At 44.4% G+C, this 72089-nt stretch overlaps 1 protein-coding gene across 3 annotated transcripts; it reads right to left on the bottom strand.

Annotated features, from left to right (window-relative positions):
• Window positions 1–45597: 45597 nt before the first annotated feature.
• On the bottom strand, window positions 45598–66649 carry SLBP (stem-loop histone mRNA binding protein). Of its 3 annotated transcripts, none has more exons than XM_077815945.1 (8): window positions 66476–66649; window positions 65674–65811; window positions 60452–60556; window positions 58679–58738; window positions 58273–58404; window positions 57825–57974; window positions 49369–49453; window positions 45598–46872 (listed from the first exon to the last, which is right to left on the bottom strand). In XM_077815945.1, exons 1-8 carry the CDS (start codon window positions 66520–66522, stop codon window positions 46756–46758), a joined length of 834 nt encoding a protein of 277 aa, XP_077672071.1. In that variant the 5' UTR covers window positions 66523–66649; the 3' UTR covers window positions 45598–46755. The 3 variants fall into 3 exon arrangements, with proteins under 3 accessions (XP_077672071.1, XP_077672072.1, XP_077672070.1); XM_077815946.1 differs by having other exon boundaries at window positions 65674–65808; XM_077815944.1 differs by lacking the exon at window positions 66476–66649 and adding an exon at window positions 65924–66186.
• Between the last annotated feature and the right edge of the window lie 5440 nt (window positions 66650–72089).

The following is a 72089-nucleotide window of genomic DNA, read 5'->3' as shown; positions in this document are numbered from 1 at the left end:
TTTTTTAAAGCAGAAAAGAATTTTATTTGTGTAACACTTACAAAGAATCACCAAAAAGGATAAAGCAAAACTATGCAACAAAACAAGAGCAAACAGAAGGTATAACACAGCAGCCTTCAGGAGGGAGAAGTGTTCAGGCTAGCCTGGGCCCAGAGCGGGGGGGCTTCCTCGACACTCGTGGTCTTCCACCCTCCTGAGTTACCTGGTGGCCTATAGAGGGGGGGCTTCCTCGACACTCGTGGTCTTCCACCCCCTCGAGTTACCTAGTGCCACGCCCAGTGTCACCGATTATTCCTCTCCTGAGAGTGCCCGACAAGATGGGCACGGCTGCGGGGTGGGCAGTTTGGGGGGGGGTTACACCCACGTGTTATAGGACCCCTCCTAGGTGACAATGATGATGGTATCCACAGCGGCAACAGCTGGGGCTGGGGTCTCTCGCTCTTCCCCTCAATCAAAGGGTCAGACGGAGGGAACCAGATGGGGTCACGGAGCAGAGAACCTGGGACAGCGCCCACCGCTCCTCAAAGGTGTCAAGGGAGTCAGTGGACGCCGCCCAGAGGAACTCTGCCCGGATACGTGAATGTACTGAGGATCGGAAAATGGCCCTACAATCGCAGGACGCTTCATTAGCCAACCTCCCCTCTCTAGTTTTATAAATGGCTGTTTTAGCTAGGGCTAGGAGGAGGTTAACCAGGAGATCTCGTGATTTTTTGGGGCCACGGATGGGGAGTGTGTAGATAAAAAGGTGAGGGGAAAAGTGGAGCCAAAAGCGTAATAAAATATTCGTGAGGAGCCGGAAAAGGGGCTGCAATCTGGCACACTCTAAATATACATGCGCCAGGGTTTCCCTCACATTGCAAAAAGGGCAAGTATCTGGGATGTGGGCGAACCGTGTCAAAAACACGCCCGTGCTCACAGCTCCGTGAAGGAGCCGCCAACTAATGTCCCCGACGGGCCTCGGGACCAAGGTGGAATACAGGCTGGCCCACCGAGGTTGCTCACCCTCCAAAGGTGGCAGGAGGTCCCGCCACTTTGTATCGGGGCGGGACACCAGGGTGTGGGCGTGAAGGGTGTGAAGCGTGAGTGTGTATAAATATTTCCATGGCGCGATTTGGAAGCTGACCGGCTGCAGTTCATGCAGCCGGCTTGCAGTGAAAGGGTGAGAGGTTTGTTGGGATCTACGGGGTAGGGGCCCAATTGAAAGGTCCGGCGGGCCTGGGGTAGAGGGTGGGTGGGGTGCGCCCTCGCGCAGGGCTCGATTAAGATAAGCCCAAGCAGCGGGCGTCAAGGCGGCCTTCACCTCCTGAAGTACGCGCCGGGGGGTACGAGGTCAGGAGAGCCCCATGCGCCGGGCGAGCGTCAGGGGATCCAGCCAGTCTCCCCGGTCGTAGTCCAGGAGGTCTCTGACTCTCGTGACTCCCTGAAAGTTGCCAGCCTTCCATCTCTTTTCCTAGAGCAGCCACTAATACAGCCAGCCTGTAGTGGGGTGGCTGCCCCACTCCTATACGAGAGGGGGCTCCAGCAGGCCAGAGAGGCTGTGCGGGTGGGTGGCCAATCAGAGAAGGCCTGCTAGGGAGCCAATCAGAGGCTGAGTAAGAGATAGCCAATCAGGGTCAGGCTCAGCCCTATATAAAGGCTGCCCAGGAAGGGAGCAGGGAGTGTCTCCCAGGCCTTTGAAAGGTGAAGGTCCCTCTTCTATGTGAGGGGACTAGCACCAGGGACAGCGCAGTGTGGGGCAGGCGAGTGGAGCAGAAGGAACTCCTGCCAGGTATCTGCCAGGCTGCAGGCCCCAAGGGAAGAGCTGGGCCGGTGCGAAGGGGAAGCGACCCAGGGAGAGAGGCGAACAAGGGAAGAGAAGGAGGGCAGGAAGACTGCTGCCAAAGGGTCCCTGGGTCGGGACCCAGAGTAGAGGGGGGGTCTGGGTCCTTGCCCCTTACACATACACCCAGCTGTTGGATGTGGCGATAGTGGTCTGCACCAGATGCCTGGCAAAAAGGGTTAGACTTTGGGGTGTGGTTGGCCACTGGCTGGGCGAAGTGAAAGACTGCTGATAACCCCCCACCTCCCCCTAGAAGGGGGTGAACGAGGACTAGGGGGCACTGCCGGAGGGCAGTGTCTTGAAGAGAATGCTGCAAGAAGGGAGCAACATGGGGCCAGGTACCAAGAGAGGGCAAGAGATGGATGGGACACCGCCAGTGGAGGGTGCTCCACACTGGACTGAGCTAATTCCCTGATGAGTCAGCAGGAGACGCTGTGGTGGTGAGTCCCAACTCCGTCACACAGCCCCAGGAGCAGCTAGCTCATTTGTACTTCCCAGGGCAGCCACCAGCCAACACCAGTTTTCTCTTCTCTGCTTCCACAGAACTCCAGCTGCAAGAATGTACCAGGCCCTGCTTTTAGGAGCCACCAGTATGTGCTCCAGGATCCTTCTGATGAGTGGCACTCAAAGAGAACAATAAAGCATAAGTCTTGTAGGAGGATAGTATCTGAAGAACTACAGGAAAGAGAAAGGAGATCATTTTAAAAGAAAAAGATATCTGGCCACTGCTGTGCCATGTCACAGGAGGTGGGGAAACCATCCATCCATCAATCAATCCTTTGCAAGGGAAGTTCTGCCGGAAAATGTTTAGGAACTACAGTGCTAGGATGGTGTACTCCACAAATAGCCTGGCAGCAAGGGGTTAAACAACTTCTCTGAAGTGAGGAAAGGAAAAGGGCCCTGCCTTCAGATGGTTTAATTATAAGGCATGGACGTAAAAGCCATCAGCTGAAACCGATTATGGCCTCCCAGTGGAACAGAGACTAAGAAGGGGCTGAGAAAGTGGTGTTCAGACCTGGCTCTAGTTCAGAATCAGGTTAGTATGGGAGTTTGCGACTGAATCAGGGAGAGAGTTTGGATAAAAATGTGCTGAAATGTTGTGAGGCGTTCAAGAGATATTGGCCCCACTCACATGTGGGTAACATCACAACCTCTCTCTGCTCTCTCATCCCCACTGGTATATCCAATCTGCTGCTCTCATGAGTTATCTGCCATCTTGGTCAGTCACATCAGCAGCAGACCTGGAAAACAGGCCCCTCCCTGGCTTGGATCCAACCTAGAATCAAACAGGCAGGCTTGGATCCAGCAGTTTCAGATATGAAATGTACCAATGGGATTTGGAGTCCACGTTCTGGTTTGGGCCTCATTATTAAGGCCATTTATAAAAAAAGAGGAGAGCTTGGCTATCTGTGGGAAGGGTTTGTCTCATCCTAAAGTAGAAGAACAGTTTCCTTTTCCCCTAGGGACAAAAGAGTACCATCTCTGAGTTAGGGGGAAGAATTGGGCATCTGGTCTTTGTTCCAGGGTTTCCAGTGGAGGCTTGCACTAACATGGCTTTCTTCTTACTACTTTGTTTAGGCTTTAAAAAACTAGGAGGACATGGACAATTTCATTGGGTAGCCACCACCTGACACTCTAGGGGGCTGTCTGGGTCTAAAATAAGCCCTATGCAAAGAATCAGAGCTGACCCTAGATTTTGTGGCCCCATATACAAAATAAGCTGTGTATGGGATGCCAGGCAGTCTTCACTATTTCACATAGCATATTGGAGATGGGTATTGTTTGTCATATGGACAAGGACTGGAGTATTTAGGGAAGATGGAGAGAGAGTTTTGACAACTAGTAGGAAATTTGAACATGGAGACCGTACTGGATCAGATCAGTTGTTCCCTCTAGTGCAGTATCCCCTTTGACAACGGCAAGAATCGGACGCTTCAGAAGACAAGAAACATCACAGTGGACAATTATGAAATAACCAATCCATAGGGATGGTTTCTTCCTAACCCCTAAGAGTTAGAACTTGGGTTACGCCCTGAAGCATGAGGACTTATATTCATTCATTAGTTCTTCTGCTCATGGAGCACTAAGAACACTCTTTGGATCAGTCAGAAAGCCCAGTTTCCTGCCAATGTTGTGGCCTGTTCTATGTTAAGGCTGAGGCAGGTGAGGTCGGAAGCCACGACATCCCTCCTGTATATGTGAGGCCACCCGCAAGGTCTTCTCCATCCAGCTTTTGTTGGCTCAAATGCATAAAGCTGGCAGGCTGGTACAGACTCTGGCATACAGGGCTGATGGCCAAGCCACCTGACCAGCATTAAGTCTCTTGGGAAGTCATTGGCAGCTGGCTGGTCTGATGCCTGACATCCTTATTCATCATATGATAAAGCCACCATATGCCTTCAACATGTCAATGCTGTTTCATGTTGAAAGCATCTAGCTAGTGCATTTGCATCTCTGGGGTGGCCCAGCTTTGAGAGCTATACAAAAGGACAGAAGGCACTGCTGCTTGTTAGATATGCATCTTAGTCCAAGTTGATATATGGGGTTGACGCCACACATGCTTCCAAAGAGTGTGTATAACACCTGCAGCCTTGCTGATTCAATGCTCTATGTCAGCAAAGACAACCTCCTCCTTGGTGACAGAGCCAAGATAATCAAAAGAGCTGACAAATTCAATTTCTTGTCCATCCGTTAGGATGGTTAGGAATAGAGGTCCATCAGCCACTTCCATCAATTTGGTCTTCTTCCAATGCACTTGAAGACCAAGCTTACTTGCTTCTTCTTTAAATAGATTCAAGGCACTGATGAGATTAGTTTGTGAGGATGCAGCCATGTCACCTGCATATTCCAGGGCTGTTATGCAGGACTTCTATCCCTTCTAAAAAAATAAAATAATTCACCCCCCTTTCTCTATCACCATTACTAATGACTTTCCCTTTTTTGAATCCTAATGGACTGTTGGCCTCAATTATATCCTGTGGCAATGAGTTCCCCATGTTTGTATTATGGGAGGAAAAAAATCCTTTGTATCTATGTTAAATGTGTTGCCTTTCAATTTCAATGTTATTATATTATTTTAAGGAGGGTTTTTTACCTTCTGTAGACCATCCATATAGGCACAGGCAATTGCTATTGTGGGGGCACAAAAGGTTGGCCCCCATAACATCTTGAAGTGGTGGGGATGTCACAATAAGATTGGAAAACTATATGTGCTGGGAGATAATGCTGGCAGAGAGGAGTTCACAAGAGTCTTGTGCAGCTACACTTTTGATTCATGTCCAGAAGTTTGCCTGCATATATAATTTTGAACTTAGCCTCTCTTCTTTTTCCAAGACGTTTCTCAACTGCCCCTCTTTTCATGAGAGCAGGGAGATTTGAAAGTATGCCCAGGAAACTACAGATTGCTCAGTTCCTGAGCATTGACTCACTCTATACTCTGTCTCACTAGGACTTGTTGACCCTGCTTTTATAATATAAATCGCCCTCTCTGCATTAGGCTAGATTAGATATCGCTTCCTTTGCCCCAGATCAACATAAGGAGGCCTCGTTTTCTGGGCAGCAAGTTGTCTCTCTGAAATTAGAGATGGATAGGTAAAATAAAGGAGCAGATGGCAAACAGTCACTTAATAAAACAGCCATTAACATTTTTGCTGCATTACACATGGTCCACCTCCTAGCCCCATAATGGCCCTCAAGTATACTCAGATGATGATAGACAGCATTAAACCCCAGAGTATTTGTAACCAATCTTGCTTTGCACATGGACGCCTTTTTAGGTAGGTTTCCATCACTACAGTAGTTTTGGTTTAATAGGGCTTTTATGGAACCTCTCATTATCTGGGTATTATTTAAAACAACTGTGGATCTGAGGGTTACTGAATGATTCCATTTATACTGCTGACATGTTTCTCCAGCTAACTTTGGATGTTAGTGGAAACACATCCCAGCTGAACGAAGTCCCTTGTCAAACAGATGCATTAAGAAAACTTATTAAAAATATACATAGCAGTGGGAACGATTAAGCCATTGCTCAGTCCATGTTCTGGAACTGTATTGATTTACACCTAGTACACACACAAAAATCCATTGTTCCTGATGTTAATGGCACAGTGTAAAAATTGTTTCAATCTGCATGTCACTGCATCCCTGCCCCAACTCTTTTTAAAAGGTGTCTGTATTAATTATTACTAGTGATCTTGCTATAGCATGGCTAGTGGACTGGGCACTGGCCTAGAAGTCCAGAAACCTGGGTTCTGCCACTGACTTTCTGTGTGACCTTGAGCAAGTCACTTCACTTCTGTGATTCAAGTTCCCCATCTTTAAAAGGGGATAATGATGCCTACCTTCCTATGCAAAGCACTCTGATCTCTATGGGTAAGAAGGGCTATGTAAAGAGATCAATAATATTGTCATGTGCACTTCTTTTCTACAGGAATCAATTCTGATGTAGAGGCTGCCATTTGCACTGAGAATCCTTATTTGTTAGCTTTAAGGTTTTCCAGAATAGCCTCAAAAATAGTCTGAACCCTTGTACGTTACAGTCCCATATTCCTGTCCAATACACAGGCAATTTCTCCTCTGAAAATGTTACTGTTTACTGAACTGGGATACTGAAATCTTGCATTGCATGTTGCACTTTGATGTAGCATATAACATGAGGGGAAAGGGATGTTTCCCTCTGGCAATGCAAGTCAGAGCCCCGAAATGAAATGCTAGGCCATTGCAGGGCCAGTATTGTTTTCACGATTCTTGTGCCTCCTCCTCCTTGGCTTTCCCTTCCTCAAGCAGCTGATGCTCATCAGCACAAGTGCACTTTGGAACAAATGAATGAGGGCTAAGGGCCAAGTCTTAACTCCACTAAGTGTATGGGAGTTTTTCCACTGACTTCAATGGGATCAGGATTTAGCCCTGAGGCCTTCCCCTTATATTCATGTCTTTCAGCCATTCATATGCTGTACATCTGTGGCCTCTTGGCAGTTCTCCTGTTTGCAGAACAAGGCACTCCCAGGTACAAAGGTATGATAGCTTTATAGCATCATAACCTCCAGTTTTCCTGTTAAACCCCCTCTCCACAAACCCTTAATTGCCCAGTATTATTTTAATATCTTAAAGAAAAGGAGTACTTGTGGCACTTTAGACTAACCAATTTATTTGAGCATAAGCTTTCGTGAGCTACAGCTCACTTCATCGGATGCATACTGTGGAAAATATAGAAGATCTTTTTATACACACAAAGGTGCCACAAGTACTCCTTTTTCTTTTTGCGAATACAGACTAACACGGCTGTTACTCTGAAACCTTTAATAGCTTAGTTCCCTGATTTTCAATCCATTGTTAAAGGTTCTTGTGGGCTGCAGCAATTTTAAAATCCTCTCTTACATCACTTTGTTTATCTAGTAGCCTTAAGACTTGTCTACATGAGAAAGTTGTACCAGTTATTAAGCATTATTTAGTTAAACTAATGCAACCCCCTGTGTGGTCTCGAAGTGCATATTAAGTTAGGTTTATTTTGGTTTAGTTTAAATGAATTGGGAGTCTGTTTAAGATAAACCAGAAAAGCCACTCCAACCAAAACAAGGGTGTCCACACAAGGGTTTGCTCTGGTTTAACTAATCTGGTGTAAAAACCAATATAAGTGTAAGCAGTGTCAGGATGAGCTCCACCCTGACATCTGGTGGTGAAGTGTGGCAAGTTGTGGAAAAGAACTTCAGGGGCTGATCTCATTTGCATAGGCACACCCACCCCACCTAGAATGAGGCCATAACTGCCCAAATGGTCACTTTGGCTGCTGTGGGATCCCCAGTGTCTCTGTTATTGGGGCAGGAAGAATAAATTGTTATTACCCTGATTATGGGAACTGTGCTTGGAACTGTACTTGGCCTTTTGTTATGATGGAGGGACTCACCATCAACTAAGTAGCACTCGCTAAACAAGGGTCATGGGTTCCAAAACTCTGTGAATTGAGAGAGGTTGGGGACAAGTATTAATATTTGGTGGTATGGGCCCCTTGGTGAGGGCCTTACATGCTAATTGCACTTTCTCCTCTCTCCACTGTAGAATATCAGAGCTAATTTTGATTCCCTTAGGAGTCTCGTTACAGGCTGCTGAGCTCACTTTGGGCTAATAGTGCACCAGCACTGAGGCTCCCCTACTGCAAGCTGAATTCACCAAAGAGCTGAACTGACTAAGAGCTGAAATCACTGAGCGTTGTGTTAAGTAGTGGGGGAGGCTGAAGACATATTGTGGAGCAGTTTGCGGGATGGCTGGAGTGCCTTGTGGACAGGCTGGTGGAGCAGTTCGTGGGACGGCAGGAGCCGCTTGTGGGATGCGGAGCGGAGCAATTCATGGACTGGCTGGTGAAGCAGTTCGTGGGACAGCGGGAGCTGCTTGTGGGCCGGAGAGCGGAGCCGAGCAAAGCAGTTCATGGGGCGGCTGGTGGAGCGGAGCGCAGGCCTATGGAGCTGTGGGGCGGTCAGCTTCAGATCATGTAAGGTGCCCCTTACCTTTCTTCCCCCCTCACCCCCCCCCATCTCCACCCAGGTTGGGAGGTAAAGCTCTGCAGATAAACTTTCGAACTCTGGGGCTGCCCTGACCAGGGACAGAGACTTCTGGGTCATTGGACTTTTGGGACTTTGGGTGATTTGGGGTTCCTGGACTCAAGAACCAAAGGGAAAGGGCATGCCCCAAATTTGCTTGGGGTGGGTTTTTGCTCATGGGTTGTGTTATGAATCCTGTTGATGGTGTTTCCCCAACATAATGCCACATTGTTTCTCTCTGTTATTAAAAGGCTTTTTGCTACATTCAGACTATGTGCTTGCAAGAGGGGAAGTATTGCCTCTTGGAGGCGCCCAGCGGGGGTGGTATATATTTGTCCCAGGTCACTGGGTGGGGGCTCGAGCCGGTTTGCATTGCGTTATTGGAATGGATCCCCTAGATATTGAACCCAGCCCTTGTTGCTGCCAACTCTGACGGGCAGAAGGGTTACATAAGCACATCCCTCGCCGCTTCCCGCAGCCTCCACTGGCCTGGAATGGCAAACTGTGGCCAGTGGGTTCAGCTGAACCTGCGGATGCTGCAGGTTAACAAACTGTCCCAGCCCGCCAGCGGCTTTCCCTGACGGGCCATGTGCCAAAGGTTGCCGATCCCTGATCTAGACCATTCCTGACAGGTGTTTGTCTATCCAGCTCTTTAAAATTTCCAATGATGGAGATTCCACAACCTCCCTAGGCAATTTATTCCTGCGCTTCACCACCCCCACAGTTAGGAAGTTTTTCCTAATGTCCAACCTAAACCTCCCTTGCTGCAATTTAAGCCCATTGCTTCTTGTCCTATCCTCAGAGGTTAAGAAAAAACATTTTTCTCCCTCCTCCTTATAACAACCTTTTACGTTCTTGAAAACTATTATCAAATCCCTTCTCCGTCTTCTCTTTTCCAGACTAAATGAACCCAATTTGTTCAATCTTCCCTCACAGGTCGTGTTTTCTAGACCTTTAATCATTTTTGTTGCTCTTCTCTGGACATTCTCCAATTTGTCCACGTCCTTCCTGAAATGTGGTGTCCAGAACTGGACACAATACTCCAGCTGAGACCTAATCAGTGCGGAGTAGAGCAGAAGGACTACTTCTCGGGTCTTGCTCACAACACTCCTGCTAATACATCCCAGGATGATGTTCGCTTTTTTTTTTTTTTTTTTTTTTTGCAACAGTGTTGCACTGTTAACTCATATTTAGCTTGTGGTCCACTATGACCCCCAGATCCTTTTCTACAGTACTCCTTCCTAGGCAGTCATTTTCAATTTTGTATGTGCCCAACTGATTGTTCCTTCCTAAGTGGAGTACTTTGCATTTGTCCTTATTGAATTTCATCCTATTTACTTCAGACCATGTCTCCCGTTTGTCCAGATCATTTTGAATTTTAATCCTATCCTCCAAAGCACTTGCAACCCCTCCCAGCTTGGTATCATCTGCAAACTTTATAAGTGTACTCTCTATGCCATTATCTGAATCATAGATAAAGATATTGAACAGAACCGGACCCAGAACCGATCCCTGCAGGACCCCACTCATTATGTCCTTACAGCATATACTTCAGACGATTCAGAGATCTGATTGTTAGAAATGTCTCCAGCTTCATTATCACCTTTGTCCTGACTGGGGTGGCCAGCTGGACAGTAGGCATGACCATTCTGGGGCTGAAAAGACAAAGGCTCAGGAAGACAAGCAGTCTTCCTCTGTGCAGCTCTGAAAGTACTTAAATGGGTAAGTTACAACACAAGAGGAAGACGGGAAGCAGTATTTCAGAGCAGCAGAGAAGACCATCCCTGGGCAGATATTCTCCTAAATGCACGTCACCATTCTGGAGGGAATCCCAGTAGAAAGGAATCACACCTCTTTTACACCCAAATCATCATGCAAAAAGGGACAGATGATGCCTTGCTCTTATGCAGGTGTGTAATGGGCTAGGAAGCCTTCGTAATGGTGAGGTAGCATTACAGTCCTTGTTCTTGGGGCAGCAGTGGAAGAGAGTGCAGGGGTTACTACACTAGGGCTGATGTGGGGCTATAGCTCCATTTCTCCCTGCATGGCCAGCAAAAGCTGGCTGCTCATGCAAGGGAAATACACATCGCCTCAATAATGCTAAAAACAGTGCTTAGATACCTGAGTAATAGTGGTTACATGAAAACTTAACAGAGAAACGTGGCTTACAAGAGGAATCTCTACAGTTTCAACATGTCTACACAAAGTATAAGAGACAAGATAAGGAACAGATCACAGATCAGTATTATTAGAATAAGTAGGGAAAGCTAAAGTGGATGGGAACCTGAGAGGCAGTGACCATGAGATGGTCAAGTTCAGGATCCTGACACAGGAAAGAAAGGAGAGTAGCAGAATACAGACCCTGGACTTCAGAAAAGCACACTTTGACTCCCTCAGGGAACTGATGGGCAGGATCCCCTGGGAGAATAACATGAGGGGGAAAGGAGTCCAGGAGAGCTGGCTGTATTTTAAAGAATCCTTATTAAGGTTACAGGGACAAACCATCCCAATGTGTAGAAAGAATAGTAAATATGGCAGGCAACCAGCTTGGTTTAACAGTGAAATCCTTGCTGATCTTAAACACAAAAAAGAAGCTAACAAGAAGTGGAAGATTGGACAAATGACCAGGGAAGAGTGTAAGAATATTACTCGGGCATGCAGGAGTGAAATCAGGAAGGCCAAATAACTCCTGGAGTTGCAGCTAGCAAGAGATGTTAAGAGTAACAAGAAGGGTTTCTTCAGGTATGTTAGCAACAAGAAGAAAGTCAAGGAAAGTGTGGGCCTCTTACTGAATGAGGGAGGCAACCTAGTGACAGAGGATGTGGAAAAAGCTAATGTACTCAATGCTTTTTTTGCCTCTGTCTTCACGAACAAGGTCAGCTCCCAGACTACTGCACTGGGCAGCACAGCATGGGGAGGAGGTGACCAGCCCTCTGTGGAGAAAGAAGTGTTTCTGGACTATTTAGAAAAGCTGAACGAGCACAAGTCCCTGGGGCCGGATGCGCTGCATCCTAGAGTGCTAAAGGAGTTGGCGGATGTGATAGCAGAGCCATTGGCCATTATCTTTGAAAACTCATGGCGATCGGGGGAAGTCCTGGACGACTGAAAAAAGGCTAATGTAGTGCCCATCTTTAAAAAAGGGAAGAAGGAGGAGGATACTGGGAACTACAGGCCAGTCAGCCTCCCCTCAGTCCCTGGAAAAATCATGGAGCAGGTCCTCAAGGAATCAATTCTGAAGCACTTAGAGGAGAGGAAAGTGATCAGGAACAGTCAGCATGGATTCACCAAGGGCAAGTCATGCCTGACTAATCTAATTGCCTTCTATGATGAGATAACTGGTTCTGTGGATGAAGGGAAAGCAGTGGACATGTTATTCCTTGACTTTAGCAAAGCTTTTGACACTGTCTCCCACAGTATTCTTGCCAGCAAGTTAAAGAAGTATGGGCTGGATGAATGGACTATAAGGTGGATAGAAAGTTGGCTAGATTGTCGGGCTCAACGGGTAGTGATCAATGGCTCCATGTCTAGTTGGCAGCCAGTATCAAGTGGAGAGCCCCAAGGGTCAGTCCTGGGGCTGGTTTTGTCCAATATCTTCATTAATGATCTGGAGGATGGTGTGGATTGCACCCTCAGCAAGTTTGCAGATGACACTAAACTGGGAGGAGAGGTAGATACGCTGGAGGGTAGGGATAGGATACAGAAGGCCCTAGACAAACTAGAGGATTGGGCCAAAAGAAATCTGATGAGGTTCAACAAGGACAAGGGCAGAGTCCTGCACTTAGGATGGAAGAATCCCATGCACTGCTACAGACTAGGGACCGAATGGCTCGGCAGCAGTTCTGCAGAAAAGGACCTAGGGGTTACAGTGGACGAGAAGCTGGATGTGAGTCAACAGTGTGCCCTTGTTGCCAAGAAGGCCAATGGCATTTTGGGATGTATAAGTAGGGGCATTGCCAGCAGATCGAGGGATGTGATTGTTCCTCTCTATTCGACATTGGTGAGGCCTCATCTGGAGTACTGTGTCCAATTTTGGGCCCCACACTACAAGAAGGATGTGGAAAAATTGGAAAGAGTCCAGCGGAGGGCAACAAAAATGATTAGGGGACTGGAACACATGACTTATGAGGAGAGGCTGAGGGAACTGGGATTGTTTAGTCTGCAGAAGAGAAGAATGAGGGGGGATTTGATAGCTGCTTTCAACTACCTGAAAGGGGGTTCCAAAGAGGATGAATCTAGACTGTTCTCAGTGGTAGCAGATGACAGAACAAGGAGTAATGGTCTGAAGTTGCAGTGGGGGAGATTTAGGTTGGATATTAGGAAAAACTTTTTCACTAGGAGGGTGGTGAAACACTGGAATGCATTACCTAGGGAGGTGGTGGAATCTCCTTCCTTAGAGGTTTTTAAGGTCAGGCTTGACAAAGCCCTGGCTGGGATGATTTAGTTGGGGATCGGTCCTGCTTTGACCAGGGGGTTGGACTAGATGACCTCCTGAGGTCCCTTCCAACCCTGATATTCTATGATTCAGAGGCACGAGTCCCAAGAGGAAAGTGAACACTATTCTGGCAACTGGAGCACTTCTAGCCATCATGTTTGCCTTCATTCAGATGGATATAGTGTCAGGGTCTCTGTGTTGGGGTGTACAAACCCTGCACCAGGCAAGAAGGGGTTAAAGAGCAGCTTGGGGCTCCGGCAGCTCTGCCCTGTTGCATGTGTGAGGCCTACCCAGCTTGGAGGAGGAGCCTTAAAAAGGGAGCAGATCAGTGCAACAGGCCCCATCCTGCACAGGCGGACACTGCTCATCCTCAGCTCCCAGAGAGCAGCACAGCAGAGAGTTGAGCTACCTTAGGTTGCTTGGGAGCACAAAGTGATAGGACAGCTGGTTGGAGGATCCTGGTAGCACAGAGAAGCTGGTGCTACTCTTTATTTCTGTTCATTTAATTTCCTTTCCCTTGTTACGCTGAGAACTGGGATGAGGGGCTTGACTCCAGGGCAGATCCCTGCTGAGAATACAAGCCCCCTGAGAAGGTGGGCCAATGTAGAAAGTGGGCCGGGGAAGATCCAAGATGTCTGACCAGACAGTCCTTAACCACTTGCTACAAGAGTCCATGGGCCGGAACCCAGGTTAGAGGGAAGAACTGGCTTCTCCTATAGCCTCAGCAGGAAGACTCGCAGGAAGACCCCAGATATAAGGAGCCAGAAGGACTGTTGTGCCTGGACCAGCAGTGTCAACATGGTGTAAGGTCCTAGGACTATTAAGAGAAAACCCTGGTTTACCCTGAAATGCGTCAGACCAAAGGCGAGCCAGCCGGCAGGCTGAGACAGAAGGCAAAAGGGGTCCACCAGTGGACCTGGACTACAGAGAAAAATCCTGTCATGATTCATCTAGCCTCAAGATGGCACACCAGCTGGAGAGTCACTTTGCCACAGTTTAAGGCTACATTTTAGTCAAGGGTGTTTACTATTTTCAGTAAAAGTCATGGATACATCACAGGCAGTAAACAAAAATTCATGGCTCGTGACCGGTTCATGACTTGTACTATAAAGCCCTGACTGAATCTTTGGTGCTCTGGGGTAGGGGCGGCCCAGGGGCATCAAGGGTGCTCTGGGGCAGGGGACGTCGTGGGTGCTCTGGGGCAGGGGGCCTCGCGTGGCCTGGGATCCCCATGTGTGCTGGGGGCAGGCAGGAGGCAGCATGCAGCCCGGGACACCCGCTGGGGTTGGGGGTGCTGGGCAGCGGCAGCCTGGGACCCCCACTGCTGCTGGGAGGGGGCACATGGCAGCCCAAGATTGCCCCAGCAGCAGCCACCACCGGTGCAGCTGGCCCTGGGGCTGCCGGAATGGCTTGGGCAGCCCCGGAGCAAGCCGCACCGGCCACTGCAGAAGTCACACGGGTCCTGAAAATTCACAGAATCCATGACTCAGCCTTAGCCACAGTCATCTGTTCAAGAAATACAGGGCCTGATGGACTCCTGTCCAAACTTGCCAGCGAACAGGGCCATTGCGTAGCAGCTTCAAGAATTCCGCCACTGCGTTTAGCTTGGTTGAGCATCACGCAGCTGTTAACGGACAGCCAGGCTGAAAAAAATAAGGCTTAAAAAATCAGAGGATTAAAAGAAAAGGCTTAATCTCTGCAAAATAAATGTTAATTAGCACAGGGTAAGCCTGAGTAAGAAGGTACAATTACCATCAAGCCAGGGGAGCAGCAAGGAAACAGAAGCCTGAAGCCAAAGTTCCTCATGAACAACCCCACCCCTGGTGTGACTCAGATTGCGATGTCTGGTCCTGTTCCACAGGCCCTGTCTACACTAGGGAAGTTTGCTAAAAAATTCCCACCATTAGCACAGCCAGTTTGGCTCCACCTGTGCTAGCAACATTGGGAGCCCTGCTGTAGGTGGCTGCTGACTGCCACTGGCATTTTAATGCCAGATGGATTAGACCTGCCGGTCTGTAAATCTCTGGCAGCATCCAGCCAGCCATCTGCACCAGGGCTCCCAGCACTGCCAACACTGGTGGAGCTGACCCACCGTTACCAACTGTGGGAAGTTTTTTAATTTAGGCAGGTTTCAGAGTGGTAGCCGTGTTTGTCTGTATCAGCAAAAATAACTAGGAGTCCTTGTGGCACCATAGAGACAAACAAATGTATTTGGGCATAAACTTTTGTGGGTTAGAACCCACTTCATCAGATGCATGGAGTGAAAATACAGGAGCAGGTATAAATACATGAAAGGATGGGGGTTGTTTTACCAAGTGAGAGGTCAGTCTAAATGAGATAAATCAATTAACAGCAGGATACCAAGGGAGGAAAAATAACTTTTGACGTGATAAGAGAGTGGCCCATTACAAACAGTTGACAAGAAGGTGTGAGTAACAGTAGGGAGAAATTAGTATTGGGGAAATTAAGTTTAGGTTTTGCAATGACCCAACTACTCCCAGTCTCTATTCAGGCCTAATCTGATGATATCCAGTTTGCAAATTAATTCCGGTTCTGCAGCTTCACGTTGGAGTTTGTTTTTTGAAGTTTTTTTTATTGAAGAATTGTCACTTTTAGGTCACTTATTTTCACTCCATGCATCTGATGAAGTGGGTTCTAACCCACAAAAGCTTATGCTCAAATACATTTGTTAGTCTCTAAGGTGCCACAAGGACTCCTCGTTATTTTAATTTAGGCAGGGTCAGTGGGCCTGATCTTTCATGCTGTTTGGTTTGACTACTGATGTCACTGGTTACATCAGCATAAAGCTGGAGTAATGCAGTGGTGGATCAGGCCCCATATTTGCTGGGCACAAACTAGAACACGAGCCAAAAGACTCCCTACACTCATACTACAGCAACCGGTCCCAGTCTAGGGCTCAGTCCTAGACTCATTGAAGTGAGTGGCTAAGATCCCATTGATTTTAATAGTGCACGATCAGGGCCACAAGGAGGAAGACAATAGATTCAAATGAATGAATGGAGACTTCTCCCCTCTTGCCCTTTGCTTCCCTAATGAAGTATGTTAAGCCTTGCCTGCAAGGTACAAGGAGACTCTCACAACTCTATTAGCCCTCCCCTGATGAAAGGGAACAATTGCATTAGGAATTGGTAAGCTTAGCATGCTGCAGTGGGCGTACAAGCAGTGTTGTAATATCCCCAGGTTTTACTTTCCCCTGGATATTTCTCACCAAGGAAAGACTGGTTCAGTTACATAAGGGAATGGAGGAAGGGAGACCTCCTTCACATTAAGATAGGTATAGGAACTGAGTGATTAATTTTATACAGTAAATGCGGGACATTCTCAAGCCACCAGAACAGATCAGAAATAGAGTAATATTGTGGTGGCAATAATACTTTACACTAGAGCTGGTCAAAATGTTTTCCTCAAAAAAAATTTTTTTTTTTTTTACTAACATGGCTTTTAGACCAAAACAAAAATTCAGAACATTTTCAGTTTGGTCAGAATTTTTTTTTTTAATTAAAAAACAAACTGACAAACAAAAATTTCAATTTAAGTGTTTGGTTTTCAGAAACTGAACATATTTACTGACAAATTTTGGGGGTTTGATTTTTTGTTGAACAAAAACTCAAAACAGTAGAAAACAATTATGTTTTCTCAAAGTTTCCCCACATACAAGAACTGGCTTTAAAAACACAGCTGTGCTTCATACTCTTATCAGCCCTTTTCATCTGAGGATCTCAAAAGCATTTTGCAAACTTATTACTTATGCCCTGAGAACCTTTGGCAAGATGGAAATGACAACAACACAAAATACAAGCAGATCCCTCCATTGATTTCAGTTATCCAGTTAATGCCCAATCCTGCAACTCTTACTCACTCTGCACATCAGATGTCAGAATCTAGCCCTTACTCAGCTCAGGTAGCATCTTTCTCCACCTATTGTCCCAGTGACTTCAAGGTACTACTCACAGAGAGTGACGATAGCAGAATCTGGCCTCGCAGGGGAGACAGGATCAGGCCTTTATGTGCTACGGGTGTTGTGCCAATAGCAGTGGATCCCCCAACTTTCTTAGGTGCTTTTGAAAAGTCCACTCAAATGATCAAACACTTGAAAGCAGGAGGAGTTCTCATACTTTTCCAGGGCGTGGACTACATCTAAATAGAGAGATTGCCTCAATGACATTACCCCTCTGCTCCCATCCACCATCACATAACACCCCTGAGGCAATTACAGCAATTGCTTACACAAAAAGTGATAGAGGCAATACATTTTTGGCTTCTTTTCGTGCCATTTAGCAGAAAGGAAGAGAGTGCAGCCCATTTGACCAGCCATGGACCACCAGCAAGTGCTTTGCAGACCACAGTTGGGAATCCCTACTGCTCAGAGATATTGCTGGCTGTGGACCCAAGCAGGGGTTTTCAGAGGGGCCTGAGGCAGTCTTATTTGTGTTGTGTTCATGCACAGTTGGATAACTGGAGAGCACCTCCAAGGAAAGGAGTTTAATAACAATGACAGAGTGTCCTTTTTGGCTACAATAAAGAATAAGGAAAAGGCCCGTGATGAAGCATTTGTAACTATCGCAATGGGTCCAAAATAAATACCCGTGAAATTCAAACTTGACACTGGGTATATTGGGGCACAAGTAAACTGCATCCCTGAGACAAAATATAGGAAAAGTCAATCCCACACCAGGACACTGACACTGCCTGGATCAGTGAGGTTAGCAGGCAGTGGGGGAATCCATGCCACATACTAGAGAAATGCAATATCAAATGCAGGTAGAAAGGAAAATGTCTGAAGTTAGAGTTCTGTGTAATAAACACACCAGCAAAGCCAGTATTGGGACTGACAGCTTTAAAATCATTAAACTTAATACAAACCCTGTTGGAATTGAAATCCATAAAAGGACCTCTCACAGCGGAGGAATATAAGAAAAGAAACAACCCTCGAGGCCCCAAATACTGGCTAACGACTCAGCTTAAAATGGGTAACAGTACCAAGTACATACCCTTTGTTTAAATCAAGAAAGAACAAGTCTTGAAAGCACTGCAGCTTTAGGTCAGTCTGCTCTGAAACATTGCCAGAGACCTTTGCTCTGCTGTGAGAGCTTCTTAGCAAATTCCTATTTGTGCCCTTTAGTTTGGGGCCAGATTGCAATACGTTTATTCATATCGAATAATGTACTGCCCCACCAATGGTCCAATGAGTGCATTGTAGGACAACTACTTGTGGAGTAAAGTGTTATGCACTGAGAGTAATGAAATCCCCTGGCCCTTGGCTTGGGAAGTCTCCATGCAGTAGGCTGGGCAATGCAGTGTACTTTATCGCAGGAATGGAATCTCATGTTTCATAAACTGTTATGAGTTACATCGATTATTTTATGTCTGCTGTTCAGGGTTGTAAATCTGACACATTTTATTTACAAAATAAGCCTATAAATATTTCAGTGCAACATATAGAGATGATTAAAGTTAATACACACTTTGCCATGACTAGCACCAATCTCATATGATTTATTTCCTTTGAAGCTCTCAGTGGCAATGAAATTAGAAGTGAGTTTTTTGCTCAACCAAAGTGTCTATTTTTCCTTCTCAATATTCTTCTTGGGTCCTATCCTAAGAATGCCTTCATTTGCAGTTACTCCTTAAAAATAGCAACTTCCATACTAGAGTAGCCTTCCCTGGGACATCTCTTTTGAAATAAGGTATACATTGCAGGAACTTACTCTCCAAGCTTCAGGACTATCTATTGTCTCCATTTTCTCTTAATCCCGAGGGACCCTGACTTCAGACCGTGAGTGTTTTCTCACTAATTCACTCATTTGGGGAGTCTGGTTTATTAACTGAAGAAGTGGGGTTTTTACCCACGAAAGCTTATGCCCAAATAAATCTGTTAGTCCTTAAGGTGCCTCCGGACTCCTTGTTGTTTTTGTGGTTTATTAACAACGTTCAGAACACAAGTCTTCTATCCAGCCTCTCTCAGGAAGAGTTAGCCCTTTCAGTTTATAATGGGCTTCAGCATCCATGTAGGCAGCTCTCTGGCATAAAAAGTCTTCCCAGTCCTTTATCAGGGCTTTCCCTTCCTTACAGACCATCCTCAAGTCTTAGCCCTGGTATACACTACAGGGTTAGGTCGCATTTAGCCACGTTAGGTCGATTTTATAATGAATGCGTCTACACAAGCAACCCCGTTCCATTGACCTAAAGGGAGGGCTCTTAAAATCGACTTCTGTACTCCTCCCCGGCGAGGGGAGTAGCGCTAAAATCGACCTTGCTGGGTCGAATTTGGGATAGTGTGGATGCAAATTGACATTATTGGCCTCCGGGAGCTATCCCACAGTGCTCCAATGTGACCGCACTGGACACCACTTTGAACTCTGATGCACTAGCCAGGTACACAGGAAAAGCCCCAGGAACTCTTGAATTTCATTTCCTGTTTGGTCAGCGTGGCGAGCTCAGCAGCACAGGTGACCATGCAGTCCCCCCAGAATTGCAAACAAGCTCCAGCATGGAGCGAATAGGAGACACTGGATCTGATTGGGGAGAAGAATCTGTGCAGGCAGAACTCCGATCAAAAAGAAGAAATGCTAATATACATGCCAAAATGGCACAGAGCATGGTGGACAGAGGCTACAACAGGGACACACAGCAGTGCCACGTGAAAGTCAAGGAGCTCAGGCAAGCCTACCAAAGATAAAGGAGGCAAACGGTCGCTCTGGGTCAGAGCCCCAGACATGCCGCTGCTATGATCAGCTGCATGGCATTCTATGGGGGGGGGGACCCTACCACTACCCCACCACTGTCTGTTGATACCTGCAAGGGGGGGAGTCTCATGCAACATGGAGGAGGATTTTGTGGATGAGGAAGAGGAGGAGGAGAATGTGCAGCAGGCAAGCGGTGAATCCATTCTCCCCGGCAGCCAGGACCTTTTCATCACCCTGGAGCCAATACCTCCCAAGGTGGGATCCCCGACCCTGAAGGCAGAGAAGGCACCTCTGGTGAGTTCACATTTGTAACTACAGTACAGGGTTTAAATGCAATAGTGTTTAATGTTTGATTTTCCCTGAAGACTTGGGATGCATTTGCAGCCAGTACAGCTACTGGAAAAGTTTGTTAACATGTCTGGGGACGGAGAGGGAATCCTTCAGGGACATCTCGATGAAGCTCTCCTAGAGGTACTTTGAAAGCCTTTGCAGAAAGTTTCTGGGGAGGGCTGCCTTATTTTGTCCTCCACGGTAGGACACTTTACCATGCCCAGCCAGTAACAAGTAGTCTGGAATCACTGCAGCACAAAGCATGGCAGCGAATGGTCCTGGGTTTTGGTTGCATTCAAGCAACATTCAGTCTATATCTTTCTGTGTTAGCCTCAGGAGAATGATATCATTCATGGTCACCTGGTTGAAATAGGGGAATTTTTGTAAGGGAACAGTAAAAGGACCCTGTTCATGCTGCGCTGTTTGTGCTTGGCTAAAAGGGATCATCCCTGAGAATAGCCACGCAGCAGTGGGAGGGGTGAAGGGATCATCCCAAATAGCCACGGGGAGGGGTGGGGGGAGGTGCCTGCTGCATATCTACCTGAAAACCACAGCCCCTCCTTTTAAATGGCAAACCCAACCGGCATTGCTTGCTACGGGAAAGGAGGATTTGAAAACATTCCCACATGTTATGAAGGTGTTAGAAGCCAACCCCGTGTACCCTTTGGCTGACCATGGCTGCCTGCAAACCAAATTCTGTTGCCCAGCCGTGTGTGATGTGTCACCATACTGGCAGGTGCTCAATATAAAAGGCAAAATGCGACCTTATACCTAAAGCACACGTGCTGTCTGCTGTGAATTGCTTGGTTCACTGTGAAAGAGTCTCCCTTTTGTTCTCAGAAATGTAGCATCTTAAATTTTACTCTCCCTTTTTATCCCCCCACAGGTGCAAATGTTTCTATGCTGCCCCATCATCTCCCTCCCTGAGGTTATCGCAGATTAAAAGGCGAAAAAAATGCACTCACAATGACATGTTTTCCGAGCTCATGCAGTCCTCCCGCACTGATAGGGCACAGCTGAACGCATTCAGTGGCAGAGTCCAGGAAAGCATTAAGTGAGTGTGATAAGAAGAGGCAGGATGCAATGCTGAGACTATTGGGGGAGCAAATGGACATGCTCAGGTGTCTGGTCGAGCTGCAGGAAAGCCAACAAGAGCACAGCCCCCCACTGCATCCACTGTACAACCGCCTGACCTCCTCCCTAAGTTCCATATCCTCCTCATCCAGATGCCCAAGAACCCGGGGGGGAGGCTCCAGGCACCCAGCCACTCCACTCCAGAGGATGGCCCAACAGAGGCTGTCATTCAAACAGTTTTGATTTGTAGTGTGGCTACAATAAGCAGCGTGGCATTGTTCTTCCCTCCTCCCCCACTCCACCCTATCCCACCTGGGCTACCTTATCAGTTATCTCCCCCTTTTTTTTTAATTAATAAAGAAAGAATGCATGGTTTCAAAACAATAGTGACTTTATTTCCTTTGCCAGCTGTGATCGAAGGGTGGAGGGTGGTTGGCTTACAGGGAATTAAAATCAACAAAGGAGGCAGGTTTGCATCAAAGAGAAACACACACAACTGTCACACCGAAGCCTGGCCAGTCATGAAACTGGTTTTTAAAACCTCTCTGATGCGCACCTTGCTGTGCTCTTCTAATCTCCGTGCTGTCGGGCTGCTCAAAATAGGTAGCCAGGTGATTTGCCTCAACCTCCTATCCCGCCATAAATGTCTCCCCCTTACTAATATCTTCTCACAGATATTATGGAGCACACAGCAAGCAGTAATACCAATGGGAATATTGGTTGCGCTGAGGTCTAACCTAGTCAGCAAACAGCGCCAGCAAGCTTTTAAATGTCCAAAGGCACATTCTACCACCATTCTGCACTTGCTCAACCTATAGTTGAACTGGGAATCATTCCATACCTGCAACACTGTGCGGTCCCACCAGTCTGTACTTGTTTGCCGGGCCCAGAATCGGCATTCCACTGTATCAAGCAGCCTCACTGTGGCCATGATGTCCCAATTGCCACAGCCTGTGCTTTCAGGAATGTCTGTGTCCATGTCCTCCTCACAATCATCCTCGTGCTGCCATCTCTTAGCCAAGTTCTGCACATACTGCAGTATAATGCATGAGGTGTTTACAATGCTCGCAACAGCAGCAGTGAGCTCAGCGGGCTCCATGCTTGCCGTGCTATGGGTTCTGCACGGGTAACCCAGGAAAAAAGGTGCAAAATGATTGTTTGCAGTTGCTTTCACAGAGGAAGGGACGGAGGGAGGGGAGACTGACGACATGTACCCAGAACCACCCGCGACAATGTTTTTGCCTCATCAAGCACTGGGATTTTAGCCTAGAATTCCAATGGGCGGCGGAGATTGTGGGAACTGTGGGATAGCTGCACCGCTCTGTGAGTCGATGCTAGCCACAGTAGTGAGGACAGACTCTGCCGATTTAATGCGCTTAGTGGGGACATACACAATCGACTGTATATGTAAGCAGTGTCAGGATGAGCTCCACCCTGACATCTGGTGGTGAGGTGTGGCAAGTTGTGGAAAAGAACTTCAGGGGCCAATGTCATTTGCATAGGCACACCCACCACGCCTAGAATGAGACCATAGCTGCTCAAATGGTCACTTTGGCTGCTGTGGGATCCCCAGCGTCTCTGTTATTGGGGCAGGAAGAATAAATTGTTATTATCCTGATTATGGGAACGGTGCTTGGAACTGTACATGGCCTTTTGTTATGATGGAGGGATTCACCATCAATTAAGTAGCACTCGCTAGGCAAGGGTCATGGGTTCCAAAACTGTGTGACTTGAGAGAGGCTGGGGACAAGTATGAATACTTGGTGGCATGGGGCCCTTGGTGAGGGCCTTACATGCTAATTGCACTTCCTCCTCTCTCCACTGTGGAATATCAGAGCTAATTTTGATTTCATTAGAAGTCTAGTTATAGGCTCCTGAGCTCACTTTGGGCTGACAGTGCACCAGCACTGGGGCTCCCCTACTACAAGCTGAATTCACCTAAGAGCTGAAATCACTGAGTGTTGTGTTAAGTAGTGGGGGAGCCTGAAGATATATTGTGGAGCAGTTCGACGCGGAGCAGCGTGTGGATGGCAGGAGCGGCTTGTGGGCCGTGGAGCTGAGCGAAGGAGTTCGTGGGGCGGCTGGTGGAGCGGAGCGCAGCTGAGCGAAGGAGTTCGTGGGGTGGCTGGCGGAGCGGAGCGCAGCTGAGCGAAGGAGTTCGTGGGGCGGCTGGCGGAGCGGAGTGCAGCTGAGCGAAGGAGTTTGTGGGGCGGCGAGCGGAGCGGAGCGGAGCGCCGCTATGGAGCTATGGGGCGGTCAGCTTCAGATCATGTAAGGTGCCTCTTACCCCCGTCCCATTTCCACCCAGGTTGGGAGGTAAAGCTCCGCAGATAAACTTTCGAACCCTGGGGCTGCCCTGACCAGGGACAGAGACTTTTGGGGCATTGGACTTTTGGGACTTTGGGTGATTTGGGGTTGCTGGACTCAAGAACCAAAGGGAAAAGGGCATGCCCCAAATTTGCCTGGGGTGGGTTTTTTTTTTTGCTCATGGGTTGTGTTATGAATCCTGTTGGTGGTGTTTCCCCAACATAATGCCACATTGTTTCTCTCTGTTATTAAAAGGCTTTTGCTACACTCAGACTATGTGCTTGCGAGAGGGGAAGTATTGCCTCTTGGAGGCGCCCAGCGGGGGTGGTATATATTTGTCCCAGGTCACTGGGTGGGGGCTCGAGCCGGTTTGCATTGTGTTATTGGAATGGATCCCCTAGATATTGAACCCAGCCCTTGTTGCTGCCAACTCTGATGGGCAGAAGGGTTACATATAAAATCGATTTCTAAAAATCGACTTCTATAAAATCAACCTAATTTCATAGTGTAGACATACCCTCATCAGAGTTCATGCAGGCTGCCCTTATATTCCCAAGCAGGCCCAGTTGCTAGTCATGTGCTCCCATCATGTGACCCCTGGTGTCAGTTCCTTCACCTGGGGGAGATGAGCTAAACCTGACATAGGTGTGAGGCTGCGCCCCAACCCTGTTAAGTGTCCAGCTCACCTGTGTCAGTCCATTTAGTCAGAACAGTACTGCAAACACCAGTATGTTCATCCTGTGGACTAAGGCATTGCAACTGGCAAGAAAACAGAGGATTGAATGGGGAACAGAATCTTCTCCGTACAGAATACATTTACTGTGCAGGGTCTTGATAGCTGGAACCCGGGTCTCTGAGGTGAGTAACCCAACTAGTAGGCTATATAATCATTCTTGCTCTCTTTCTCTGCTCCATGAATATTTAAATATTTCATACAACGTGCAACAATTTCAATAGGAGAGATTAAGAGAGCCCTCCCCCCAATCAGAATATCCCCTAGCCCAGTGGCTAGGACACTCTCCCAAGAGGTGAGAGGCCTGGATTCAAATCCCTGCTCCACATCAGGCAGAATGGGGACTTGAACCTGGGTCTCCTACATCCTTAGTGAGTTCTCTTGGTTTTAGGGATTTCCGCCTCCATCTTTTGCAAGAAAGGGCTGCCCTGGTTTAGGCAGGGATGCTGAGAGCCATTGAACCAAACTAAAAGCCCTGTATAGGATGGAAACCACTTCAAGCCGGGGGGTGCAGCAGCACCCCAAGTTCCAGCACCTATGGGCTTAGGTGCCTAACTCCAGGATAGGGCTGTGAATCTCGAATGGAGAGAAGTGCTTCCCTCTGGCATAGAGTTACGCACATAACTGCCTTTGAGGGGCAGGGCTTCCGCCCCACCCCTCTCCCTGACATTTCCTACTGGCAAACTTAGACAGCTCCCTGCTCATTTTGCTGGCTTCTAAGAATCCCATTCTTAGTCTTAGGTGCCTAACTGTCCCTATGCCTAACTCAGGGCTGTGTATTCCACACCTAACTCGGGGCTGTGCATTCCAGTAGGCAGCAGAGCCCCTAAGAGTTAGGTGTTGCAATGCTGTGTCCAAGACACTGGGTGGATCTAGCCCCAACTCCAGTCCAGTATAGCATTCAAACACGTTTGCAACTTTAAGCCCATGAGTAGTCCCTGTGAAGTCAGCAGAACTACTAGTGCTGAAGTTCTTTGAGAGCGTAGCTGTAGGACTGCTGGACTAAGGGGATGGCGTCTCTTCATGAAATAATTATAATTTTAAAAGACCTACAAGTGATCCTTCCATTGCCAAGGAACTTACATAGATTTTTCACTCTGAAGGGCTAATCCACTGAAGTCCAACTTTTCACTATTTGCCCTGGAAGGCTGGAAGAGTTGCAGAAAGTTGACAGTAGCTTTAAGAAATCACACAGAAGCAACTGGCTTACTGGTCACTGGGCTCATCCTTTGTTTTGTTAAAGAGATTAGAACTCAGGCAGTAGTGAATGCTTGGTGGCACATAGGAATTCTCTACTTCAGACTCCCACACGCTCGAGATCTCTCAGTATTTCATGTGTGAACTATTTAATATCTATATATTCATATATTAAATATATGATATTGTAAATCCCTGAACATTCATTAAACTCCTGAAGATAAACACTGAAGAGAAAGTATCTTTCAAAGAGTATTAAAGTTACTTCTTGGTCACTGAAAACTTATGGCTGTAAAAATAAATATTAACAGAAATATGATCACAGTGTCTCCCATTCAAGTCTGCAAACACTGATAGAGACAGCACAAATACATATCTCATCCTGTTTGGACAACATCAGCGAGGCCCAGCCAAAGCAGCTGCAAATAACTGTGTCTGTTTCAAATTCAGAGCAAATAATCTTTCTGCTATAATTCCTGACAAATAATTTTCTTGCCCAATGATTTTTAGGTTGATATTGCAGGGCTGCTTAGATAATCATCCTGCAACTGCAGATAAGTGGATTGTAATCATAAATCTTTAAATTCAAGGAAATATGATGCCAAGATAGGGTAACTACTTCTATTTTAAGCAAATACATATATTTCCTTGAAAGAAAGGTGGGTGGGGTCGCATATGTAGTGGTGAAATCTATGTGAATTACAGAGCCATGCATCAAATTGCCTTGTATTTATCGTGCACTGATCATTGCCATTAGAGAAGCAGGGGCACTAAATCTTTCGGACAACAGGTTACACGGCAGGACAAGGTCACCAGACACATGCAGTGTTCGGCCTTAACTCCACAGTGATCTAATAAGGGGATGGGGGCAGTGTTACAATTTCCTTATTTTGATTTTACTTCTCAGTGCCTCTGTACCTTACCCTCCACACACACCAAGCCTCACCTGAAGTGTGTCTCACACCTCTAGACTGAGCAGGGCAGGTAGGGGCTGCCTGACCTGCATGGGGCTAAACCAATGAGCAGCAGAGGGAGAACGTGGACAGGCACCCACAGGGAAGGGGTCTGCTCCTCTGCCCCGAGACAGAAATAGCTTCTCTACCAGGGTTAGAGTTTGAGGGAAGGTCCCCTTTCTCCTAAATTGTTCTGAATAGTTTAACCCCTCACCCCAAGCAGCTAAAATGCTGGAGATTAGACCACTGATAGCATCAGGTTAGTGTGTGAGGGGAGATAAAAAATAACCCCAAGGACTTTAGGAGAAGGGGTAGTGTTTTCTTTGGGAGAATTGGGGTCCTTTTCTCCCCAAGCTTCTATATTTTCAGATACTCTCCTCCCCCAACTGTTCTTAATGGTCTGGCCTGCAGACTCTGCCTGAGACAGCCCAAGAGCAGACACCAGATGGCCCTTCCTCAAGGCTGTATCTCTCACTGCCACCTGTGTTCTTCTCTCCAGCTCAGCTGTATTGACTAGCAGTTGCATACATGGCTCTCAGGCTATTCTCTGCCTGTGCACACGCTGTTAGCAAAACCTTGCTGGAAACATTGGCATTTCACATTTTTCGTGGATATTTTTTCATGGCAAATGGGCCAATTTCATATTTTCCATGAAGTCCCTAAAGGCTGCAAAAAGACAGCTATAGTGTTTAGAAGGGCTTGCTCAGTTTGCCTTCTGGATGCATTTGAGTGCTAGATGTGTGTGTGTGTGTGTGGATTTGCTTAGCATATCATTTCAGGGATGGAACTGGAATATTTTTGTTGCAAATGACAAAATGAAAGCACACATTCATTCATAATCTCAGTGTGTGGTGCTGTGCACTGAGGAAGGAATCTTTTGCAGCATTATTAACACAGAAAGTACGCAAAGCCCTGCCAACTGAGAATATCCATCCACACTGCCATTGCCAAACACTTGAGCAGGCTACAAGCAGAGATATCGATGGGGATGACTATTCGGTCAGGAATCTTTATTTCTCAGCTCACCAACCCCTGCGAATAAATTCTCAGCGAAAGGAGAGAAAAGCCTCATTGATCTGACGAGCGATCAGACAGTGAAGTTGTCATTTTCCCAGCAGTTGCTAGCACATTTTTGCCTGGTGTGTGAGACAGGTATTTCCTGAGTTAGTCAGTCGAGCTCTTACAGGGATTGTCCCTTTCGCATCTATACCCTTGTACAAAGTACAGCTCTCAGCAATAAAGAGATTGGAGATGAAGTACTGGTCTCGGTTTGAAAAATGCTGGGGGCTGACCTCCAGCAGACTGCCTTCAAATCACACGACCGAGGGAGGATACACTGTGCTCAGCAGAGAACCAGGCACCCCTGGTCCCATCAATAAGGTGATGTGGATATTTTTTCAGACTGTGTGGCTGTTCCTTTGTGAAACGCATCTTTGCACAATGCAATTTGCATTCTTTGTGAATGCAACAGACTTCAGACTAAGAGAGGCTTAAACGAAGAGAGGCTTAAGCTAAGAAAGCAAAAGACTCTCTGCTCTCAAGCTTTCCCATGATGCCATTTCAGAAAACCAATCAAGACAGCAGGTTACACGGCCTGGGCTCTCTTTCCCCAGTCTTACTAGTAATAACACACTTTGCATTTTCATAGCAGATCTCTAAGTGCTGTTCCATCTTTGGGATAAAGTTCGTCCCTGTGCAGAATTCTAACACAAAGCACTACCTAACTTCCACATGAGCTCTCAGGCTTCAATTTGAGAATTCACTTCCATGAAGCTACACCAATTTCCACCCGCTGAATATGTGGCTCACTCTATCGAAGGTGCCCACTTTTGGCAGCCTAGCTTTCAGGAGGTTCGCAAAACCTTGAATGCCATTCATCCATCCCTACTTTAATTTCCAGTAATAAAACTACAATGTCTCATTTAATCCATGGAGTGATTATTACTCTGAGAAAACACATTTTATCTGCCATTTTTCAGTTCACCTTTCCATTAGTATCTAATGAGAAAGCAAGCCATTAAAAGGCATAGCAACCATCAATGATGGAAGCACTTATGTCTGTATTCATTAGAACCGTGCTTTTTAATAGCACGTGAGTTTGAAGAACCTTTCATTAAAAAAGGCATACATTTATAGAAAAAGTCTGATAGAACCTCATCACTTTGCATTTGACATGAGGGTGCTCTTACAACCATTGAGAAACAGAAGAAAGAAAGTACTTGGGGCACCTTAGAGACTAACAAATTTATTTGAGCATAAGCTTTCGTGAGCTACAGCTCACTTCATCGGATGCGGTCAACACAGAATTATTTTTGAATTTGAGATTAGTTGTTTTGGGAAGATGACAGTTTTGTCCTGTGTCTGCAGAGCCACCATGAGATTAGTTCACCCAAGCGCAGTAAAGGAAAGGAGGTTTACAAATCATAATATTAACAAGGAATCTGACATTGCAAATCTGAGGAAGTAAAAAAAATCTTGCAAGATAGTTTGAGATCTATTAGAAGTGGACTGAAACCAAAAGTCCAGGTCCAACCACTCCTCAAACTTCAGAGAAGTTTAGATCCTGAGTCACAGCTGGTTCTTATTTCCATGAGGAACTGAACTGAACTCCCATGCGTAATTACCTCAAAATGTGGATCTCATCCAGATTTAACTACTCAGGTCCATGTCTAGTACATACCCAGATGACTAAGTCCTGCCCATGTAGATACCTGCACAATTCCCACTGATTTTCCTGAGAGTTTCACATACCTAAGTGAGGGCAGAGCAGGCTCAGAGAATAAACTTCAAATACATTACCCCTTCCCTACCCTTCACCTCCACCCCCTAAAAAACCTGCAAGCTGAGTAGAAGGAAAAGATAAAACAACAACAGAAATCATTGGGATCCATGAAAATTATTAGCAATATAAAGATGGGGAGACCGCTTAAACATGGGCACCCAACCCATAACATATGGCAGCCCTGCAAATATCCACACTGAGAAGTCACTGAAGAACATTATTGACACAGCGTGCACTCTTGTAGAATGAGCTCGCGCCCATAGAGGGGATCTAGCTGAAGCCATTTCAGATGCAGTCATGATATAAGAAGAGATCATCTGTGAGGCACCTGCCTGTCCCTTTATACGGTCTGCATATGACACAAACAGACGAGGCAAAGCCAGAAGGGGTTTAGTCTTGTCCAGATAAAAAACCAGACACCGTCTGACATCCAAAGCGTGCAGACACTGCTCCTCTGGCGATTAATGTGACTTAGGGAAAAACATAGACAAATACACTGCCTGGTTTAAATGAAACTGAGAGACCACTTTAGACACCAATTTCGGGTGTGGCCACAATGCCACTTTGTCTTTGGAGAATTCTGCCATCAAAGGAGACTCTGCAATCAAAGCCTGCAAGTCTCACACTCTGCTTGCAGATGTTATCGTCACAAGGTATCTCGTTTTTTTATGTAAGAAGGAAAAGGGGCAGGATGCTTGAGGCTCGAACAGAGGTTCTATGAGAGCCAATAAGATTGTGTTAAAGTTCCACAAGGGAACTGATTCCCGCACTGGCAGATGGAGATGAAAGATTCCTTTTAAGAATCTCACCACCATGGCATTGGAAAACACTGATCTTCCATGAATGGGTGGATGAAAGGCTGAGAATGCACCCTCAACCAGCTAAGTATAAGGCCTGAGGACTGAAGATGCTGCAAATACTCCAAGATATCTAGCCAATATCAGCTGAACTGTGAGGGCCAATAACCACATTGAAAAATATTTCCTCTTTGCCAAATAGGCCATCAAGGTAGAGAGTTTTCTACTACTGAGTAGGACCTGTTGAACAGCTGCTGAGCATTGCTCTTCCTCCTCATTCAACCATGGAGCAGCCACACCATGAGACTGTAATAATCTGTTCCCCATATTCAACCCTTGCATACTATTATAATAATCTTTGTACAAACTACGCCTTGTGAGGTATTATTTGGAAACTCATAATTTCCTGATCATCATTGTCCTGGTAAAATATGTGTGGTCACTCTATATGTAAAGTTACAAGATTCCATGGTTTTACTAAAACAAGTTCCAAATCTGGGCAGCGGCCAAACCAGTTCTTCAGAGACAAAGGGCAAACTGATGCCTCAGCCAGGTGTAGAGAAAGTCAAATGGGCCATCACCTGCTAAGTGGCTATTCATTGACAGGCAAAGGGACATGAGTGAAAATCTACATCTTAGCAAAGAAACAGCATAGAGTTCCTATCCAGGGAAACTTCCTGGTGCCCTGCTCCCCACTTGGGAAGCTTGTCAAGGAAGGGTGAGGACTATAAAAAGAAAGGGGACACACCCAAAATGATCTCTCCCTTTCTCTCTGCCCACAACATTCATGACACCCAACAAACAAAGAAAGCAACATTGGACAAGGGGAGGGATCCTGACTGAAAGATGTTCAGCCAAAGCATGTGGTGAGAGAGACTTTGCTTTGAATTTACTCTAGTTTGTTTCAGAGTAACAGCCATGTTAGTCTGTATTCGCAAAAAGAAAAGGAGTACTTGTGGCACCTTAGAGACTAACCAATTTATTTGAGCATAAGCTTTCGTGAGCTACAGCTCACTTCATCGGATGCAATGTTGTTGTTAGGCATTAATTGTGTTTTACCTTTTTTTCTCTTGTAACCAGTTCTGACTTTTATGCCTCATTACTTGTGTTCACTTAAAATCTCTCTCTTTGTAGTTAATAAACTTGTTTTATTGTTTTATCTAAACCAGTGTGTTTGAACTGAAGTGTTTGAGAAACTCCATTTGGGATAACAAGCTTTGTGCTTGTCATTTTCTATGACGGACTTTATATGAGTTTATATTGTCTAGGAGAAAGCTGGGCAGTATAAGACGTGCATTTCTGGGGAAAGTCTGGCACTGGGAGCATGCTGGTGTCATTTGGCAGTGTGGTTCAAGAGTGGCTGACTGCAGCATTCATGCCATGTAGCTGGAAGTGACTTACATGCTGGTGGCTGCTTGTGACCAGACCAGGAATGGTAGCTACAGCAGCAAAGCAGTGTAAAGGGCACCCCAGATAAGAGGGCCGAGGTGACACAGCTGTCCATCAGCCTAGACCGTACCTTGGGTATGTCACAAAGATGCAGAGCGCTCAGCACAGGATGCAGACTGCGATGGTGATTTTGCATGAGCAGGTCGGGATGGAGAGCAAGGGTTATGGGAGGCTGAATCAACGGCACGAGAAAGTCAAAAACCAGCAGTGCTTCAGCCATGCCGGGGCAATGAGGACCAGCGTGGCCCAATCCGCTTTCAGCTTGAGGATAACCTGTGCAATGGTTGGGATCGGAGAAAAAGCATACAGGAGAACTGACTGCCAGCTGAGGTGGAAGGCATTGGTCAGAGAGCCTGGACTAAGGTCCCCCTGACAGAAAAACAGCTGGCGTTTCCTATTGTCCTTCGTAGTGAACAGGTTGATCACTGGGATGCCTCAGACTGCAATGACTCGCAGAACACTGGGCTTCAGAGACCACTTGTGGTTTGGGGAAAAATTCCTGCTGAGATAGTCTGCGAGAGGATTCTGGGCATGGGGCAAGTGACTGGTTATCGGAGAGATACTCTTGTCAATGCAGAACTGCCACAACCTGATCACCCCTTGGCAGGGCACCCTGGAGTGTGCTCCCCCTTGCCTGTTCCCATAATACATTGCGGTGGTATTATCAGAAAGTATGTGAACTACCAAACCCTTGATGTGGTCTAGGAAAGCAAGACAGGCATTGTAGATGGCCCAAAGCTCCAAGATATTGATATGCAGTGGAGCTTCCTGCTCCGACCACAGGCTCTCAACCTTCAGCAAGCCCATATGCACTCCCCAACCTATCAAAAAAGCATCAGTGACAACAGTCCTGGTAGGTAAGGCTGGACAACTTACATTCCCCTGAACCATCCACCACTGTAAGGAGTCCAGGACTGATGGAGGGAGGTGGACCAACCTGTCCAGGGGATGAAGGGTTGGACTGTAAAAAGTCCTGAGCCACATTTGCAGAGGACAAAAGCACAGCCGTGAGAATTAAACCACTTGCGTCCATGAAGACATATGGCCTAAGAGCCTCAGGCACATGTGAACTGTTGTGGAAGGCTGAGACTGCAGACCAAGACAAAGGCAGCGAATTGTCTGGAAATGGTCGATCGGCAGGAATGCTCTCAAACCTATAGCGTCTATTAGAGCCCCATTAGAACTGGATTTTCTGAGTGGGGATCAAAGTTGACTTTCATGTGTTTAGGATGAAACCCAGATGGTTGAGTAAAGGCAGTGTGATGCGGACGTGAGAAAGAACTTCTTCCCTGGACCTGCCCCTGAGCAGCCAGTCGTCCAGATATGGGAAGACATGGATTCCCTACTTCCTGCGGTACGCTGTCACCATGACCATTTGATAAAAACCCTGGGAGCAGAAGACAGCCTAAAGGGAAGGACTTTGTACTGAAAATGGTAGTTTGTCACAACAAACTGGAGAAATCTTCTGTGGCTTAGGAGAACTGTCACATGGAAGTAAGCATCTTGAAGATCCAGTGCAGCAAACCAGTCATTCTGAGTCAATGCGGGGACAACGGGTGAAAGGGTGATCATAGAGAACCTCATGTATCTGGTTTATTTGTTACTCTGCTCTTGACCAAGGAGTCAAAATGGGTGCTTGGGAGTGGGTGGGGGGGGCACCAGGGGAGGGTTTCTTGACTGGCCAAACCCCAGACCCAACTGCTGCCTGCTCCTCTGGGATCTATGCCCCTTTGGTTTGGAAACCAGGAAGTACCGGGACTAGAAGCCCTGACCCAGTGTTCCAGAGGAACTTCCTCCACTGCTCCCAAGGCCAGTAAAGAGTGAACCAACTCAAGGAGCAGTATCCCATGAGAGGGGTCCCTGAAGAGGGACGGGGAGAAGTGAAGAGGAACTGGATGGCATAACCCGATCTAATGGTGCTTGGTACCCAGCTGTCAGTTGTAATCGAGCCCCAAACATTGCAAAAGCGAGCTAGCCTGTCAACAAAAGGAGGTGGAGTAAAGTGACAACTGGACCTTTCCTCTGGACCAAGGAGTCAAAATGTGTGCTTGGGGCAGGGAGTATCAGGGGAGGGCATGTCAACTGGCCAAACCTTAGACCCAACTGCTGCCTTCTCCTCTGGGATCTATGCCCCTTTCTTGGGTAATCCCACTGTCTCAAGGGAAGAAAAGGCTGCCCAAAGGTGCATTGCAGACAGTATTATTTCTGCTGTTGGCCTCCGAAGTGATGCCTCTGCACTGACGGTGAATAGAAGCCCCCCCCCCCCCCCCCCCCACCGCCGCCCTAAGGAATGTAGGGTGGCCCTAGAATCCTTGAAGAAGTGCAGGGTCTCATCTGTTTTGTCCAAAAACAACACCCAGCAACTGAAGGGCAAATCTTCTGTGGCATGTCTGGAGCAACACCTAAATTCTGCAGCCAGGATGCCCTTCTCATGGTCACTGCAAAAGACGTAACTCTGGCTGAAGCATCCGTGATGTCCAATGCAGACTACAATGAGGTCTTGGCCCCTAAACAGATTTCATTGACAAACACCCAAAATTCCCCTCTGGAGGTTACAGGCAGCTGGTCCACAAGCTTAGACATAGCTGTCCAATTTACAAAGTTGTACTTGGACAACAATGCCTGCTGGTTCACGATCCACATTTGCAGGAGGAGAAGGTGTAAATCTTCCTGTTCATCAAATCCATCCTTTTGGAGTCCTGGTCCTTAGGAGTGGACTTAAACCTGCCCTGCTGGACTCTACCATTCACTGTGGTTACGACTAGGGAGTTTGGGACCAGACGGGAATAAAAGTCCTCAAATCCTGCACCGGGACAAAATGTTTCTCTGTGTGCTACACAGTAGGCAATACTGAAGCTGGCATGCTCCAGTTTCCAGAAGTGCATCGGTGATAGGGAGGGCTACTCTCCCAGGAGCAGACAGTTGCAGGATATCAACTGACTTATGGGCATTCTCCTGCAGGAACTCTGCCTGAGTGCCCAGGCAAGCAGTCACATGCCGCTAAATCCTCTGATATTGGGCCTTGAAATCCTCTGATACTGAAGGAGAGGAAGAGCCAGGCACTGCTGAATTGTCCAGGGACGAAGTAGAGGCAGTTAACTGTACCAAAGGGGGCTCTCGTTCCTGGACTGATGGAGCTGGAAGGGGCAGCTCCATGGGCTCCACACCTGGAAGGCTCACTGGTACCTGAACCAGTGGGTCCAGAGTTTCTGCCACTAATCTGCCCAGTGACCTTGCTTTAGAGCAAGCTGAGGAGTGTGACCTCTGTGACTGAGGAGCATCCCATAGATTTCATGGAGGCCACTGATAAGGAAAGGGCATTGGTAGCCAGTAGGTGCCAGGCCAGGGACCCTCTTCCTGAGTGCGAGATGAGTGCCAATCCTGGTGACCATAATGCTCCATAAATGGTCCCCAATGTGGGTCAGGCAATGGAAAGTGGGAGGAGGAAGATCCCACCCTTGATGCGTAGGAGCATTGGGTTTCTGGGGATAAAGGTGGAGCCAGTCCTGAGGGAGCCAGTAACCGGTCTGACTCACCTGTTGCCCAGAATGAGGTAAGGACCAGCGCTGATGATGGAAGCCGGATTGCCAGCACCAAGTACGCTGGTGCTGACCCCAAAGTTGTCAGCAGCACCGAAACTGCTGACTGTTGAAGTGGAAGGCAGTGAAAGCTGCCCCAGTGACATCTGTGGTGCCAACTGCAAGGGTGCTGAGGAGTTTCCTGTTGCCGAGGTTGCTTGCACTTAGCCACGTGCTGATCCTGCTTCCATAAGCTGTGCTGAGCTGACAGACACAAGGGTTCAGCAGCCCGTCCAGCCAAGGGGGCTCTAAACAATTCAGTGTTGGCCAAATCCTGGACCAAAGGCGTGGTCAAGATGGACAGGAAGCGGAGGCCTCTAGCTGCCTGGTATGCCACTGACATGGAAACAGTCGGTGCCGGCATCGCCCTTGCCAGTACCTGACTCAACAGGTGCCCCGGGGCCAGAACTGGAGTCGACAGTGAAGGGTCTCTAAGCCCCCTCCTTGGTACCAGGGAGTGGTTAAAGGCTCCCCCACTCCAGTCCACACTCTTCTCAGGGGAGGCGGGAGTCTCCCCATGAGACCTGGAATGATTTCAATTGGTCTTATGCGCCCTTTTCCTCTGTGCACTGCTCCTTGATGTGGGCCTCACCCAAGCACAGCATGCATCACATGTGGGGATCGTTGTTAGGGATCACTCCCCCACACGGCAGACAATGTTTAAACCCCGGTGACGGCATCAGAGTAAATACAACACTAATATAACTAATACTCAGAGTACTAACAAGATACAACTAGAAAACACTAGTGAGAGCATGTGAGATTAAGACCAGACAGGGCTCCGACTCCAGCAAGGGGCAGTAAGAAGAAACTGAGAGGGGTTGGGGCGGTGCCACCTTATATAGCCAGGAGAGAGGTTATGGCCACAAGGCACGAACGCCACCCCGCTATGGGTACTGTTAGGCAAAATTCTCAGCTCCGGCATGCTGCGCACACCCACACACTTACGTGGAATACATGGCTGCATCCACTAGAAGATGAACCTTCCCTAAAACTGTTTGTGTTGGACACTTACAGGGTCATATTAACACCTTTTACTCTTTGAGCCCATACAGCCCCATCTAAATTAATACAGCATTTCCTATTGTCCTCTAGAAGGTGCTTATATAAACTGATTGTTTAGTACTTTGTTCTAGTATCTTTGCAGGTATCAAAGTTAGGCTGACTGGTCTATAATTCCCTGGGTCCTCTTAATAGCTATCTTTAAAAAGGGGACCAATGTTTGCCCTTTTCCAGTCCTCTAAGATCTCATGTGGCAAGGAGTTCCACAGGCTAATGATGCACTGTATGAAAAAAATATTTCTGTTTACAAGTTTTTAATTTTCTGCTTTGAAGTTTAATTGACTGTTCCCTTGTTTTCTTTTATGAGAAATCATGAATAGCAGCATCTAATATACCTTCTCTAGGTCATTATTTTGTATACCTTTAAAATGTTCCCACTTATTAATCTCATTTCTAAAGTAAATGGTTTTCAAATCTTTTCATATGGGAGTTTCCCATGCACTTAATCATTCTCATTGCTCATCTGTGAACCCACTGTATTTCACCCCTTTAAGATATGGTGCCAAGAACTGAACACAGAATTCTGGGTGAGGATACATCATGTTAAATTATTTGCCATCCTATTCCCTATGCATTCTAACCTGTTTGCTTTTCTGGCTGCTGCTGCACATTAAGAAGTCTTCATTAAGCTGGCAAAAGCCCAGGTTCTTTTTCTCAGTTGTTACAAATAATTTAGGACCCTGTAAGTGTACATGTAATCCAAATTATTCCTTCCAAAATATATTACCTTGCATCTGTCAACACAGAATTTCATCTGCCATTGGGTTACCCATTCACCTAGCTTGGTTAGGTCCCTCTGAAGTTCCACATAGTCTTTTCCAGACTTGACTAACCCCAATAATTTTGTACCATCTGCACATTTTGCTACTTCACTACACACTTCCTTTTTCAGATAGTTGATACATATATTAAACAACAGAAGTCCTAGTACAGAACCTTGTGGCACCCCACTATTAGCCTTTGGTCTTTATGAAAATTGACCATTTATTTTTATTCATTTTTTCATCTCTTAGCTTGTTTCTAATCCCCAACATTACTTTGCATCTCACTTTATGACTACTTATTTTCCTTAGTACTCTCTTGTGAAGGACTTTCTCAAAGGCTTTTTAAAAGTCCAAATAAATTTTGTCAACCAGTTCTCCTTGATTGGCTATTTTACTGACGTGCTCAGAAATTTTAGTACCTTAGTGAGGCATGATTTTATTCCCTCTGTGGAAGTCATGCTAGTTATATATACTATAGAAAAGATGTTCTCACCAATACACAAGAGAATATGGACACAATCTGATACTGCAGTCCTTATTCAGACAAAATCCCATTGCAAAGAAGACTCCATTTCTGTTTTATCCCTTGCCATGAGGCAGAGGCACCGTGGAACCAGTTATATCTTAATGAACCCACTGCTGTCAGGGAAGGTTCTGAAAGAACGTTCAATAGGGCCAGAACCCTAAACGGAATTATTTTCAGGCAAGGTAAATTCCATTTAACCTTTGCATAAAGAAAAACAAATGTCTTCTCTAAAGCAATTTAAATAAGCATTTTGAGATCTTTCCACTATGTAGAAGTAGGGCTGTGAGTGCAGGCAGAGCTATTAGTAGTCAGAAAGATGCAGACCCCATTTTCCCTCTTTCGTTTTTTGCTGTTAAGTTACTATTATCCTCCATTCCATGTAATAATGGGCTTAACATCAAGTGAAACTGGAAATGGAAAGAACAGTGAAAGATGACAGACTTGAAGGGATTTTATTGGGACTATGGGTTACTCCTAAGGTCAGAATCAGTAAGTATAATTAGATTCCTGGCCTTTACAACAAATGTAAAGCAACTGCGAGATTTCTTTTGTGTTCTTGTAATTAAACATGCACTTTTACTGCCCTCTGCAGTATTGTGAAGTTACTTTGATTCCAACACATGAAAGCTTATTGAAAGACCAGATGCAGATACAAGTGCTCCATTTCTGTATTACATTCATATTTCTGAAAACAAAACATTTTTCAAAATAAATGGAATAGCCCTTTTTTTACAGGACACAAAAGGGGACTGTGTTTCTACTAATAATGAGTGGTTTTTCAGTACCTCTCAGAAATTCATTTCCATACAGACTCCCGCACATAGAAAACTCCCAACACATACAACTGAACCTCAATTAACCCAGAGAGAAAGCTCACATTTTTTGGCTTAAAGCTAAGCTGTATCTTGAGCATCAGAGTGAGATATATTTGGATAAATTAGCTACCTATTGTATTTAAACATGATTCAAGTGACACAAATGAAAGGTTCAGAGAACGAACCCAGCATTAGTAATGCTTGATCCAAATATATCATGGTGGGCAGAAATGACAGATGCTATATCTGGATTATTTAAATACAATTCATGTTTAGATACCACGATGATTAAATACTGGATGGATTAGACAGGGGCGTCTCACCAACACTACTAGCGTCCCCATCCAGTTATCATTTATACTGCACCTAAAGTATCCTTCTGTCCCTCCCTGCTCCAAAAGCTTACAACGTCTCACCCACAACTGGTATTGAGGTTTTGGTTTGTTTCTCCCCGCCCCCATCTATGTTTATCTCAGGCTGAGTTCAGAGGCAAAGACTTAAGACTCATTAATTCATGCTAAGAATTTCAGAACAAAAGTGCATAGATATAACATAAAAAGAAAACCAAACAAAAGGGGCCTTTCAGTAAATATAGACATCCATCAGAAAAGCTCTCTCTAGACTAGAAATTGCATGTTTTTATAAGTACTTTGATAAAATATACTGGCACTTCCCAAAAGGACACACAGACAGCTGGTTCAAGCATAATTAGCTCAAGACTTGCCTCTTTATGCCAATAATATCTTCTATTCATACTAGCATCATGGCAAAGCAGGTATTCGTGCTGATTCTTGAGCAGGTAAAATCCTTTTTACTAAGTATTTGTATAAGATGAACTCTGTTGGTTGAATAGGTATATTTTGATTTGGTAAACAGATTAATTGAACAGAGATATTGTTTCTGATTAATTTTCTATTGTGTTCTATCATAATAGGTCTTAAATTGAGCATAGGTCCTGGAAACCCTCCACACAGAAGTAATTTTCACCCAAAATAGCTACTTGTTGTTGAGTGTAAGGATATTAAGAAGACTACTCTATTACTGCACATTCACCTAAATAGGTTTAATTATACCATGTTTATCCACCAGAGGGCTTTCCTGATTGAACCGCAAGGAGCAGTTTGCAGGTCTGAAAATCTGAAGCCCAGTTTCAATTGCAAAGTGTTTAAATATTCCTTTAGTCTCAAGCATAAAAAAAATCAACTTCTTTCTCCCAAACTGGTTGTGATCAGTATTTGTCTTAACTAAATGAACCATCATAACAAATGTTTTTTAAGAGGCACAGTAGTTGTAAACCAGGAAAGTTACATTCAAGAAAGCAAGCCAGTTCTTTTGAAAATATAGAGGAGGATGGTGTAGATTATATCTGGAACACAACTGCCTAATTACAAACTTATGATCAGAAGCACACACTGATTTCAGATGGCTTCATTTTTGGGTATCCAATTTGGAACACAGTGGTTCTGAATTTCAGAAGTACTGAGCACCTTCAGCTTTGATTGACCTCAGTGGATGTTCTGGGTGCTCAGCACCTACGGAAATTGAGCTCAAAGCATCTCAAGCTGAGCACACAGAAATGGAGCCACATGATATCAAGAGCCAATTTTGAAAGCGTTGGCCTTAGACCACAGACAACCAATGCAGCAGACTTCAGAGTAGCAGCCGTGTTAGTCTGTATTTGCAAAAAAGAAAAGGAGTACTTGTGGCACCTTAGAGACTAATTTATTTGAGCTTTTGTGATGAAGTGAGCTGTAGCTCACGAAAGCTTATGCTCAAATAAATTGGTTAGTCTCTAAGGTGCCACAAGTACTCCTTTTCTTCAATGCAGCAGAGAGGTTACTTTGCAGTAACGAGCTGAGTTTATTGCCTCCACACAGCTACCCTGCTGAGAACATGCCTTGCTGCCCAAGCTCAGAATTGTCTCCAAAGCAGCAACTATTACAGCCACATGTTTGCTTCCCTTTAGCCCTACTTGGGCACTGGCCAGCAAGACTGTAAAAGGGGCTGCAGGCAGTTAACTAGGACCATTCTCATTGTGGTTGCTGGGCATGTGCTTCCCCATCAAGGCAGATCCCAAAGGCAAAGAATAAAGTGTGGAAACATAAGATTAGTGCAGATGAATTAGTTGATCATCTAAGATCCTTCCACCTCAGCACCACTCTTGCAAGCAGTGAATTATACCTCCCAATATCCCAGTAAGGTAGCTATTATTCCCATTTTGCCAAAGGGTAAATGCATTGCTACACGCTTTATTATGCAAAATGGCACAAAGATTAAGAAAACAGCCTGACCTTACAGTAACTATAATTACCAGAGATGCTTTGCCTACATGCATTAGATTCTTTGGGCCATCAGTGTCCATTGGGGACATACCAGCACCCTAGATATATTTGTGCCACCCCACCCAAGAGTAGGCCCAACCATCCCTCAGTTCCTTCATCAATACAGAATCCCAGAGAGGTAGGGCTCAGTAACAGCTGGGTCGAAGGGGCATGTGTGGAATCCATCCAGACAACCCATCTCAAAGAACCCCAAATTCTATAAGGTCCGAAACCGATCATCCTCAACTATTCCCCCTACAAGATCCCATTCTTGGTGGCTAATAAGCAGTTACCTTTGTTTGGGAGGTGGGTGCTGAGTCTTACTTAAACAAGTTGCAGAGTAGCAGCCGTGTTAGTCTGTATCTGCAAAAAGAAAAGGAGGACTTGTGGTACCTTAGAGACTAACCAATTTATTTGAGCATAAGCTTTCGTGAGCTACAGCGAAGTGAGCTGTAGCTCACGAAAGCTTATGCTCAAATAAATTTGTTAGTCTCTAAGGTGCCACAAGTACTCTTTTACTTAAACAACGGTTGTAGGACAGCTCTATCAAAATGGGCATCCAATCTGATTGCCTCCACTGAATAGAGTCTTGTAAAGACATGAACAAAACTCCATGTGGCTCCCTTACAGATTTCAGAAATAAGGACATTCTTCAAAAAGGCAGCTGAGGTTGTTTGAGCTCTAGTTGCATGAGCTCTGACATGGCTCAGTGGACCTAACCTGGCTAACTTGTAACATGCTGTTATACAGTTGGAAACCCATTCTAATAGACAATTCTCACAGAGGTTGACCCATAAGCTCCCCAAAACGTCATGAATTGTCCAGGTGTGTTCCTGAATGATTGTCCTGTTAAGGAAATAGGATAATGTTTTTACTACATCAAGAACATGTGGTTTATCTTCTGTGGCAGAGAGTGAGGTTTCGGGGAAGAAAACTGGAGATGAATGAATTGGTTCATATGGAATTCAGCAACAACCTTGGGTAGGAACTTAGGATGAGCACGGATAGTAGCCCTGTTCTTACAAAATACTTATAAGGCAAACCCCGCACTGAGGGCCTGAATCTCCTTTGTCCAAGCTGAGATAATAGCTATTAAAAAAAAAAAAAAAGCCACCTACAACATTAGGTGGTACAGGTAGGGCTTCAGTTTTTCAGGGTTTATTAATTTCATTTGTTTTTAGCAATTTTGAGTTTTATGTAGATGTCCAAAAATCAGTTTTCAGGGCGCTTTGTAGATACTGTAATGAAAAACATACATTACTCCTTATAGTGTGTATGCCCATGAGTAATCTTTGTAATGTTCTCTAGTGTGCTTTAATGTAGTGCTCGTTAAAAAGATCTGTTAAAGCTCACTACAGGACTTTTAGCGAACACCAGCAGGATCTAGAAGGACTAATTAACATGCAAGGTTAAAGTGCTTTAGAAATCATATCCTTGTAGCCTTCATTACTGATCAGTGTAGGCAAGCCCTTAGATCAGAGGTGGGCAAATTTTTTGGCCCAAGGGCCACATCAGGGTTGCAAAACTATGGAGGGCTGGGTAGGGAAGGCTGTGTCTCTCCAAACAGCCTGACTCCTGCCCCGATTGCCCCCCTCAGAACTCCTGACCCATCCAAACCCCCCTGCTCCCTGTCCCATGACCGCCCCCTCCCAGGACCCCCCGCAACTCCACCCCCTATCCAACTGCCCTTGCTCCCTGTCCCTGGACTGCCCTGCTCTGCCCCATCCACCCCCCTGTTCCCTGACAGGCCCCCCAGGACTCCCCCACCTATCCAACCCCCTCTGCTCCCCATCCCCTGACCGCCCCCACCCGAACCTCCGCCCCATCCAACTGCTCCCTGTCCCCTGACTGCCCCCAGGGACCTCCTGCCCCTTATCCAACACCCCTGCTCCCTGCCCCCTTACTGGGCCACTCAGAGCGGCAGGACTGGCTTATTGGAAAGCCTGGGAGGTGGGCGGGCACAAGCTGTGCTGCGGCTACAGGGAAGGGGGAACAGTGGGGGAGGGGCTGGGGCCTAGCCTCCCCAGCTGGGAGCTCAAGGGCAGGACAGGCCTGAGGACCATAGTTTGTCCACCTCTGCCTTAGATACAAGTAATTATTTCCAGTGTTCTAATGGTGTTTACTGGCTAAATACCAATGTTTTTAACTGGGGGTGTTTCACTGGTGTTTATCAATTAAAATAAAAAAGCAGATGCCCTACCTCTAGGGAAGCAGTTGCTGAAAGGCTCAGAGGGGGAACCCCTCAACCCTGTTAATACTATATCGAGGTCCCCAGAGGAAGAGGGCTCCTGAACTGTGGGGACAGCATGAGTTAGGTCCTTAAAGAACCTAGTCACAGTAGAGAGAGAAAATACAGTGTAGCCCTGGCTACAAGGGTGATATGCAAGTACTGCTTCTAGATGGACCCTTGTGGAGACTTTCTTAAGTTGGAGCAGAATGTTCTGAACTTCAGCTGAAGAGCTTCTTTCAATGGACATCAGCCAGGCAGTCAGATGTAGTGATCTGACTGCTGTTCTGAGAGATCATGTCTGGCAGAGCAGGTAAGGTTGAGCAGGGTAGTGTTGAAAGGTTCACTGGATTGGAATACCAGAACTGGTTAGCCATACTGGGCCTATCATGATCACCAGCCTGCCTTCTCAGGAGCCCTGGCATTATGGCGATCAGTAGGAAAGGATACCTCAAACAGTGATCGTGAGATGTTGAGTTCAGGACCCTGACAAAAGGAAGAAAGGAAAGCAACAGAATACTGACCCTGGACTTCAGAAAAGCAAACTGACTCCCTCAGGGAACTGATGAGCAGGATCCCCTGGGAGGCTAATATGAGGGGGAAAGGAGTCCAGGAGAGCTAGTTGTATTTTAAAGAAGCCTTATTGAGGGTGCAGGAACAAACCAGACCACTGTGCAGAAAGAATAGCAACTATGGCAGGCAACCAGCTTGGCTTAACAGAGAAATCTTCAGGGAGCTTAAACACAAAAAGGAAGGTCACAAGAAGTGGAAACTTGGATAGATGCCTAGGGAGGAGTATAAAAATATTGCTTGAGGATGCAGGGGTGTAAACAGGAAGGCCACAGCACATTTGGAGTTGCAACTAGCAAGGGTAACAAGAAGGGTTTCTACAGGTATGTTAGCAACAAGGTGGTGGTCAGGGACAGTGCGGGACCCTTACTGAATGGGGGAGGAAATCTAGTGACAGATTATGTGGAAAAAGCGGAAGTACTCAACGCTTTTTTTTGCCTTGGTCTTCAGAGACAAGGTCAGCTCCCAGAGTGCTGCACTGGGCAGCACAGTATGTGGAAAAGGTGAGCAGCCCTCAGAGTGAAAGAACAGGTTAAGGACTATTTAGAAAAGCTGGACCTGCACAAGTCCATGGGGCCAGATGCAATCCATCTGTGGGTGCTGAGGGAGTTGGCTGATGTAATTGTAGAGCCAGTGGCCATTATCTTTGAAAGCTCATGGCGATCAGGGGCGGTCCTGGATGATTAGAAAAGGGCAAATACAGTGTCCATCTTTTTAAAAAAAAAAATTAAAAAAAGGAAGGAGAATCCAGGTCTCTTCCAACCTTAATCTTCTGTAAGTCCCAGTGTCCAGCAGGTGAGAAAGGCAGCTGACAGTAACGTTGGCCTAGACCCATTTACCTAGAACAAAACACTTGATATTTCTTGTTCTAGTCTGCGGCAAACTGCTGTAGATTTAGGAATCCCCCTTGTGAAAGACTTTCTATAATAAGTCTTTGACAGATTTCAGAGTTACATGTTAGTCTGTATCCGCAAAAAGAACAGGAGGACTTGTGGCACCTTAATAAATTTGTTATGCTCTAGAGACTAAGCTTTCATGAGCTACAGCTCACTTCATCTGATGACTATCTGGGATAGTCTGAGGACTGTCTACTGACGTGAGCTGCTTTCTGAACAGCTGGGAGATACAGGGCCATTGGCGTGATCTGTGATGAATATACCAAGTCCAGAGCAAAATGTCCTGCCAGCCTGACCTGGCTCTCTCTTACTTGCGGACATAATGCACAGCTGTGGCATTGTCTGTCAGCACTTGGATTGTGTATCCCTGGGAGTAGAGGCAGGAATGCTTTGCATTCTAGGTAGAGGACTCTGAGTTCCAAGCATTTATATGCAATGACCTTCCTGAGGGGAATATAGGCCATATTTTTGAAGGTGACCTTGATGAGCTCCCCCCATCCCTGAATCTATCACCAGTGTCTTATTAGGTAGAGTTGTAGAGAGGGGTACTCCACGGCACAACTGAAGTGGGTTTTTTCCACCATTTTAATGAGGACTTCTCACAGGACCATGACTATTGTGTCCATGCAGTTCCTCTCAGACCCATTGGTCCATAGTAATGCTACTAAGTGTTTGGGGGGGAGAATAGTTGCTAAAAAGTGGGGGGTGGGGTGAGGGGGGACACTGGTAGAAACTCTGCCAAGCTGTGGCATGAAACCTGGTATTGAGAGGAAGATAATAAGGGCACCATAGCTGAGGCGGCAGTGGGTTGCCTGCTTTTTCTTCAGTGGCTCCAGCGACCTCTGTTGTTTACAACAGTATGGAGCAAAGGGACATTATCTGAAGGAGATTTGAGCTCTGGCTTGCTTTCTCCTTGGGGATGGAGTGCACAATCCCAAAGAATGTAAAGCAGCTCTACAGTCCTTTAATGAGCAGAGGCGCTTGTTGATCTCTGAGTTGAAGATGGAAGACCCATGATCTTGGTTTTGACCTTCCTGAGTATTCTTGATGACTGGAGCCAGGATGATCTTCACACTGCCACTGTTGTGGCCATGGTGCACACAGCTGTATCAGATGCATCCAAAGCAACCTGCATGGATATTTTAGCTGTGGGTTGCCCCTCTAGCATGATGATTTTAACTCTTTCCATAAACTAAGACAATTTGTTCCAGTGCAGATAATCATATTTTGCCAGACACACCTTGTCATTGGCAATGCACAGTTGGAGACTGTCAGAGTAGACTTTTTTGATGAACCGATCCAGTGTCTTAGGATTCTTTTCCCTGGGCGTTACGTTAGCAGCCCTTCCTCTTTGGATCCTTCCTGAACACCCATTATGACAAGAGAGCCCGGTGCTGGCTATGAATAAAAGTACTCAGAACTTTATAAGCTTCAATTCTCATAGCACACCCTGTGAAGCAGGAATTTCCATTTTACGGAATGGAAAAAAATCACTCCACCTTTCCCCCCACCCTGATATCATATGTAACAGAGGGCAGAGATAGGGAGGAAACTCATGTCACATGCTATGCTAGGTAAGGAGGTGGTCTAGAGCATATCTAGCTGTCATGCCATTCCTAGGCATAGCATGCATCCAAGACTTCATTAGATTGTTACTTTGAAGAAAGCTCAAGCAATCTCATTCTTACTACTTCCATAAGGAAAAAATTTAACAAAAACTACTTGTAAATATTTCATATTTAATGTATTTATTTTTAGCAACACTGTCCCATACAAAAGCAATAGAAACATTAACTGCTTTCAGCAGAATGTATGTACAAAGTTATCATTTACAACAGTTTTACATTAAAAACAGTGAATACAAATCAAGCACTTTCCCTAGATATATTGTTTATTTTTCTCTAAGTGTTAGATAAGTTATGTCTATCCATGACTATTTACAGGTACCAAATTTAGGCTACAGCTTCTTAATGCATCGCTGCCACACTTCAGTTTTGTTTTTTAAATGGGGTTTCCATATTAAACTTACATATTATGTCCTTTCCCACCATTACAAAATAAGCTTTTGCAGATGAAAGGAATTTACTTTAAATGAATCAGAAAAAGGAAAACCTTGTAATGTGGAAAAAGCACTTACACAAATATCTTTGCCAATTAAGGGAAATCAAAGTGAAAGTTAGAGGTTGGGTGATTCTTGAAACAAGGACAGAGCCCTCCCCACTTCTAGATCAATAGTTCAAGTATCTAGTCCAATAATGAGCTAAAGTTGTTACAGGTCATTGTAGCTACATGAAATAAAAATTTCAGTTTATCTGTTGAGAGGCCATGGATTCAGCTGGTATTGAATTTAAATTCCCCTCACCCTCTGTAGGCAGGCTTTGCAGGAGAGTTGGTTCACGCAGTAGCAGGGCAGCATGCAAAATCTCAAACCACACCTGATTATCCTGTTCTGTGGATACATTGCTCTGTGGACTGCCAACAGAGCACTTAAGCAATAAACTCACATATGGGGAAATGAATGACAACCTGAAGTTTTACAGAACTAAGTTTGCTGAAGGATAGCAGTGTTGCCTTTGGCTGTTTCTTCTATGACTAGTTCCATCTTCTGAATAATTATAAAAAAGTAGTCTTGTAAAACCATCTGATATACATAAATTAGAAGTCAAACAGGAAGTCACACAACTTAAGTTCTATTCTTTACACAGATTTGGTCCAGAAAATACGTAGACAGACCACAAATTAAGGAACAGCCCTTTAACTTGCTTAAGCTTCTGCACTATTGACAGGTAGGGAACAACATCCAGTTTGAGTATACCAGGCGAACATTTCACAAACTTTTAAAAGAATGTTTCCCTTAGAACAGCCTGCACAGAGCACCACTTAGCTCACAGTACTGAAGTCTTTAAGTGGCTCATTCAAACATGCCTCCAAGTCAAATTCGCCTTCCACCCGATAGTCAACATGTCTAACCTTGGTGGGCGTGCCAGAAAAGGTATCCTAGAACAGAAAATTACATTAATGATTAAGAAATTAAGATCAGCGTGCACCTCATCTATTTAATATTTCATCTTCATATTCCATTATTTCTGTATTTCATTTAGACCTTCCTATTTTCACTAAAGTATCATATGTGATGTGTTAAAGGCAGATCCAAACCAATTTCAGTAACTTAGTCTTAGTGAATGCTTGAACATACACCACCTTTTAAAAGACTGCCCTTGGGATGTTGCATCTATGTATATGATCTATCACAAGTGTCTACTAAAGCTCTGTACAAACAGTACTATATCAGAAGCAGCAGAGAGTTGGAAGCAGTCTGTACAGAATGCTAGACCTTCTTGTACTGCTGTTTTTTGCTCAAGAGGTCACAACATTTTAGACTACTTCAGTCTTCTCCAAACTTTTGAAAGCTGAGTCCTCTTTAGGCCGAAGGCTATGATTTTGGCACAAGCATGGTTATTGAAAGTTAGACAGGACACAGGAAACAAACAATAAATCACAAAAGTGTACATAGGGCCAGTGTTAGGAGGTAGCAAGCAGGGCAACTGCCCACCACCCAGGGGCTGAATTAGTGGAATTTTGAGGAAGTTGTGAAGGCCTCATACAAAAAAAAAAAAAAAAAAAAAAAAAACAAACAAACCACAGAATCTGCGACTGACTCATAGCCTTATGCCCCATTTCAATCTTCATGTGTTGTTAAAGGCATACCCAAAATGAGTGATCTCAGAAGATCATGCATTTCACGACATGTTCCCCTTTCTTACATACTTTGAAAAGTGAAATATTTAATATTAACATTAAAAATATCATCAATGGCATCTGAGTTAGTACCCACTGAAGTATTATTTCAGGCTTTCTGCAAACTCAGGCATTGCTAGATTAGTTATACTTGAAAATATGACCAAGAGTTTTTTCACAACCATATAGCTAGAGTCTTTAAATGAAAACTCAGACCTTGACGAACAATTAAGTGGTTTGTTCACGCATCTCTGGCTAATCTGAGGGGAGGGGTGGGGCACAACCTCACACTTTAGGAAACAACTGTGAGAGCAGCAAAAAGTTGATTATTAATAGGTTTTTCAATTAATCACAGTTAACACATGTGACTAACACAAACCAAATTAACTAGATTGAAAAACTGTGGTTAATTGCAATTTTAACCACACTGTTAAATAATAGAACACCAAATTAAATTTACTATAAATAGTTTTGGATGTTTTTCTACATTTTCAAATATATTTATTTCAATTACAACACAGAATACAAAGTGTACAGTGTTCACTTTATGTTAAATATTTGCACTGTAAAGAAGATAAACAAAAGAAATCGTATTTTTCAATTCACCTCATACAAATTCACTTAGTCCTACTTCTTGTTTAGCCATACACTAAGACAAACAAGTTTGTTTACATTTATGGGAGATAATGCTGCCCGCTTATTTAGAATGTTACCTGAAAGTGAGAACAAGTGTTCTCATGGCACTATTGTAGTATTTTCCTACCCCCCACCCTCCAGATGTTCTGGTTTAACTTGGATTTAAACTTGGAGAGTGGTCAGTTTGGATGAGCTATTACCAGCAGGAGAGTGAGTTTGTGTGTGTATGGGGGTGGGTTTTTGGAGGGGGGTGAGGGAGTGAGAGAACCTGGATTTGTGCAGGAAATGGCCTAACTTGATTATCATGCACATTGTGTAAAGAGTTGTCACTTTGGATGGGCTATCACCAGCAGGAGAGTGAATTTGTGTGGGGGGGTGGAGAGTGAGAAAACCTGGATTTGTGCTGGAAATGGCCTAACCTGAAGATTACTTTAGATAAGCTATTACCAGCAGGACAGTGGGGTGGGAGGAGGTATTGTTTCATATTCTCTGTGTATATATAAAGTCTGCTGCAGTTTCCACGGTATGCATCTGATGAAGTGAGCTGTAGCTCACGAAAGCTCATGCTCAAATAAATTGGTTAGTCTCTAAGGTGCCACAAGTACTCCTTTTCTTTTTACTATTGTAGCTGGCATTGCAAAGTATTTAGATGCCAGATATGCTGAACATTCATATGCCCCTTCATGCTTCAACTTGTAAGCTCTAAAAATTTTTACATTGTTTTGTTTGAGTGCAGTTACACAAAAGAAATTCAACATTTTTAAAGTTGCACTTTCATGATAAAGAGATTGCTCTACAGTACTTTGAGGGCAACTGAAAAATACTATTTCTTTAATCTTTATTACATTGAAAATATTTGTAATAAAAATATAAAGTGAGCACTGTACACTTTGTATTTTGTGTTGTAATTGAAATCAATATATTTGAAAATGTAGAAAAACATCCAAAAATATTTATAATACATTTCAATTGGTGTTCTATTATTGTTTAACAGGGTGATTAAAACTGATTAATCACTACTTTTTAATCTTGCTATTAACTGTGCTTTAAATCATGACAGCCCTAATTATTCATCTGAAATACAGTTTAGTTGAATAATTATGGCAAAATATTACTTACGTAATTGTCTTGAGAGCTTGCTTGAGATTCAGTAGAATTACTTCCTATGGATTCTGTCTCCATCTCACCAAGATCAACTGGACTGCTATAAAATTAAAACGATTCAGAGATTTAGAGCAAGTTAAAATCTCCCAATGATGCAGTCTACTAAACTATGGTATAGTTTAAGGAAGTAGTGTGATTTCAACAGCTGTGTCACTTAAGGAAATCGCTGCATGAAACACTCAGATTCAATAAAAAAATCCTGCATTGCTTGCAATGAACTTGGTGCATCACTTTAGGAATTCATAACCTTGTGTGTTCTTTTCAATTCAGGAGGTCAATTTTTTGTAAGTTTAACTGTCTGAAATGACAACATGAATCTTACTAAAGAATGTCTCTCACAAGTCACATTAAAGATAAGCAAAGCTCTTTTAATCTAAAAATCCATTTGCTGATGCTAGAAACAACCAGCATGCTTTTACTATGTTTGGAGCAAGAGATCAAAGCAAGATTCTACCAATTAACATGGTGAGTTGCAGCTGTTCTTCTAGGAACCTGTCTAACCTTGGTGGGGGTGCCAGGAAAGGTATCACGCAATGGTGAGGGGATGATGATCAACTCTGAGGACCCTCAATATGCAGTAATAGAAACTAGTGAGAAAGCTTGTAGAAAACTGGGAAGAGGAGTGTTTTGCCAGCTGTCTCCAAGGAAGATGCAGCAAGAAAAAAAACCAAAAAAAAAAAAAAAAAAAACACTACACACCTGGTCCCTCTCAGCTCACAGAGTTTGGTGAATGAAGAGATCTCTTCTCCCTTCCCTTCTAGTAGCAGCCTTTATTTTTTTTTTTTGCTATTTTTAGACACTCCCCTATTTCTTCAGTAGGCAGCTTTTTAAATGTTCCCACTGTTGCTACAAACAGTAGGAAAGCTAGCTTTGACTTCCCACTGGCATTTTACCTAGCGTCATCTAGCTCTGCTCAGAACTTGTTTAGACAGCATGGTAGTAAATTACTAGTACCTTGTTTATTCTAGCATTCCACTGTCACTACTGCTGATAGTCAGTTAACTTTTAGAGAAATAGATCTAGTGTAGACAAGGCCTTCAAAAGCAAAGCACAGGATGTTTTCCCCCCACAATCCAGAAACAGGTACCTTTGCCTCTGTGCCAGTTTCCCTTGGGAAATGAGGGTAATGATACTGACCTCCTTTATAAAGGATTTTGAAATCAATTGGGGGGGGGAAGTGTGATATAAGAGCTAGATATTACTAAAGCAGGGTGCCCCATCTGCCAGATTGCAGATGTTCTAATCTCCAAGCCACGTTCTCTTGATATCTACTACACAAAGACGGCATGGGGTAGAAAATCCCTAATTTGATCTAAAAATAAATTAGTTAAGTAAAAAAGGGCTTTGGGATTTTCTTGAAGGCATGGTTCCCATTTCTGGAGAGGGCTTTGGGATTTTCTTGAAACCATGGTTCCCATTTCATTCTTCGGAAATGTCAGATGTTTCCTGGGCTCAGATAAATAAGTTTTGAAAAAAAGCTAAAAATGACGATGCGCTTAATCCTTAACTTCCTCCTGGGGGAGAAGAGATTTCCCCTCTTCCCCCTCCCCGCACAAAATGCATCCTCCTCAAACCCAGCACATGGTCCCAGCAGCCCATTCTCCCAGGGATTATATTAGCTGGTAGCAGAAGAAAATTATCTTGTATCTTACACTGTGCTCCTGTACCAAAGGTTCAGGATTCAAAGCCTACCAACTGTGCATGATAGGGCTGTTACAATCAAGCACTTTAGTGAGGAAATGCCATAATGTAGACTGCAAAGGCATCCTTAATTCAGCTGCATTGTGTATGCATTATACTACTATCTTTAATTACATGATCACATACTATTTCCTCCACAGGATTCAGCCTCATACAGTGAACAGGATGGTGCTGAGGGAATTAATCAGGGTTGTGTAGTGAATGAGGCTGTCTGTAGGATCCCTGCCTCTTTCACTATAGAAGTAGGAGCATATATAGAGAACAAGGCAGGGGACTGCAGGAAGGGAAAAGGATGGCTTTGTGATTAAGGCAGGCAAATAGAATCATAGATCTAGAAGGAACCTCGAGAGGTCATCTAGTCCAGTGCCCTGCACTCAAGGCAGGACTAAGTACTATCTATTTCATCCCCGACAGGTGTTTGTCCAACCTGCTCTTAAAAATCCCCAGTGATGGAGATTCCACAACCTCCCTAGGCAATTTATTCCTGTGCTTAACCACTGACAGTTAGGAAGTTTTTCCTAATGTCCAACCTAAACCTCCCTTGCTGCAATTTAAGCCCATTGCTTCTTGTCCTATCCTCAGAGGTTAAGAAAAAAACATTCTTCTCCCTCCTCCTTGTAACAACCTTTTACGTTCTTGAAAACTGTTATCAAGTCCCTTCTCAGTCCTCTCTTTTCCAGACTAAATGAACCCAATTTGTTCAATCTTCCCACATTGGTCATGTTTTCTAGACCTTTAATCATTTTTGTTGCTCTTCTCTGGACTTTCTCCAATTTGTCCACATCTTTCCTGAAATGTGGTGCCCAGAACTGGACACGATACTCCAGTTGAGGCCTAATCAGCGTGGAGTAGAGCGGAAGAATTACTTCTCGTGTCTTGCTTACAACACTCCTGCTAATACATCCCAGAATGACATTTGCTTTTTGTGCAACACTGTTACACTGTTGACTCATATTTAGCTTGTGATTCACTATGACCCCCAGATCCCTTTCCGCCGTACTCCTTCCTAGGCAGTCATTTTTCATTTTGTATGTGTACAACTGATTGTTCCTTCCTAAGTGGAGTACTTTGCATTTGTCCTTATTGAATTTCATCCTATTTACTTCAGACCATGTCTCCAGTTTGTCCAGATCATTTTGAATTTTAATCCTATCCTCCAAAGCATTTGCAACCCCTTCCAGCTTGGTATCGTCCACAGACTTCACAAGTGTACTCTCTATGGCATTATCTAAATTACTATACTATATTACTATATTAAACAGAACTGGACCCAGAACCGATCCCCGTGGGACCCCCCTTGTTATGCCCTTTCAGCATGACTGTGAACCACTGATAACTACTCTCTGGAAACGATTTTCCAACCAGTTATGCACCCACCTTATTGTAGCTCCATCTAGGTTGTGTTTCCCTAGTTTGTTTATGAGAAGTTCATGCGAGACAGTATCAAAAGCCATACTAAAGTCAAGATATACCACATTACCACTTCCCCCTCATCCACAATGCTTGCTACCCTGTCAAAGAAAGCTATCAGGTTGGTTGACATGATTTGTTCTTGACAAATCCATGCTAACTGTTACTTAAGTTACTTAATGATACTCACTATCTTCTAGGTGTTTGCAAATTGGTTTCTTAATTATTTGCTCCATTATCTTTCCAGATACAGAAGTTAAGGTGACTGGTCTATAATTTCCCGGGTTGTCCTTATTTCCCTTTTTATAGATGGGCACTATATTTGCCCTTTTCCAGTCTTCTGGAATGTCTTCCATGACTTTTCAAAGATATCTGAGCCATTAGCAAGTATTTCCTCGAACATTCTAGGATGCATTTCATCAGACCCTGGTGATTTGAAGATATTAACTTGTCTAAATAATTTTTAACTTGTTCTTTCCTTATTTTAGGCTCTGATCCACTCATTTTCACTGGTATTCACTATGTTGGTCATCCAATCACCACCAACCTTCTTGTTGAAAAGCAAAACAAAGAAGTCAGTAAGGAGCTCTTCCACATTATCTGTTATTGTTTCTTCCCCCCCCGCAATTAAGTATCAGGCCTACTCTGTCCTTGGTCTTCCTCTTGCTTCTAATGTATTTGTACAATGTTTTCTTGTTACCTTTTATGTTCCTAGCTAGTTTGATCTCATTTTGTGCCTGGGCTTTTTTAATGTTATCCCTATATACTTGTGTTATCTGTTTATAGTCATCCTTTGTAATGTGACTGAGTTTCCACTTTTTGTAGGACCTTTTTTTTTTTTTTTTTTTTTTTTGAGTTTTAAATTATTGAAGATCTCCTGGTTTAGCCAGGGTGGTCTCTTGCCATACTTCCTTTCTTTCCTAGCCAGTGGGATAGTTTGCTCTTGTCCCCTTAATAATGTCTCTTTGATGCCTTGGGAGAGCTCAGTTCTATCCCCACCTCACCAAATCTTCCTATGTGAAGCTGAGCAAGTCACTTAAACCCAGATCTGGGGGACTATTAATTGTTTTGGGAACCCATAATTGAGTTCCAGGGCTTTTATTCATTTAAATTGTATGGTCCCTCACACCGTACTTCAGGTTTTTAACAGTCAGCAATTATAATTTTAATTGTCAGTTGTTTGGATCAAAAACATCTTCCTGCATTCTTTGCTACTTCCATCAGCTAGAGCAAAGCAAGCAAACGCTACTAATGATGGAAATTGCAATTTCTAATATATTTGGAAAAAAGTTGTTTATGCCTGAAAACTAAAGATTATTAAACTGATATCCCATTAGTATAATTTTGCACATTTGTCCTAATCATTTTATGTATTGTGTTCAATCTCTACAACTATTTATCTTACACACACTGATATTGTGGAGTTTAATTCCACAAAGTTTATTAGATTGTAATGAGCCAGCTCAATACAGAAAAGCACAAATCTGTCCCAAATAGAGATTAACTTTAAGTTAACAAGCCTTTAACAAGTCAACCTTTGCCCTTTATGCTCCAGTCTTCCTGATTTCATCGAAAAGCCTTTGTGTTTCATTCTCTTGGGTTAAGCTGTTTTATTCTTCTATTTGTATGGCTAAAGACTGCATAGAAAGAACACCTGAAACCACTAAAAATAGTGAGTTATATAATCTTCGGGACTACTGACCCACACTGCCAATATCCAACAGATTCAAATGAGCAGGAATCTAGGCACCATTTTAGTGTTGCCTTTAAAGTCTTCTTGCTATGTCTGAGGCAAACAGAGTAAGTGATAGCAGGATGCCATCTATACATGAGATGGTGTCAAGAACAGCACAAGGGGAACTACTCAGAGCAAAGAGTTCAATGGCTCCATGTCTAGTTGGCAGCCGGTGTCAAGTGGAGTGCCCCAGGGGTCGGTCCTGGGGCCGGTTTTGTTCAATATCTTCATAAATGATCTGGAGGATGGCGTGGATTGCACTCTCAGCAAATTTGCAGATGATACTAAACTGGGAGGAGTGGTAGATACGCTGGAGTGCAGGGATAGGATACAGAGGGACCTAGACAAATTGGAGGATTGGGCCAAAAGAAATCTGATGAGGTTCAATAAGGATAAGTGCAGGGTCCCGCACTTAGGACGGAAGAACCCAATGCACAGCTACAGATTAGGGACCGAATGGCTAGGCAGCAGTTCTGCGGAAAAGGACCTAGGGGTGACAGTGGACGAGAAGCTGGATATGAGTCAGCAGTGTGCCCTTGTTGCCAAGGAGGCCAATGGCATTTTGGGATGTATAAGTAGGAGCATAGCGAGCAGATCGAGGGACGTGCTCGTCCCCCTCTATTCGACATTGGTGAGGCCTCATCTGGAGTACTGTGTCCAGTTTTGGGCCCCACACTACTGGAAGGATGTGGATAAATTGGAGAGAGTCCAGTGAAGGGCAACAAAAATGATTAGGGGACTGGAACACATGACTTATGAGGAGAGGCTGAGGGAACTGGGATTGTTTAATCTGCAGAAGAGAAGAATGAGGGGGGATTTGATAGCTGCTTTCAACTACCTGAGAGGTGGTTCCAGAGACGATGGTTCTAGACTATTCTCAGTGGTAGAAGAGGACAGGACAAGGAGTAATGGTCTCAAGTTGCAGTGGGGGAGGTTTAGGTTGGATATTAGGAAAAACTTTTTCACTAGGAAGGTGGGGAAACACTGGAATGCGTTACCTAGGGAGGTGGTAGAATCTCCTTCCTTAGAAGTTTTTAAGGTCAGGCTTGACAAAGCCCTGGCTGGGGTGATTTAATTGGGGATTGGTCCTGCTTTGACCAGGGGGTTGGACTAGATGACCTCCTGAGGTCCCTTCCAACCCTGATATTCTATGATTCGCACTGCCACAGCAAAACAGGGCAACAATGCCTAAATTGCTTTGTGTTATTCATACCAGTGATGCTCAGACTTCAGTGGTTCAGGACCCAAATTAGGGATCAACATTACCCAATACAGCCAGTAGAGTGAATTCATTGTTTCATTTACTATATATATATTTTCATATTTAAATGGAATGACAGGGGAAATATTTATTTATTTTATTCTCACAGCAAAATGACTGACCAAGTCATTATTTTATCAACTACTAGGGCTGTCAAATGATCAAAAAAATAATTATGAATAATTGCAATTAACATCACAGTTAGTTACACTAAAACAATTCTTGAATACCAACTGAACTTTATTATAAATATTTTGGACGTTTTTCTACATTTTCAAATATATTGATTTAAATCACAACACAGAATACAAAGTGTACAGTGCTCACTATTTTTTGTTACAAATATTTGCACTGTAAAAATAGTATGTGGTGAACTGAAAAATACAAGTACTGTAGTGCAATCTCTTTATCGTGAAAGTGCAACTTACAAATGTATTTTTTGTTACATACCTGCACTTAAAAACAAAACAGTGTAAAACTTTAGAGCCTACAAGTCCACTCAGTCCTACTTCTTGTTCAGCCAATCGCTCAGACAAACAAGTTTATTTACATTTACAGGATAGGATGCTGCCCGCTTATTTATTATGTCACCTGAAAGTGAGACTAGGCATTGGCATGGCACTTTAGTAGCCAGCATTGCAAGGTATTTATTTATGTGCCAGATACGCTAAACATTCGTATGCCCCTTCATGCTTCGGCCACCGTTCCAGAGGACATGCTTCCATGCTGATGACACTCGTTAAAAAATAATGCATTAATTAAAATTTGTGACTGAACTACTTGGGTAAGAATTGTATGTCTCTTGCTGTGTTTTACCTGCATTCTGCCATATATTTCATGTTCTAGCAGTCTCAGATCATGACCCAGCACGTTTGATTTAAGAACACTTTCACTGCAGATTTGACAAAACACAAAGAAGGTGCCAATGTGAGATTTCTAAAGATAGCTACAGCACTCAACCCAAGATTTAAGAATCTGAAGTGCCTTCCAAAATCTGAGAGGGATAAGATGTGGAACATGCTGTCAGAAGTTTTAGAAGAGCAACACTCCAATGTGGAAACTGCAGAATCCGAAACAAGAGAAAGTCAACCTTCTGTTGAAATGATGAAAATTAACGTATATCACTCTGAGCTGCTTTGGATAGTTATCGAGCAGAACTCGTCATCATGGATGCATGTCCTCTGGAACGGTGGCCAAAGCATGAAGGGACATATGAATGTTTAGCCTATCTGGTACGTAAATACCTTTCAACGCCAGCTACCGAAGTGCCATGCCAATGGCTGTTCTCACTTTCAGGTGACACTGTAAATAAGAAGCAGGCAGTATTATCTCCCATAAATGTAAACAAATTTGTTTGTCTTAGCAATTGGCTGAAAGGACTTGTAGTCTCTGAAGTTTTACATTGCATTCAAAAACAAAACAGTTGTGTAACAAAACAAAAAATCTACATTTGTAAGGTGCACTACAGTACTTGTATGCGGTATTTGAAAAAAACTATTTCTTTTTTACAGTGCAAATATTTGTAATAAAAATAAAGTGAGCACTGTACACTTTGTATTTTGTGTTGTAATTGAAATTATATTTGAAAATGTAAAATTAGAATGTATTAACTGATTAAACGGAAATTAATTTTTTGTAGTTAATCATGTGAATTAACTGTGATTAACTGACTAGCCTATCAACTACAATTGGTTAATAACATAGTAAAAGCCTCCTGATTAATTATTAAAATCACACATTTTAATATCATGTGCTGCAAAGAGCCACTTAAACAGAGGCTCCTGAGCTGCAAGTATTGCTGATTTATACCATTCTGAACATAAGATAGATATAATAGTTTCTGCCAATTTTTGTTGTGCCAGAATAGTGCTTCAGATATGAAATAATGGTGACAGGGGGGCTTGTTTAATCTATTGACTAGAATGAACTTTAGGTTCTGACAGGCAGGGCCTTCAAGCCCTTAATAGTAACTTCTTGGGTTTACTAAGATATAGCACTAAAATTTGGCAAAAGGTAGCCTTAAGGACTTGGAACAGAAGTTATCCTTGATGACAATGGAAGCCACAGGCTTGCTAAATATGGAGAGCCAGGTGAGCCTTACATATTCCGACTAAAGGTGAACTGAATTGGAACTCAGCTAAAAATAGAAAAGTGTTTATACGGTGCGAACACTTAATACTGCTTTAATCACTTTGAAAAGCTGCAGATGAATTAAAATGTTCAATAGATGACTCAGATGATAGCATAGTCATATTTTCTGAAGAAAAATATATTAGAAGAAAAAATTGTTTGTTTGATACATACATTGCTTGCAAGTCACTTCCTTCTTCAGCAGGAGGGTCCCAAGAATGCAAAGCAACCTTCCAGAGTCTGATCTGCTGGTCCCAGGACCTACGGCTATACTTCTTAAATTTATTTGGAGTTCTGGGATGGACCCCTGGTACTCGATGACACCTATTTATTTAGAAAATTGTCATGAAAATTCCACTATAGCTTTTCAAATAATCTTTAAAGTGACTGAATTTGTCTAACACTGGAAGCCTATTAAATCCCATTCTCAGAATATTTTGGGTTGGTTCTAAACCCAGGCAGGTATTTAAGACAGTTAAGCCTCTTGATTATTGTGCGGCTCAGGTTTCTCCCTCCTCCACCCCAGGAAGTTTGGTCTATAAACAAATTTAATAAGTAATCAAATGTGAAGAACCAGACATGCACAATGTTTACATATTTATAGTACACCACTGAAACTTACCTTGGAACTTCTTTAATGTATCTGTCATATGCAATTGTGTTTTTTCCATAATTTATCTGTTTTTGCCTTCTCATCAGAACCACTTCATCTGTCTCAAGTTCTACTGCTACAGTGGATTCCTTTGAATCAGAACTAAAGAAAAATATATCTAGATTTGAATTGCATTATGATCTTGTGAGCACCAGAACACACAGCTGCAGCAATCCTCAGACCTGCTGCACTAATTCGGTTTATCTCTGAACTGTTCAGGATTTTGTTGAATTAGCATGTTACAAGGTGAACTTGTTAAAACAAATTACCTCAAGTTGATTATTTACAACAAGAAAATCATGGACATGCAAGGAGTTTAAAAGTAACTATTGCAGGATATTTTTCCTTTGATCTCAAGAGATGAATTTACACTTACCTTCCAGAAGAGGACTTCCTTTCTCTTGCAAATTCATTTATCAAGAGCTTTCTTTTGTATCTAGAAGACAGTTTATTCAGTATAAATACTTGTTTAAAATATAAGAAAAATGTATGTTACTTTCATAAATTGTTTCCACTGCATAATTAATGTAACCTCTATTAATGTTCATCTTCACTGCAGCATTGGCTGGCTGGCCTTGCCCACATGCTCAGGGTCTAACTGACTGCCGTATTTGGGGTTGGGAAGGAATTTTCACCAGGTCAGATAGGCAAAAAAACCCAGGTTCCCTGCCCTTCTCTGCAGCATGGGGCACGGGTCATTTGCAGGTTTAAAGTAGTGTAAATGGTGGATTCTCTGTAACTTGAAGTCTTTAAATCATAATTTGAAGACTTCAGTAAATCAACCAGAGGTTAGGAGTCTATTTCAGGAGTGGGTGGGTAAGGTTCTGTGGCCTTCAATGTGCAGGAGGTCAGACTAGAGGATGAGGATAGTGGGTTCCTTCTGACCTTAATCATCAGTGAAGTTCAAATCATAGGTGCACGGTAAGCATTTTTCCATCATGGAAATGGGTCCTTCATCTCTCTCTTGGAATCTGAAGATTCATCTTTCAAAACTCCACCTCAAGTCTTATCACAATAATTACCATGCAAACAGATGAGTAGTGGATGGAATGACATTCAAAGAGAGTCAGTCAATCTCACAGCAAGCCAATCCTGTATCTGCTAGACTGTTGGCAGATCAGTGATGTTGGTCACCTCCTTCAAAAGGACTACATCACATCACTTTTACAGTATTTCTAAGTCTAAGCTGGCCTGGGAACAGAAATCAGAACTTGTCCCTACATATGACAGCCATAAGTGATATTTCATTATTGTACTGCTATAATACCGAAGGTAAAAAAGCAGCTATGACTAGAATCATAGAATATCAGGGTTGGAAGGGATCTCAGGAGGTCATCTAGTCCAATCCCCTGCTCAAAGCAGGACCAATCCCCAATTAAATCATCCCAGCCAGGGCTTTGTCAACCCTGACTTTAAAAACTTCTAAGGAAGAAGATTCTACCACCTCCCTCGGTAACGCATTCCAGTGTTTCCCCACCCTCCTAGTGAAAAAGTTTTTCCTAATATCCAACCTAAACCTCCCCACTGCAACTTGAGACCATTACTCCTTGTCCTGTCCTCTTCTGCCACTGAGAATAGTCTAGAACCATCGTCTCTGTAACCACCTCTCAGGTAGTTGAAAGCAGCTATCAAATCCCCCCTCATTCTTCTCTTCTGCAGACTAAACAATCCCAGTTCCCTCAGCCTCTCCTCATAAGTCATGTGTTCCAGTCCCCTAATCATTTTTGTTGCCCTTCGCTGGACTCTCTCCAATTTATCCACATCCTTCTTGTAGTGTAGGGCCCAAAACTGGACACAGTACTCCAGATGAGGCCTCACCAATGTCGAATAGAGGGGGACGAGCACGTCCCTCGATCTGCTCGCTATGCCCCTACTTATACACCCCAAAATGCCATTGGCCTTCTTGGCAACAAGGGCACACTGCTGACTCATATCCAGCTTCTCGTCCACTGTCACCCCTAGGTCCTTTTCCGCAGAACTGCTGCCTAGCCATTCGGTCCCTAATCTGTAGCTGTGCATTGGGTTCTTCCGTCCTAAGTGCAGGACCCTGGACTTATCCTTATTGAACCTCATCAGATTTCTTTTGGCCCAATCCTCTCTACAAGAACAGGTCTTCTTTGCAACTCCAATCATATATAACCTATGGTACCTTGCAATTTCTTTATTAACATTGGTCCTCATTTCATCTTCTTCAACTACAGATCCCCAGTCTGAACATCTTGAAAAGGGCCCAGGACCTTCTGGTGTTGTAAAACTGAAAAACAAAATCTCTGCATGAAAACTGGAATGTTATCCCAATTCCCCCACCTAATTAATCTCTAATTTGGTAGCTAATTAAAAGTATTTTCAATAGAACTGCTTACTCATTGTATTCCTTATGTGTATCCAATCATATATACATGCACTAATAAAAAAGTTTCAGGCTAGTTACCATTGCAGAGCTTGTACAGCTTGTGACACTGGATAACCAGGTCATGCTGGAGCATATTCAGGTCAATTCACTTGTGTACAGCAAAGTAATGGTTAGATATAAGCATGTATTCAGATTTTTAAACTTCATGAAAACTAGTGGAACGTTACTGGTACTGTTTTCATTTATCTATTCCTGTCATAATGTACGTAGTAGCAAACATTTACACAGTAAATACCCTGATAAATAAAAAGAAAAGGAGTACTTGTGGCACCTTAGAGACTAACGAATTTATTTGAGCATGAGCTTTCGTGAGCTACAGCTCACTGTAGCTCACGAAAGCTCATGCTCAAATAAATTCGTTAGTCTCTAAGGTGCCACAAGTACTCCTTTTCTTTTTGCGAATACAGACTAACACGGCTGTTACTCTGAAACCTGATAAATAAATTACCCATCAAGGAAATTTTGTAAAATGCTAAAGAAGGACTTAAGGACTTTAACAGAAAATGCTAATTTCAAAGTGAGTGGCCATTATGCATATGGTGGGAGGTCAAAAGTCTATGTGCATTTCTCACACCTCGTCTTCAAGGGAAAAGCTCAGGTGATAGACTGTCAGCTTGCTTTTGTGTAAAGGAGCTATAAATATGGATTCAAGAAATGAGCCATCATCTCTGGAACGTTTGGATTCTAACAGGGCAGAATAACTGAACGAGAAGATGGAGATACCCGGAATTAATCTGGGCCCCGAAAGGCTTTTGGGAAACTGGAAGTTTATTACATCACTGTCATCACTGGAGTTACAAACTGATTTACCTGTTATATTTTACCTGCTTTAACCTCCCAATAACTCTTTTTTCTTAAGCTAATAAACCTATAGTTAGTTTACTACAGAACTGGCTGCCAGCATCGTCTTTGGTCTAAGATCTGGAATATCAACAGATCTGGTGTAAATGGGCTCTTGGGACTGGGAGAAACCGGATCTGGTGTGATTTTAGGTTTTAATAACCTTTTATCACAATGTTCAGTTTGTCTGGATGGCAAGATAGACTGGAGAGGCTAAAGACTGACTCCATGGCAAGACTGGTACAGTGATCCAGGTGTCCACCCTGAGGTAGGCACTCGCTATAGACAGTGTGACGCAGCTAAGGGGGAAAGATCTGTATTCTGTTATGTTTTTGGCATCAACAAATTGCAGAGCTGATAATGGGACCATGCAAGTGTAATTTAAGGCAATGGGGATGCACAGGTGAGAGAATCTGGCCTGCCAACAGACAAGGCACAAACAAAGCTTGACTTTCAACTGCTAAATTGAGTTTGCAGGATAGGATAAGAAACTTCTTCCTTGTAAACGGAGCACATTCTGAAGCCTTGAAACAGAAGTGGGACACAAACACTGAACTCAATGACAATTCACTTTTCAAAATACCACATTTCAGTAGGTAGATTCTCATTTATAATGCCGGCCTCTGCAGTTAAACAAAAACTACAGATTGTAAGGTAGGGAAGAAAAAAAATAGCATGCTTTATATTACATTAAAAACCACTACAAGCAGCAGATCTGACATTTTGCCTAAACTCTGAGTATATTTCTGGTTACTGCCACTACGAGGCTGAATAATCTATCTTTCCTCTAATATGGTGTCCAAAGTTGTGCACAAGACTCCAGGAGTGGTCTGCGGTAAAAATCAGAGATGGGAAAAGTCCTTTTAGGCAATCTAGTTCATCACTCTGCTGATGCAAGACTACTTCTTAGAGCACTAGTTCTCACTGTGGCCCTGGGGAGGTAGGGGGATCACAATTTTTTTATTATTTTTTTTTTAAATTCACAGCAGGTCCAGGTTTAGTTAATGAGACCAGGATCCATCTCCCCACACTGATAACCCCACTGGAGAAGGAGACCCACACACACCTGCTTGTGTCCCAAGCAATAGTGGCCACTATGCTGGGGTGTGTGGACCCACTCAGTTCCTCACCAGATAGCACTGTGGTGTCTCCCCAGGGCCTGCGTGGGTCACTCTGGGGTTGGCTAGGTCAGGACTTCTAATGGCCACCTTGTCACTACCACCCCCGCATCCTTGCCAGCCAGCAAGCTGCAGCAGCAGCCGCCGCCGCCTGGATGTTGGCCACTGGTGAAAGACGCTCCCCCTACCCTCTAGAATAGGACCAGCCTGCCACCTCTCCCTCACTGCCCCACTAACCTCTCCACCAACGGATGGGTCCTCAGTGGGGAGGCAAAAGCAGGAATGCCTGCTTCCACCACCCAGCCGTTGGAAAAAATGGGCTAATTTCACAATTCCTGTGCAGCAAAAAAAAAAGATTTAAAAACCCAGATTTTTTTATTTAAATCAGATTTTTTTGATAAAATGCTTTTTGAGGAAAAAAGCAATCTAAAGATAGTTTTAATTAAGATACATTATAGCTCAAAGATATCTCATCATGGAATAGGGATTATAAATTCTAATTCTATAGTATGAGACAATATATTCAGGTAATGTTTAAGAAAAGTTTTGTAAATGACTTCCAAAAGTTAATGGATTAGGGACCCAATTATATGGGGTTCCACAGGCTTCTGTATAGATTATTTAGGTTAATCTCTCTATTTACCTAATGGGACTCAGTACTCAGTCTAGAAGATACCATCAGAAATGCTTAATTTTGCAGTTCTCAAACTGTGGATGTGTGTCTTCAGAGGTAACATGCTTGTTAACAGCAAAAATGTTTTCAAATAGAGAGGTGAGAAATAACAGACCTCAACTCTATTGTCCCTCTGTAAATATGTGTACACAGAGTCAATCCCTTACCTCTCTCTAAAAGTGCAAAGTTTCAAAAAGTTCAATGAATAGAAGATTGTTGGGTGCAGAATAGACTTGGACAATGAGAAGAAGTCTGGAGATAAATGTGAGAAGCGAGGGACATAGGCTTGTTTTTGTTATAATATTATATGTTTGCTGTTGAAGAAAAAAATCCAGAATACTTAACAGTTGTTGTTTTAGTTAAATAAAACAAATTGAAATGTCTGTCTGGTGATGTTCTCCTCCTAATACAGCACAGCAAGAAAAGCCTCATAATATTAATGTTGAATATATCTGTTGAACTGGAGATAGTTCACCTTCCAGTGACTTCATAAATATCTGATTCAATTACCTTTGTTAAATGAAATAACCAAACAATCATTCATTTTCTGATATAGCTGTAAAACTAATCTGAAAAGTTTTCAAAATAAATCACTGTTTAAAAATGTATAGTCTGTACCTTCTAAAGATGAAACCTACATCTATCTCTGAGTTGTGAAGAGTGTGTGTTAAGGTTATAACCATGAAGAATGCACTTTTATGTAGAAAACCATGATTAAATCGAGTCTTCCTGACCAGTGATTTAAACCAAATCCACCTTGCCATGCAGTCTGTGAAACCACAATTTTCACAGGGCCCTATGGGTAGGCAATTGGCAGTCTGCAGAGTACTTCTCCGTGACGTACAGAAGTAGTTTCAGGACTTTTCTAATCTTTCCAGGGGCTTTTCCAGGCATCTGAATTTATACCAATACAACCATGCTTGGTGTGTGTATCATGCATGTTGGATTTTTTTTTTTTTTTTTAATATTTTTAGTCACAGAATCGTAGGACTGGAAGGGACCTCGAGAGGTCATCTAGTCCAGTCCCTTGCACTGATGGCAGGACTAATTATCTAGACCATCCCTGACAGGTGTTTGGAGATTTTTGAGAACAGGTTAGACAATGATAGAGATTCCACAACCTCCCTAGGCAATTTATTCCAGTGCTTAACCACGCTGACAGTTAGGAATTTTTTTCTAATGCCCAACCTTAACTGCCCTTTTTGCAATTTAAGCCCAGTGCTTCTTGTCATATCCTCAGAGGTTAAGGAGAACAGTTTTCCTCCCTGCACAAGAGCATTCTTTAATTGACTGTGTCGATTCAACTACACAGATTACAAAAAAAATAAAATAAAAGAGGATGTAATTTACCTGTCACAGAAAGGCAATATCAACAAAGTGCATTTTCCCCACCTTTGTTTACTTAATGCTTGCTTTTTCATGTAAGCGAGCTCTAGAGCTGCTGCAGCTCACAAAACTGCATCACAATATAAAACTTTGGATCTATGGCATTACAGTATGTTGTCCAGTGCTCTGTCCAGACCAATCTTAAATACTTTAATCAACGAAGCCACAATCTCCCTTTTGACTATTGTAAAACCTAACATACCTCACCATGAGAGCATGTTTTCCAATATGCAGCTCAAATTTACCTTTTCTAATTTTATCCCAATGTTCCTACTTACCAGACCCATTTTGCTGCTCAACTGACGTTTCCCATCCTGGTGGATCAGGGCAAAAAGTAGCAGCATGAACAGGGAACAATGTATGACCTCAAATTGATCCCCTGCATGCATTCTTCCAAAGCTAAAAGTAGCTCCTTGGAAAGCCATCCACACTGCTTCCCTGCTCCTGCAGTAGCCCTAAAGCATCCAGTCCTGGGAACTGCTCCCATGAGCTTTAACTCATGCCACTCCCTCAAGTCCCTCTTCTCTGCTCACTCATCTCAACCATAAGGCCACATGATGCAGATAATTTAGCTTTGAGAGTCTGTGCAAGATGAGCAGATTCAGGCCTTCCAGCGATCAGGGGTGCCGTTAACAAAAAACAGGGCAGAAAAGAACAACCCAGCTATTTATTCATCACAGGAAGTAGCTCCAAGATAAAAAGGTACGAAGTCACTAAGCAATGTTTTTCACTCCTTGGTTTTTACACCCTACTAGTACTTTAATCCCTGTCTCTCTCTCCCCATGCTCCCCCCCCCCCCCCCCCAGGTTACTAGATAGTGATATATCACAGGAGGGTTGGAAAGTGAAAATATACTGGTCAGTTTCACTGTTTCTCATGCACAGGAAGCACAAGCCTGTTTCAGCTGCATACTCTATGAACAAATCCTTTATTAAACATACCTATCCAACCTGTTGTCAGAGGGTCCATACTTGTTTTCATCATCAAAAACGGACGAATCTGCATCATTCTGTTTTCTGCGTTTCCCATCTGCTCCACGTTTCCTTCCTTGAGACCAACGAGCTGGGTGTTGTGGGCTGCTGGGAAATAGGTCAGTCTTTAAAAAGTGAAACTTACATGCTGGCTTTGTAACCTTTTACAGCCACAATGCAACAAAGATTGCAATAATAAGCATACAGGCACCACTTTTACCTTGAACGCAACACCCAGCAGTTCCCTATTTTGTCCCTGAAAGGCTTCTCAACCCGAATCTGCACAGGAACTGCTGTCTTCCTGGAAGGGGATCTAAAAACCTGGGTGTCCCCTCTCTCAAATCTGCATCCCCTCCCCCACTTTTCCCGTACCGGCAGCCTATGCCAAGACCATGTGTTTCTTCGCCCCCTGCCCGACCCTTCCTTCACTTCAAGCGAGCCCGCAGGATACCCGCCCCGACTCCGGGTGGCGCTTCTCTTCATGAGACGTGACACCCCCCGGCCCGCTTTCACCAGCCCGGGGAAATGCCTCGGCCCTGGGCGCCCTCGGCCGCCCGGTTCGAGGGAGGAGTCACACCAAGCCCGGTCTGCGGACGAGCCCAGGGGCTGCCCCCGAAAACGGAGGCGGGCGGGCTCGGGGTCACCCGGCCGCGCTGCCTCTCGGCGGGAAGCTTCCCCGCCGCTCTGGGGGGGGTGGGGGAACGGCTCCCCCGCGACGCTGCCGCCGCGGGCAGCGGCGGGACCGGAGACACCTGCCCCCGCCACCGCCCACCTGCTCTCGCCGCCGCCGCCGTGGGGGCTCCTCTGGCGGAAGGACATGGCGCGCTGGAGGCTCGGGGCAGCGCTGGGGCCACAGCCGGTATGCGCGGTGACGGGCCGGGGGTCACTGTCGCAGCCTCCTCAAGTCACCCCGCTCGCGCCTCCCGCCGGCACAGACTGACCGGGAAGCTGCGCTCCCGCGCGACACACGCCCCTCGCCCGCCTCCTATTAGAGCGCATGCGCTGGCGGCCAGGGCCCGACCATCGAGGAGAGGGGCGTGAGTTTGTGATGAGAAAGAACCTGCTGTCTCAAGCCGGGAGAGCCCCCTCCCCCGCTTCAGCCCGGGAAGTGACCTGCCCTATCAGCGCCGGAGGGGAACATGGAGGTTCGGAACGGGCACAAGTCCTCGCACGGAGGGGGGGCATGTTTCTCTACCCCCCCCCGCCATGAGTGCCCTTGTGGGCTCGTCCTGCAGCTGGCGCCGCGCGCCCGCTCCCTCCTTCCTCTCTGAAGGGCTCCGCGCCCAGGGGCGTGTTGGCGGGAGAATCTGAACCCAGCAGCGGCAGCGCGGAGGGGGTGGTACTGTTACAGCCCGTGGCGTGGCGGCTGTACATCGCCCGCCGTGCATTAGGGGGTATTGCGTCACGGGGCTCGTGCCACAGCATTTCCTTGCACCCTGCGCGCCGGTCCTGCGTGATACGGCAGAGCGCGCTGTCCATTGTTTTCTTCGGGTGCCTTGGGTGCCACTGCGTTGCCTTGCTGGGGTTTTGTCATACCACCATGGGTCTCACTGCAACCTATTTTAAAACCCTCCCAGTTCTGCACTGGCCCATCACTTTCTCACCACCAATCTGGTGTTTTTCTAAGGGACCGTGTAGTAGCCTTGTTCAGCAGTCACAAGAGCTCTCCCCCACAACGGTCATGGAACCTGCTGGGTTCAAGAGCATTCTGCTCCTTCCTCTGCTTACACAGGTCTCACGCACAACACCCTGTCTGCTGTCTGAATAGCGAGATGAGGAGAATTACACCCCATGGTGTACTCTGAGATACATGCGGTATTTTCTTCTGCTTCTGTAGTGTTGGGAGTGGCACGTTGATGTGTCTATTAAAAGCTAGAAACACTGCCTATGGAAAGTTAGGTGCTCTTTTTGCATATTTAGCAGTATGGCCAAGATTTGTCATAGCGTCAAAATGGCATAAGGCTGGATTCGTGCTATCTGAACAGCTTCTATAAGATTTGTTTGATATCCTAATAAAGAGCCTTTATTTGATAGTTAGACTGACCTAAAATGGACAAATATTAACTAACTAGTAATATGACTGGAAAGTCTCTTTTTAAGTTACGTTTACTTGTACAGTTCAGGTTGCACTGATTATACATACTCTGATTGTAAATCTTTCTTTTTCAGTGCAAAAATCCCAGGAGTCAAAATTAGTCTTTCAAGATTGGATCTGCTGATTCTCTACAATGTATGACTGAAGTCCTTGTTCTTTAATACTTCTTCTATACACAAAGATAGACTAGATATTTTCAAATATTAAATTAGCACTTTTAAAAACAATTAAAATCTACCTATTTGGCTGTCAACTGGAAACCTGTTCCTTAAAGGCCTGATGCAAAAACCACTGGCGTTCTTGGGAGTCTTTCCACTGACATAACTGGTCTCTGGAGGCCAGGGGCCCTAAATCTCATTGTTAGAGTGTTTTGGGCTTTGCTGAAACATACCTAAGCTCTAAAACTGACGCATTACCTGTAATATCAGAAAATACTAACTCAGCACCATATTTTTAGTGGGCTGTAATATTAACATCCTGTATTATGCACTGAGAAAGGACTGTCAGCTTTTTATGGATATAAAGTTATATGATGGAATAGAACAACTAAGTACAAGAAGCAGTGAGAGGCAAAAAGGCATTCTTTAAAAAGAGGAAGTTAAATCCTATTGAGAAAAATAGAAAGGAGCATAAATTCTGGCAAATGAATGTGTAAAAATATAATTAGGAAAGCCAAAAAAGAATTTGAAGAATTGCTAGCCAAAGACTCAAAAAGTAATAGCAAATATTTTTTGTAAGTACATCAGAAGCAGGAAGCCTGCTAAACAACCAGTGGGGCTACTGGATGATCAAGATGCTAAAGAAACACTAAGGACAATAAGGCCATTGCGGAGAAACTAAATGAATTATTTGCATCAGTCTTCACGGCTGAGGATGTGAAGGAGATTCCTAAACCTGACCCATTCTTTTTAAGTGACAAATATGAGGAACTGTCCCAAACTGAGGTGTCAATAGAGGAGGTTTTGGAAAAAACTGATAAACTAAACAGTAGTAAGTCACCAGGACCAGATGGCATTCACCCAAGAGTTCTGCAGAAACTCAAATGTGAAATTGCAGAACTTTTAACTGTAGTCTGTAACCTCTCATTTAAATCAGCTTCTGTACCAAATGACTGGAGGATAGCTAATGTGATGCCAAATTTTGAAAAAGGCTCCAGACGTGATCCTGGCAATTACAGGCCAGTAAGCCTAACTTTAGTACCAGGTAAACTGGTTGAAACTATAGTAAAGAACAGAATTGACAGACACATGGATGAACATGAGTTGTTGGGGTAGAATCAACATGTTTTTTGTAAAGGGAAATCATGCCTCATCAATCTACTAGAATTCTTTGAGGGGGTCAACAAGCATGTAGACAAGGGGGATCCAGTGGATATAGCATACTTAAATTTTCACAAAGCCTTTGACAAGGTCCTTCACCACAGGCTCTTAAGCAAAGTAAGCTGTCATGGGATAAGAGGGAAGGTCCTCTCATGGATAGGTAACTGGTTAAAAGATAGGAAACAAAGGGTAGGAATAAATGGTCGGTTTTCAGAAAGGAGAGGAAATAGTGGTGTCCCCCAGGAGTCTTTACTGGGACCAGTACTATTTAACATATTCATAAATGATTTGGAAAAAGGGTAAACAGTGAGGTAGGAAAATTAGCAGATGATTCAGAACTACACAAGATGGTTAAGTCCAAAGCAGACTGCAAAGAGTTACAAAGGGATCATAGAAGATTAGGTTGGGAAGAGACCTCAGGTGGTCATCTAGTCCAACCCCCTGCTCAAAGCAGGACTAACCCCAACTAAATCATCCCAGCCAGGGCTTTGTCAAGCTGGGCCTTAAAAACGTCTAAGGATGTAGATTCCACCACCTCCCTAGGTAACCCTGTGCTTCACCACCCTGCTAGTGAAATATAGTTTCTCCTAATATCCAACCTAGACCTCCCCAACTGCAACTTGAGACCATTGCTCCTTGTTCTGTCATCTGCTACCACTGAGAACAGCCTGGCTCCATCCTCTTTAGAACCCCCGTTCAGGTAGTTGAAGTTTGCTATCAAATTCCCCCCTCACTCTTCTCTTCTGCAGACTAATTAAGCCCAGTTCTCTCAGCCTCTCCTTGTAAGTCATGTGCCCCAGCCCCCTGATCATTTTCGTTGTGCTCCGCTGGATTCACTCTAATTTGTCCACATCCTTTCTCTAGCAGGGGGCCCAAAACTGGACGCAGTACTCCAGATGTGGCCTCACCAGTGCTGAATAGAGGGGAATAATCACTTCCCTCGATCTGCTGGCAATGCTCCTACTAATGCAGCCCAATATGCCATTAGCCTTTTTGGCAACAAGGGCACACTGTTGACTCATATCCAGCTTCTCGTCCACTGTAATCCCCAGGTCCCTTTCTGCAGAACTGCCGCTTAGCCAGTCGGTCCCCAGCCTGTAGCAGTGCATGGGATTCTTCTGTCCTAAGTGCAGAACTCTGCACTTGTCCTTGTTGAACCTCATCAGATTTCTTTTGGACCAATCCTCCAATTTGTCTAGGTCACTCTGGACCCTATCCCTACCCTCCACCGTATCTACCTCGCCTCCCAGTTTAGTGTCATCCGCGAACTTGCTGAGGGTGCAATCCATCCCATCATCCATATCATTAATGAAGATGCTGAACAAAACTGGCCCCAGGACCGACCCCTGGGGCACTCCACTTGATACTGGTTGCCAACTAAACATCGAGCCGTTGATCACTACCCGTTGAGCCCGACAATCTAGCCAGCTTTCTATCTACCTTATAGCGGATAGAATTAATCCAATCCATACTTGTTAACTTGCTGTCAAGAATACTGTGGGAGACCTTATCAAAAGCTTTGCTAAAGTTAGGTATATCACGTCCTCCGCTTTCCCCATATCCACAGAGCCAGTTATCTCATCATAGAAGGCAATCAGGTTGGTCAGACATGACTTGCCCTTGGTGAATTCATGCTGACTGTTCTTGATCACCTTCCTCTCTTCCAAGTGCTTCCAAATGGATTTCTTGAGGACCTGCTCCATGATTTTTCCAGGGACTGAGGTGAGGCTGACTGGTCTGTAGTTGCCGGAGTCTCCTTCTTCCCTTTTATAAAGATGGACACTATATTTGCCTTTTTCCAATCATCCGGGACCTCCCCCAATGAGCTTCCCTTGCTTGGAGAAGCACCCATTTTAAATCTGACTCTGTCCTGTGTTTCCGCAGGTGCTGCAAGATGGGGGAGATCCAGGTTGCAGCCCCCAGCCCTGCCCTGTCAGCTTCTATATAGAGAAACAAAGTCAATGACCCTTCTGGTAGAAAGCTCGGGAAGTATTGTTCAGTTCAGTGGCCCTTGTCAGGGTTCCTTCCCCACTTTGAACTCTCGGGTACAATGTGGGGACCTGCATGAAAGACCCCCCTAAGCTTATTTCTACCAGCTTAGGTTAAAACTTCCCCAAGGCACAAAGTCTTTGCCCTTGGATTAGGTAAATGCTGCCACCACCAAGTGATTTAACAAACAATCAGGGAAAGGACCACTTGGAGTTCCTATTTCCTCAAAATATCCCCCCAAGCCTTTACACACCCTTTCCTGGGGAGGCTTGAGAATAAACAAGATGAGCACAGACCAGCCTTGGATTTTTAAGACCCCAAAAACCCAATCAGATTCTTAAAAAACAGAACTTTATTAGGAGAACAAAAAAAGATAAGAGAACAATTCTGTAAGATCAGAATGGAAGATAATCTTACAGGCAGTCAGATTCAAAACATAGAAAATCCCTCTAGGCAAAAATTTAAGTTAAAAAAAGACACAAAAACAGGAATACACATTTCCTCCAGCACAGCGAATTTTACAAGCCAAAACGAAGAAAACCTAACGCATTTTCTAGCTAGATTACTTACTAACTTTACAGGAGTTGGAGGGCTTGCATCTTTGATCTGTTACTGGCAAAGGTATCACACAGACAGACAAACGCCTTCCCCCCTCCCCCAGATTTGAAAGTATCTTGTCCCCTCATTGGTCATTTTGGGTCAGGTGCCAGCCAGGTTACCTGAGCTTCTAACCTTTTACAGGTAAAAGGATTTTGCCTCCGGTCAGGAGGGATTTTATAGCACTGTATACAGAAAGGTGGTTACCCTTCCCTGTATATTTATGACAGCCCTTGATTGCTATGTCACAGATTTTCAAATATAGTCTGTTCACTGACTGTCAAGCCTGTGATACAAAATGGATGCTGTAACACGCAAAGAAAGCTACCCTCATAAATGTCATTCACAAAACAAAATGGAGTTCATAATTTGATACAGACTTATCG

Source organism: Eretmochelys imbricata, chromosome 4 (assembly GCF_965152235.1).
Source record: "Eretmochelys imbricata isolate rEreImb1 chromosome 4, rEreImb1.hap1, whole genome shotgun sequence".
Lineage (NCBI taxonomy): Eukaryota > Metazoa > Chordata > Testudines > Cheloniidae > Eretmochelys > Eretmochelys imbricata.
The sequence above is the reverse complement of the archived record's forward strand: the minus strand, read 5'-3'. Positions and strand labels throughout refer to the sequence as shown.

What these genes read in the sequence shown, in the direction of transcription:
- SLBP (XM_077815944.1), bottom strand. Translation starts at nt 66,186, where the DNA reads ATGAAGAGAAGCGCCACCCGGAGTCGGGGCGGGTATCCTGCGGGCTCG. An exon ending in TCTGACAACAGGTTGGATAG is followed by an intron (nt 60,557 to 65,673) that starts GTATGTTTAATA and finishes TTTGTTTTTCAG; the next exon opens with TTTTACAACACCAGAAGGTC. An exon ending in GTTAATAAAGAAATTGCAAG is followed by an intron (nt 58,739 to 60,451) that starts GTACCATAGGTT and finishes ACTGTCTTCTAG; the next exon opens with ATACAAAAGAAAGCTCTTGA.